At 42.0% G+C, this 56,954-nt stretch overlaps 1 pseudogene; it reads left to right on the forward strand.

Annotated features, from left to right (window-relative positions):
* The first annotated feature begins 12,678 nt into the window (after positions 1-12,678).
* Positions 12,679-44,688, forward strand: LOC139027716 (amine oxidase [flavin-containing] A-like; annotated as a pseudogene).
* The last annotated feature ends 12,266 nt before the right edge of the window (positions 44,689-56,954 follow it).

The following is a 56,954-nucleotide window of genomic DNA, read 5'->3' on the forward strand; positions in this document are numbered from 1 at the left end:
TCCTTCCTCTCTCTCTCTCTCTGTCTCTCTCTCTCTCTCTCTCTCTCTCTCTCTCTCTCTCTCTCTCTCTCTCTCTCTCTCTCTCTCTCTCTCTCTCTCTCTCTCTCTCTCTCTCTCTCTCTCTCTCTCTCTCTCGGTGCATGCTGGGTGTTTTTGGAGTCTGAGTGTTTGGTGTGGAAAGCTCTATCCTAAACTAACTTTCTTGATTCTTTCTTTACATGTTATTTACTATGGTGGAGGGTTAATGCAATATTTGTTTTTGGCGGTATCCAAAGTTTTTTTTTTTCAAAGTTAGGGTGAAGAGGAACAGAGTAATCTCTCAACAGGGTCAAAGTTGGGGGGATAACAGACCCTTTACTACTGTTTAATGGGATGGTCTCTGCGCGCCTTAGGGTTGAGTTTGAGTTCTATAAACTGATCAAATGTGTGGAGATGTTTGAGGAGATATGGTGTGTTGGGGGGGCTGTCTGTATTGCTGGGGAAGATGTTTTGGATATACGGTTGTAGGAGAGGGTTTTGTTTTTGTGTATGGTGGTTTGTATCATGTGGTAGATGGAAAGGTGAGTATGGTACATGTATGCAGTACAGGATATATTTTTGTTTTTTGTTTTTTTATTTTAGGGGGGGGTGAGTTTTAAATGAAATGAGAATGTTTCAATAAAGAAAGACAAAAAGTCAAAAAGTCTCTCTCTCTCTCTCTCTCTCTCTCATTCTCTCCTTAATGTTTCCTTAATGTTAGTATTTTTCCCCTACCTTGATTACCGGCACATCTGTCTCTCCAGTTCTTCTTTTGACAGTGACCTGTGAAACAGAACTGAGATATATTTGTAGCCTCCGGCAAGAGTGCTCAAGGATTTTTCACGGCTCATTTTCTATCTCCAACTTTGTTGCTACATTCTCTCAAGACCCAGAAGAAAAGGGATAAGAAACTAAAGATAAATACAGCACAAATGTAGTTAAGTACCGGTATGTGCTTTTCTTAGAAACAAAGAGAGATATGCAATGTAATAAACTGATAACCAAATCCATTTTCAAAGGTTTAATCTTCCACAGAGATTAATTTCTACTGTATATCTTTAAAATCTCTTCAACTTCACAATAACTTACTTTCCATGCTATATTAAACAAGTCCGAATGTAGTCCTATACACACAGTGTCTGATAGCCTTTCAGCATGCTGTATGAGGCTTGGGTCATAGTGGGCAAATCAATGCTAATGCGTTGCTTACCTGTTTTCCTACAGTGTAAACAAGCCATATGGATTAACTATGAGTGGCAGATCTGTCGGGTCCCATGCCATTGCCCTAGCCTGCTGTCATTAAAAAAGCTCCTCTTTCAGAGCAGAGAAGATAGATGGCAATATCAGGCTCTGGGCCGCTTGGCTGCCAGTCAAGTCAATTTGAAATTCCAGTTTAGTCATGTAGAACTATACTGAGAGGGAGATTATTGCCCAGAACCTAATTTCACCCCTGTAGATTGCACCTTAATTCACCCACATCCACAACAGAAAATACATACACGCACACACACACACAAAAGCAAACGTGCATACACACGAAAAAACACACACACATGCATGAAGACACATACACAGACAGGTGCACACGTGTACACACACTCATGCACACAAACAGCTGCCATGCTCAAGGCAACCTAGCTACTACTTGTAAAACACAATCACACATACACACAGAATCAAGTATATATTGAAACTAAATGCTAATTTAGAACATGGAGAGCTATGTGTATTGTATAGTAGAACATTGCTAGAAAATCAGGTCAAATGAACTCTATTGAGTCATATTACAGACATTTGCTAAGAGTAATAACAAGAGACTAGTTTAGAGGCTGACAACCACACAACAACAGCTTGACATATGTAATAAACTTTGGAACAAATAAAACATTTAGAGTATGAAAAATGAATAAGTAGCAATGTTCACAGCCAAACCACAGCTAAAGCTCTCATATCCTGGCACCACAATCTCCCGCAGAGTATACTAATATGAAGTAAAGACAAACAGTTCATAAATCATTGAGATGGCTGAGAAACAAGCAAAAAGGACGACCACTTATTATAAAAGATGGATGGATGGGGGGATAAGTTGTACAACCACCAAAACATGATCAGAGAACATGCAATACGCAGACAGTGCCAGAGAAGGGCTCTGTGTGTGTTTGCATACATGTGTGTGTCACTGTCATGTGTGTGTTTAGTCTTGTGGATCTATATAATGAGTATAACATCTGGGTGTTCTTCAGTATGTAATTGGAGTATGTCCATTGTGATGAAACCTGTGATGATTTTCATCATTGTGATGAAAACATGTCTTTCTTTGTTTGGAGGGTAATGATTATGTACTATTGATAAGGAATGTGTGTGGGTTAGGCTTGGGCGGTATACAGTATACCGGGGTATTTGAAATACCCACAGTGTGATTATTATTACTGTGAATATATATATATATATATATATATATATATATATATATATATATATATATTCAATCAAATTCAATTGAGTCAGTCACAAGGTATGTTTGTCAACAAAGAGGACACAGAGAAATGGGACGTTTAGTGACTTGACGATCCACTGTTGTGCAGCCGAGAGAGGTGATCAAGTTACACTTGAAATTCACTACTCATTTTTGCCAGCTAAATATCTTAGCTATAACTATATGTTAACTATCTAAAAGATCTCCAGCTCAGGGCTCCAGCTATGCGTTTGGTTTGCTAACTTGCTAGTTATAGGTGGCTAGCTTGCATGAGCCAGCTTCTTGGTTACAGCAGGGACAATCAATCCCCTCCTGGATTAGCCTTTTGAGATAGTTGTACTCTCTGATCTGGGTTGTCTGTCCTTGCAATTAGTTTATGTTCGTTTGAGCTTGTTAGCATTTAGCTAGCGTCCGCTATGGGAATTCGCTAGAACTTTATTAGCCTTTGTTTTGTTGTTTTTTCCGTTTCGGAAAAAAATTGCGTCCCTTGTGTGCACTACCTGTAATATGGTAGAGGAACAGTATGAAGGTATGGAAATCTGATAGAGGAACAGTATGAAGGTATGGAAATCTGGATACCGCCCAAGTGTGCGTGTGCACGACGGTGTGAGTCGGCTTTACACAACGTCCTCACTTCTTCCTTAGCCAGAATCCTGCTCCATACCAAGGTCTATCCATACCCAGCTTTGATGCCAAGGTCATATCCATTACCAGCTTTATTCAGTCTATCCATACCCAGCTTTATGTCAAGCGTCTATCCATCACCCAGCTTTATTTTCAAGGTCTCATCCATACCCAGCTTTAATGTCAAGGATCTATCCATACCCAGCTTATTCAAGTCTATCACAACCCAGCTTCATGTCAAGGTCTGTATCCTACCCAGCTTCATGTCAAGGTCTATCCATCAACCAGCTTTATGTCAAGTCTATCCATACCCAGCTTTATGTCAAGGTCTATCCATACCCAGCTTTTATGTCAAGGTCTATCCTTACCCAGCATGTTATCAAGGTCTATCCATATACCCAGCTTTATGTCAAGGTCTATCCAATACCCAGCTTCATGTCAAGTCTATCCATAACCAGCTTCATTTCAAGGTCTATCCCATACCCAGCTTTATGTCAAGGTCTATCCATAGCCCAGCTTTCATGTCACAGTCTATCCATACCAGGCTTCATGTCAAGGTCTATCCATACCCAGCTTTATGTCAAGTACTATTCCATCCCAGCTTCATCGTCAAGGTCTATCCATTACCCAGCTTCATGTCAAGGTCTATCCATACCCAGCTTTATGTCAATGTCTATCTATACCCAGCTTAATGTCAAGGTCTATCTATTACCAGTTTAATGTCAAGGTCTATCCATACCCAGCTTTTATGCCAGGTCTAATCCGATACCAGCTTATGTTCAAGGGTCCTATCCATACCCAGATTTATGTCCGGAATGCTATCTTATACCACTCAGTCAAGGTTCTATCCATACCCAGCAATTTATGCAAGGACTCTCCATACCAGGTTTATGCCAAGACCTCTCTCCCAGATCCAGTCTACACTCACTTTTGCCGAAGGTCTACCATACTCAGCTTTATGCCAAGGTCTATCCATACCCAGCTTTATGCCAAGGTCTATCCATACCCAGCTTCCTATGACTGGAATGCCTGGGCAGTTTCCAGGGCATCTGAATTTCAAAGTGAACACACAGATGACTTTAAGCGGGGTATGCTTCTTTTATTCATCACTCACCCCTCTTTTTGGACGGACCTTTAAATCATTGCACTGCCTCTGGTTTTAAGAATCCCTGTCACCTGCCAGGCTGCCCCCCTAGCTGATTTAGATCCAGCGGGCCACTGGCGACAGAGCCTGGATGATCCCTGCTGCATAATTCAATGCTGTTCCTAGACCTGTCTCATTAAGTGTCCTGGATAGGACCGAGGCTCGATGGGTGGCGGGCATTAGGGCCATGCCTCCATCCCAGCTCCATGGGTAGGGTAGAGCCAGAGTTCATAGAGCCAGGGAGCAAGAGCGCCATGGGAGACACAGCCAGGCATGAGTCAGTGGAACCAGGGTCTTATCATATTTGCATGGCTGCCCTGGTTAATACACAGGAGTGGCTGAGTTGTGATTTGCTGTGTCACTGGGTATTTCATTAAAGGAGTGATGGGGTAGGGGTGACAGAGGTAGGGTGAGGCCTGACACACACACACTGACCTGCCAGGTGAGGAGGGCAGGTAACAATCACTGATCTGCACAGGTAGGAGTGGGTGGCTGTTGTCACGTTTGCCCACTCATCGTCCTGTGGGACAGACACACACATGCATGAACACGCATTTACACCCACACGCGCGCACACACGTAAACACACAGATGCACAGATTTCTCTCTTTCTTTCTCTCTCTCAGAGGACCTGAGCCCTAGGACCATGCCTCAGGACGACCTGACATGATGACTCCTTGCTGTCCCCAGTCCACCTGGCCGTGCTGCTGCTCCAGTTTCAACTGTTCTGCCTGTGGCTATGGAACCCTGACCTGTTCACCGGACGTGCTACCTGTCCCAGACCTGCTGTTCTCAACTCTCTAGAGACCGCAGGAGCGGTAGAGAAACTCTTAATGATCGGCTATGAAAAGCCAACTGACATTTACTCCTGAGGTGCTGACTTGCGGCACCCTCGACAACTACTTGTGATTATTAGTTATTTTGACCATGCTGGTCATTTTATGAACATGAACATCTTGGCCATGTTCTGTTATAATCTCCACCCGGCACAGCCAGAAGAGGACTGGCACCCCTCATAGCCTGTTTCCTCTCTAAGGTTTCTTCCCTAGGTTTTGGCCTTTCTAGGAGTTTTTCCCAAGCCACCGTGCTTCTTACACCGCCTTGCTTGCTGTTTGGGGTTTTAGGCTGGGTTTCTGTACAGCACTTTGAGATATCAGCTGATGTACGAAGGGCTATATAAATACATTTGATTTTGATTTGATTTGATTTGATGCACAAGCACACACACATGCACACACAAATCAAATCAGTAACACAAATCAGTCACGTTGGGGAATGGACGGGTAAATACAATGGAGCAACGCATCAGCGATGGAGAAGACAAAACACTTACAAGGCAGCTGGAGGCCTTGAAAAAGAAGAACACAGCACTGGAAAATAGATGTAGGAAATTCGACCTGAAAATCCAAGGCCTGGCAGAAGACCGAGAAGGATATGATCCTACAGCCTTCTTTGAAACATTCTTCTTCAACCTGTTTGGCTCCAGTGTCCCTGCACATTAAACTACAAATTGCACACAGGTCTCCAGGTGGCCCCGTCAGCCGCCGCGCAATGTCTGGGTAAGATTTCTGCAACTTCAAGATAAGGAGAAGGAGAAGGGCCATCTGAGCCTTGAAAATGCATGGATCCGAATATTCCCTGACTACTCAGTGGAGATTCAGAAGCAGTCTTGAGAGATCACAGCATTGAGTATGAATTACAAATTCTTGCGACGCTGATGGTGGACTACCAAGGAGAGAAAATGTTCTTCATATCCAGGCTGAAGTCGCTGCATTCCTAGCAGAGAATAACCTCACCAGAAAATACACCGGTCCCCCCCAAAACAAAATGATGGATAGAATGGTAAGACACTGTCTGACTACAAACAAATAAGTTAAGTCATTGTTAAGTTAATATTATGCTCAACATGAGTAGTGCGGTGCCTAGAGTGGAATTTGTTGGTTAAGCTTTCTGCTTATGAACTTGTGCCAAGTCCTTTAGGTGGCCTATGAGGGAACTGTGGTGGCAGTTCTTCTAGGCAGAGTTGCAAAGAAAAAGCCATATCTCAGACTGGCCAATAAAAAGTAAAGATTAAGATGGGCAAAGAACAGACACTGGACAGAGGAACTCTGCCTAGAAGGCCAGCATCCCGGAGTCGCTTCTTCACTGTTGACGTTGAGACGGGTGTTTTGCGGGTACTGCCAGTTGAGGACTTGTGAGGCGTCTGTTTCTCAAACTAGACATTCTAATGTACTTGTCCTCTTGCTCATTTGTGCGTCTGCGCCTCCCACTCCTCTTTCTATTCTGGTTAGAGCCAGTTTGCGCTGTTCTGTGAAGGGAGTAGTACACAGCGTTGTATCTGATTTTCAGTTTCTTGGCAATTTCTCGCATGGAATAGCCTTCATTTCTCAGAACAAGAATAGACTGACGAGTTTCAGAAGAAAGTTCTTTGTTTCTGGCCATTTTGAGCTTGTAATCGAACCCACAAATGATGATGCTCCAGATACTCAACTAGTCTAAAGAAGGCCAGTTTTATTATTTCCGTAATCATCACAACTGTTCACAACAATTCAGCTGTGCTAACATAATTGCAAAAGGGTTTTCTAATGATCAATTAGCCTTTTAAAATGATAAACTTGGAATAGCTAACACAACGTGCCATTGGAACACAGGAGTGGTGGTTGCTGATAATGGGCATCTGTACGCGTATGTACAGTTGAAGTCGGAAGTTTACATACACCTTAACCAAATACATTTAAACTCAGTTTTTCCACAATTTCTGACATTTAATCCTAGCAAAAATTCCCTATCTTAGGTCAGTTAGGATCACCACTTTATTTTAAGAATGTGAAAAGTCAGAATAATAGTAGAGAGAATGATTTATTTCAGCTTTTATTTCTTTCATCACATTCCCAGTGGGTCAGAAGTTTACATACGATCAATTAGTATTTGGTAGCATTGCCTTTAAATTGTTTAACTTGGGTCAAACATTTCTGGTAGCCCTTCCACAAGCTTCCCACAATAAGTTGGGTGAATTTTGGTCCATTCTTCCTGACAGAGCTGGTGTAACTGAGTCAGGTTTGTAGGCCTCTTTGCTCGCACACGCTTTTTCAGTTCTGCCCACAAACTTTCTATGGTATTGAGGTCAGGCTTTGTGATGGCCACTCCAATACCTTGACTTTGTTGTCCTGAAGCAATTTTGCCACAACTTTGGAAGTATGCTTGGGGTCATTGTCCATTTGAAGACCCATTTGCGACCAAGCTTCAACTTCCTGACTGATGTCTTGAGATGTTGCTTCAATATATCCACATAATTTTCCTGCCTCATGATGTCATCTATTTTGTGAAGTGCACCAGTCCCTCCTGCAGCAAAGCACCCCCACAACATGATGCTGCCACCCCCGTGCTTCACAGTTGGGATGGTGTTCTTCGGCTAGAAAGCCTCCCCATTTTCCCTCCAAACATAACGATGGTCATTATGGCCAAACAGTTCTGTTTTTGTTTCATCAGACCAGAGGACATTTCTCCAAAAAGTACGATCTTTTTCCCCTGTACAGTTGCAAACCTTAGTCTGGCTTTTATGGCTGTTTTTGGAGCAGTGGCTTCTTCCTTGCTGATCAGACTTTCCGGTAATGTCGATATAGGACTCGGTTTTACTGGATATAGATACTTTTGTACCTGTTCCTCCAGCATCTTCACAAGGTCCTTTGCTGTTGTTCTGCGGTTGATTTGCACTTTCGCACCAAAGTACGTTCATCTCTAGAGACAGAACGCATCTCCTTCCTGAGCGGTATTGACGGTTGCGTGGTCCCATGGGTTTTATACTTGCAGTACTATTGTTTGTACAGATGAACGTGGTACCGTCAGGCGTTTGGAAATTAGCCCCAAGGATGAACAGACTTAGTGGAGGTCTACAATTTTTTTCTGAGGTCTTGGCTGATTTCTTTTGATTTTCCCATGATGTCAAGCAGAGGCACTGAGTTTGAAGGTAGGTATTGATAATACATCCACAGGTACACCTCAATTGACACTCAAAATTATGTCACTGTAGTGTATCAGAAGTTTCTAAAGCCATGACAATTTCTGGAAATTCAAGAGCTGTTTAAAGGCACAGTCAACTTATTGTTCTGTAAACTTGCCAAAACTATAGTTTGTTAACAAGAAATGTTGTGGATTGGTTGACAAACGAGTTTTTAATGACTCCACCTAAGTGTATGTAAATATATATGTATATATATATATATATATATATATATATAGTACCAGTCAAAGGTTTGGACACACCTACTCATTCAAAGGTTTTTCTTAGACATAGTCCTGTTATGTCACAAACAGTGGGTTTGCATCATGTCACAAATGACAGGACATCCTGGTTCACAATGACAGATGTGTCAATAAACAGTAGGATGCATGTCAGAATTAGTGTGTCAGCCACCGGTTGCAACGCTTTGTTTTATGGTAGAACAGCCTGACACAGTGATATGGAAGTCTTCAACGTTATGTACCATAGCAAGTAGATCATTAGATTTGAATGAATGGACATGACACCACTTTATCCCCGGGTTTTATGACACGGTTGTCATTTTCATGTCAAAGAAAGTGTTACTCACTTTTCAGTCTGATGTTTCACTATTTATTAATTCTAAAACAGTAGTCCCCATCTTATACGGGCGCATTCGTTAAAAAGCTTGGCTTTCTACCAGACATCTTTGCTTTCAGACGGATCTCTGTGTGACACCCCAGCCAGCGCTGACTTCTTAGTGTGTGACACATTCAAAGCGCCTGGCCTTGACAATACTGATTAAGTTATTGTGTATGTATTCACAAGTGAATACTACAAGTTGGGTCTTTAAATGTAAATAACATTACTGGTTACTGCAATCCCAGCTTTGAGGCAAACCGACAGCCCTGCAGTGTTAAATCGGAGGGCTTTTCTGTACAGGGTCATTTCCGAGAGTGCCATGCAGGCAGTCACTGGGGCATTGAATCCAATTTACCTGAGTGCTAGTCAATGATTCAAAATTTAAAGCACATTCGGATCAATACAGGGGTTAACCAAAGTGATGCGTCTTATCTATTCCTCTCCTCCTCTCGCTCTCACTCTTTCTTATTCTCTTTTCCTTTTCTGTCTCTCACTCTTTCTTATTCTCTTTTCCTTTTCTGTCTCTCGCTCTTTCTCTTTGTCCCTTAATTCTCTGCACCTCTATTTTCAGTCACTGTCTTACCCTCTCTCTCTGGTCCCATTGTCCAATTCTCTTGACTGTTTCTATGTTGTCCACAGGATTTTCCAAAAGAGGGGCACAACCTACCAGTTGGTCAGTAATTAACACTAACGCACGCACGCACGCACGCACGCACACACACACACAGTAAATAACACAATTGATTAGCACCATTGGCTCATAAGAGAAATGACATGTGCCCACATTGATAATACCGCTCATCCTTTTCTCATATACAATGTTCAAAAGATGTTCCCAGTCTGTACTGTATATGAACATGATTTGTCCCCCCACATGATCCACACTAAGCTCTGAGGTTTGCTGCACATAACATTTTCATGAGAGTAAAATTCATAATTTATGTTCCATTCAAAGTACATTACCATGTTTCATGTGATGCTAATACAGATGTAGGATTTTGATTTGATCACTCTGTTGCAGGAGAACTTTCCTGCAATGGAGGAAATGTAAAACTTGTAGTATATTTGAGGTTTAAAAAGGCTTCTGAAGTTTGTAATTTCCACTTTGAAATTTCAGACTTGATTTTCCCTTATGAAAAATGTATCAAGCCCTTCAAAAATGTCAATTTTTGAATCAATATAATAATTCACATTTCCTGTTGCTGTAGGATTATTTTACTGATGTAACAAACTGGCTCAAATTAAGGTCCTACATCTGTATTATGAGGTAGTTTGGAATTTGACTGCTGACCTGCTGACACATAACACAGTGGGATCTTGGGCACCTGTGAACATAGAGGGCATATCAACAGTATGGTCAGCACATAACAGTATGGTCAGCACATAACAGTATGGTCAGCACATAACAGTATGGTCAGRATCCTTTTGAGATGCAATACAGATGTAGGATCTTCATTATAGCCTGTTTGCTATAGCAGGAAAAAAATATTGCAGCAACAGGAAATGTGCATTATTATATTGATTATTATGAATTATACATTTTTAGGGGTTGATACATTTTTTTTATAAGGGAAAATCAAGTCTGAAATTTCAAAGTGGAAATTACAAACTTTGGAAGCCTTTTTAAACATCAAATACACTACATGTTTAAAATGTCCTGCATCGTAGGAAAGTTCTCCTGCAACAAGGTGATCAAATGAAGGTCCTACATCTGTATATGAACATAATTTGTGTGTGTGTGTATGAGGAACATTACTGTACATTAAAGTCACATTACATGAATAAGCTCACAGAACCCTGAGGTTCGCTGCACATAACACTTTCATGAGAGTCAAATGACTCATTTATGTGGCATTCAAAAAACATTAACATGTTTCATGTGATGCTGATGTTAAGAGGCAGTTTGGAATTTTACCGCTGACATACTTTAAATATACTGAACAGAAATATAAACGCAACATGTAAAGTGTTGGTTTCATGAGCTGAAATAAAAGATCCCAGAAATGTTCCATATGCACAAAAAGCTTATTTTTGTTGTGCACAAATTAGTTTACATCCCTATTAGAGAGCATTTATGTTTTGCCAAGATAAGGTGGATGGACACCTGACAGGTGTGGCATATCAAGAAGCTGACTAAACAGCATGATCATTACACAGGTTCAACTTGTGTTGGGGACAATAAAAGGCCACTCTAAAATGTGTAGTTTTGTCACAACACAATGCCACAGATGTGTCAAGTTTTGAGGGAGCGGTTTATTGGCATGCTGACTGCAGAAATGTCCACCAGAGCTGTTGCCAGAGAATTGAATGTTAATTTCTCTACCATAAGGGGCCTCCAACAATGTTTTAGAGAATTTGGCAGTACGTCCACCTGGCCTAACAACCACTGACGTGTAACCACGCCAGCCCAGGACCTACTCATCCGGCTTCTTCACCTGTGGGCTCGTCTGAGACCAGCCACCCAGACAGTTGATGAAACTGGAGTTCTGTCTGTAATAAAAACTAATTCTGATTGACAGGACCTGGCTCCCCAGTGGGTGGGCCTTTGCCCTCCCAGGCACACCCATGGCTGTGCCCCTGCCCAGTCATGTGAAATCCATAGATTAGGACCTAATACATTTATTTCAATTGACTGATGTCTTTATATGAACTGTAAATCAGTAAAACCGTTGAAATTGTAGCATTTTGCATTTATATTTTTGTTCAGTATAGATGGTGGGATGTTGGTCACCTGTAAACCTAGAGGAAATATCGACAATATGGTCATCACATACTGTAACAGTATGGTCAGTATTCTTGTGATAAAGCCACAGTGAAGGTAAAACTCTGATAAGCAGTGGCGACCTGTCATTCAGGGTAGGGGGGGCAGAGCCGTTTTGAGCTGTCTTGACCCCCAATTTATTTTTTTAATACATGTCACATATCAGTTTTCACTGGAAGTCATTTGCTGTTCTTCTATTTTCAGAATTTATCCGAACATACTTCAATTAGAGTGAACTCAACAGTATATACATCATTGAGTTAATATAGCCGTTAATATAGCCGCATAAAAACACAATCGTTTTTTTTGGTTTCTTGAGTAAGGCAGCTCCAAAATGCAGGTGTTTCAGCCTAGCTGAGTGCCTTCTGTGGTGGTGGGGCAAGCCAGCAGAACATACAGAGCTTTATCACATTATGTACAGTAGCTTTGATTGAACTGATCATGTCAACATACTTTCAAAATCTTAGCTAGCAGTCATCATCCATTCATGCATCAAGTCGACAATCTACTGGCACATCATTTTTAATCCATGTCATATGAAGAGAAATAATGAAGAGAAAGTATACATAAAACGTGTCGGTGCTCATCTGCCATTGGACATAAACATTACACAACAAGTTGGAAATCGCAAATTCATCAATGAGTGGTTTGGAAGGAATCAGTGACAGTGGCTGACGGTGAGCATTGCAAAGCAATCACTAGTCTGCTATTCAGTGGAGTGGCTGTGTGGTCCCAAATCTGGGATTAAGTGGCTCTTTTCCAAGTAAAAAATGATAAACATTCAACATTGGCCATGCTGGTAATGAAGCATGATTTTTCCCGCGCTCAAAACAACGGAACTGCGAAAACTTGACTTCAGTGAGTTCAAGACAACTGGGAAGTCGGGAATAAACAAGCTCCGGCTGGGAAAATACCCTTTGAACGGTCATCCAACTCGTAATTGTAAATCCGGCCTCTTTCTTGAGCTACGACCTGAAGATCAATGATGTCATCATGAATTCCCAGTTGTTTTGAAAGCACGATAAATTCAGAGAATGCCAGACTTCGATGAGAAAATTTCCCAGCACAACAAGGTGAGTCCAAAAATGTATTGTATGCTGCTGCATAAATTATGTAATATGACAGGGAGATATGTACTGTATACTGTAGCTGAGAAAGTAATACTAAGTGTATGTTGTGAAGTAAGCTGTTAGTAGCCCATGTGCCTCAACCTAATAATTTGGTCTATTTACCCCTCTTAAGTTTGCCTATCGTTCAGACTTGGGGGTGCAATTGTAGCCTATAACCTGTTTTAGTGTAATGTACTTATCAAATATTGTAAGAGCTTTCATTGTCTGCTTATATGCCCCCTTTATTTATACTACAGTTTTGGCTTGGTGTAGGGAGAACACTGTAAGAATTGCCCATGTTCTGAATTCTGTCACTGTACATTTCAAAAGTGCTAAACAAATWCTTATATTGTCTACGTCCGTCCTAGCTTGCTCATTAATGCCTTGATCGAAATGACAGATTGCCTCTTATCTGCTTGTCGTCCCCTTATGCCATAGTTTGTACATCTCAATTGTCAGTAGAAACCACATTTGTTTAAGCAAGTCAGCCATAACAGCTATGTTTTTAAAAAGGCAGTAAATGAGGATGAATGAACTGTTTCGCTGCCAGACGAGGCTCCGCTGATAGCCAAGTGTAGCAGTGGTAAGGTGTTGGGACTGCTGTTGGGACAGCTTTTTGTAGGCCCTAACAGTTTGTGGGCACCATTACAGTGCAATTAATGTCTTGTTTAGTGTTGTGTTGTGTAGTGGCTTTGCTGGCATGCATCCCACTTCTTTTTTTCCTGCCCCACCAAGATTTACATGCTAAAATCGCCACTGCTGACAAGAATTGAACATTCACAGTAAGGACAGATTGGTTTGACTTGAATTATGAATATTATATTCAGTGCAATGCTGCATCTGTTATGTCTTTGTTGTATTAAGATGCACTAAGATGTCAAAGCGTGTGTCCTTTGCAATAAGCAATCCTCCACCAGTGTGGTTTTACAAGGTCATTTAAAATCTCTTTTGAGTGGATGGAAGTTCATCTCAACAAGCATAACACATTTACAATCCACTAATATTGGAAACCGCAGACCTCAAGTGTACTGTTAGTCAGTGCATCAGGGGTGATCTGTTTGTGGTAAGTGAATCTAGCTTAGCCAGCTGTCAGCCCTCCTCTCTCTCTCTCTATCTTGCGCGCTCTGCTGCAGGCATTCTGGCATGAGAAAGGTTTCTTGGGAGAAATATTGGCACAGCCTTCTGCGGAGTGTCCCTCGAGTGTCACCTTAGACGGCACCAGCTCTGCTGGGAGTGCTGCTATCGTGGGCATTTCTAGCGTGCAGGCCTCCAATTGGAGCTCCAGAGAGGTAACGAGGATGGAAAGATGGCTGAATAGAGGGAGAGTTGGAGGGGATGGATGGAAGGATGGATGGAGTGATATGAGGCATAGGAGGGAGACACAGGGAAGAGAGAATAGAGAATACACTCTCCCTGAATATGCCCCCGGGGGGGTCAGAGTTTATATGAACCATAAATCATGTTATTAAAGAATGGATATTGTTCAACTGTGATTAACCCAGTCAATCAGGCTCCTGTTTTTACCCTGCTTGAACCCAGAGGCATCTATTGGATACCGACCTGACGCCTTCATTATTTTATTAAACATCCCTCTCTTGACTTCACTGTCAAACTTTTGTATAATTTCAGCCATTAGTTTTGACAGTGATGCTCACGAACCAAAACCGGTCCCCGTTTTTTGTGTAGTACGTCATCCAATGGTGTAATATGTCATCAATTTCGTGTGATATGTTATGAATTTTGTAATTATTGTGATATGTTAGATTCCAATTTGTGCAATATGTGTTTAATATCCCGAAGACCATCTTTAACACCCCCTACAAATTCAGAGATACAGTACATGGGCAAAACAGACACAGACTTACTGTAGACAGACTTACTGTTGCCTAAAACATACAAAGCAGATGATCGTTAGCTACTGTACGTACTGTATACTCATTCTATCTTTAGTTAAAGAGACAGAGAAAATAAGATAACAAAGAAAAAAGAAACTACGAACAGTTTGGAAGCCACAGTTGTTAAAGGGAAAATCCAGTCAAACATTTTATGTTGGTATATTTGAGACATCGAGCGAGGGAAAGAGAGAAAGAACATGGGGAGAGAGGGAATCTGTTAATGTATATCATTTGGCTGAAGAGTATTGAGAAGGGTGCTTATTGGCAGAGTGTGGTGTGTTTAAAGTGGTGTTCTCACCCCTCTACAGTATGTCGGGCCAACACGAGAGGCTCCATATCCATAAAAAAAATGTCAGTAAACTGTTCACTCCATATTTTTTGCTAAATACAAGCTGCTACCTATTTTTGGGGGGACGTCAAGCATTAGGTTGTTTTCACACACTTTTTCAGCCTTGATAATTGAAGTGTTACGCCTGGCTGCATGTCAGCTTTCACGGGAAGTATCAACAGGCAAGGTTCAATTTCTCTCTTGTCGTGACATCCTTGAGTGTTCAAGCCTTGAAACAAAGAGCAAACAAAACAATCAAATTGGTGTTCTCTCAAAGATGTATTATGAAAAGAGAAAATACAAAACAGATTGCACCWCACTCTATCTGTGATTATAAGCAGATGATTAAATTAAACTGCATCTCAGTGGGATTCTACAATTGCCTGACGACTCAAACGGAATTCTTCCGCTGCTCTATGTTCTCTACATACTTCAGTCTGAGTCTGCCATTGTTGAAGTCGTTTGTGTTGACGTCAAAATGAGGGGTGTTGTATAAAACGAAGGCTTCAGCGATTGGATCATCTCGAACCAGAGTATCAAAGCCAATGACAGATGTTTGAAATTCCACATTACCCACGTGTGTTCTGGCTCTGGCTCAACCCATCGGTTTCTGGGACCAATCAGAACGGTTACCATGTGTTTGTGTTCTAGATATCAGTGAGGATATATTCAGATCTAGACTAATTGCGGAGAAGAAACTAGCTTCCGTGGGAGCGGTGTAGGGTTTAATAAGTCCAAGAGAAAGTAAAAATACACTACGTTCCCATGCGTGAATCATGTTTTCTCAACTGAAAATCTGATAAACATGTATATGTTTATTACCGTAGTAAAAGACTAGTTCATTCATTATGATGATCCATTTATGACATGTTGCTCCTAAGGCATATGGTCATATAAAACATTAATCAGGAAGCAGAGGAGGAGCAGAGGAGACATTTACTGTCTGAAGTAACCCTCACTAAGTAACCCTTAAGTAACCCTTAAACCTATATAATGATGCATTATATGCAGAGTGCGAATTACACTGTGACATTTTGGGGAGGGGGTCTCTATTGGGTGCAGGCGTGCACATTGTTTTTAATGGGCCTAATAGTATAGTATAGTCATTTAACAGTCAAAATGAATTACCTTTTTAATGTGGCATGAACACAACCAGTCATGATGTTTTCATCTGATTATCAAACAAATCACTTCAAAAAGTAGGCTACCTGTCTGTTCGTCCATTCCAAAATAATTCCTGGATCCAAACTGCATGTCTACTCGTGCCATTTGATGAATGGAAGTAGACATCTGTTACAAAACACCAAGAAGTGTTCCTAATGACATTCAGCTATGGTCATTGATTAGGCCTAGATTAATTGAAGCTTCTTGCTGACAAATTGATCTTTTTTATAGCCTGAAAAGTCAGGACACCTGAAATGTCTATGAAGCTGTTCTGGGGAAATGGGATGGTCATCTAAACACATATGGTCAATTTACTAGACTACAAAGAGAACTTTAAATAGGCATACTGGTAGCTAGTAAAAAACTGGAACTGGTAAAATAGGTGGGTGAACACTGCCGGTTGCGGTGAAAAATGTAACTCTCCCTATACTTTTAATGCATTTTTCTGACAAAGGTGAGTAAACTGTATTTACTTGTGTTTACTCTCCACTAGGCCTACACCACTGCCAGTCACCTATGTAACGGGTGTCGTCGTCGGAAGAGACCAAGGCGCAGCGTTCTTAGAGTTCCACATAATTTAAACACGAAGTGAAACTAAAACAGGACAAACCAATAAAAACTACAACAACCGAACAGCTTCGATGTGCAAACTCCCTGCACACAAACAAAGAACAAGATCCCACACAGAAAGAGGGAAAAGGGCAGCCTAAGTATGATCCCCAATCAGAGACAACGATAGACAGCTGCCTCTGATTGGGAACCACACTCGGCCAGAAACAAAGCAATACAAAACCTAGAAATACAGAACATAGAATGCCCACCCAAATCACACCCTGACCAAAACAAAATAGAGACATAAAAAGGATCTCTAAGTTCAGGGCGTGACAGCCTACCCTCTCAGCCGAGGCAAATTTCTACACAAGAACATACGCAGGCTTCAGATAAAGTTGCTTAAGATATCACAAGGTTAGCAGTTATATCCTGCCATCAAACAATTACCATTTAGAAACAGAGACAATGAAGACATTACCAAATATTGGATATTTCTATTTTTGTTCTTTCTCAATTTAAAACACAGAACAAGTTAACCAGGACCATGGATAGCTACCACACCTCGGTGCAGAGAAAACACACAGCAAGAGGAGTGTGTTTTGGAAGTACAAACTTACAAAGTAGTAACATGAGGCTTAATAGGCAATTAGTGACACAACAATCAATGGGGAGAGCATGAGAAATACAATTATACAAATCAAGTAGACCTACATTCCTCTGGGAACAGGTAGCCTACAGTGCCTTGCAAAAGTATTCAACCCCCTTGGCGTTTTTCCTATATTGTTACAACCTATAATTTAAATAGATTTTTATGTGGATTTCATGTAATGAAATGAAAAAAATTACTTGTTTAAAAAAATCTAAATTAAATTAAAACGGAAAAGTGGTATGTGCGTATGTATTCACCCCTTTGCTATGAAGCCCCTAAATAAGATCTGGTGCAACCAATTACCTTCAGAAGTCACATAATTAGTTAAATAAAGTCCACCTGCATGCAATCAAAAAAATATATTAATATATATTTTTTTAAATATATATATTTAAAAGAAATATATATWTTTTTWATTTAAAAATTTTATTTAAAAAAATGACCCTATGCATACTGCTAAAGCAACACTAGTCAAAGCCCAGACCTCAATCCAATTGAGAATCTGTGGTATGACTTAAAGATTGCTGTACACCAGCAGAACCTGTCACYCCCTGACCTTAGTTATCTTTGTTTTCTTTATTATTTGGGTAGGTCAGGGTGTGACAAGGGTGGTTTGTTTAGTTTTTGTATTGTCTAGGGGGTTTTGTATGTCTAGGTTTTTTTACCTTGTCTAGGTGTTTATATGTCTATGGTTGCCTAGATTGGTTCTCAATCAGAGGCAGCTGTTTATCGTTGTCTCTGATTGGGGACCATATTTAGGTAGCCATATTCCTTGGGTATTTTGTGGGTTGTTATTCTATGTTAAGTTGCCTGTTTTGCACTAGTCATATTGCTTCACGTTTTGTTGTTTTGTTTAGTTCTGTTTAGTGTTCTTCATTTATTAAAGAAGAATGTATTCTAATCACGCTGCGCCTTGGTCTCATCGTTATGACGAACGTGACAGAACCCATCCAACTTGAAGGAGCTGGAGAAGTTTTGCCTTGGAGAATGAGCAAAAATCCCAGTGGCTAGATGTGCCAAGCTTATAGAGACATCCCCTAAGAGACTTGCAGCTGTAATTGCTGCAAAACGTGGCTCTACAAAGTATTGACTTTGGGGGGGTGAAAAGTTTTGCACGCTCAAGTTTTCTGTTTATTTGTATTATTTCTTGTTTCAAAATAAAAAAGATTTTGCATCTTCAAAGTGGTAGGCATGTTGTGTTAATCAAATGATACAAACCCCCKAAAAATCTATTTTAATTCCAGGTTGTAAGGCAATAAAATAGGAAAAATGCCAAGGGGGGTGAATACTTTCGCAAGCCACTGTCAATATAACACATGAATCAAAGCATGTTTACAACCTAGTTCATGAGTTGTCCATAATTTATGAGTTGAATGCTTGAAGTCTTCACAGATCGTGTGACATAAAACGATACCTTTCTTTCCTTACATTAATTATACTTATGACAGTGTTATATTAAGCATTTAACAATTTAATTATATATGAGATATATAACATTGAAACCCTCTACGAATCCTGGATCTTGGCGATATCGCTGTGCTGCACTATAAGTGTAGCTATGCCTACGTAACATGTCATTCTGTTTTGCTGTGAAAACAGTTCTCATGGGCACACAAATCCAAAATAATGTAGGCCTATGCCATTGCAAAATGGAATGGTTCTAACCAAAAGAGTCAACTATAGGCCTAGGCCTAGTGTCATTAAAATCCTGAAGAGTCTATTGACGCACCCATGCGTCAATCTAATTAACATGATAAAAAAATCTCCATCAAAATTTGTCAGTTTAAGCAAGAGATATCTGTTTTGGATAGGCTGCTTCTCAATCTACCACATCCTCCTATGTCTGTCTTCTGCATCTGCAGTGGAAAGTGGCAGAGCTACAGTGCTGTTTGTCAGACCAGGAGACATTCCGAAAATTGGTGATGTCTGTAGCATCCGAATGGTTTGGCCTACTACCTATTATGACCACTCTATGGAAAGACGAGACTCTCACGAACATGATGGTATTTTGCTCTATGACCCCCACAAGTGTCACGGACTGGTCTGAAGGTAACCCATACAAATGAAAGGAAGTATGGAGCTAGTTTTGTGCCTCCCCCCCCCCAAAAGGGGTTAAATACAGTATGTGCCCAAAAAACTAAGATATTTCCTGAGCTTTCTTATATCTCCTAGATATAGGACAGACACTTCAAAACCTTATTACTTAGGATATATTGCCATTTATGAATGTGTTATTCAATGCGTTTCTATGGGCTATAGTAGTAAAGGCCAAATTAAATATTTTATCAAAACATTTTTTGTATGTTTTTTATACCTAAAGAGGTCCTTAAAAAAGGAATAACTTAATGATCCATGGTATGACCATCTTAAAACAATTGCATATGTTATCTTAGTAGAACCCCCACCCCCCTTAAAGTTAAATAAATGGTCTACTTCTTCTGGCCACGGAGGGCACGGAGAACACCAGTACCCGCGCACACCTGAAAAACAAAGCAATGAGCYCTCTAATCAGCTGACTGATAAAAGCAAATTATTATAAATCAACAGATAAATCTAATGCAGTGGAATAAAGGCAATTTTTATCAAGGACGCATTGGTAAACAAATGGAGAAATTTAGGATGTACAAAGGAAAATCTTTGCGTTTAAGGGAGCTCAGTTGAGGGCATAATTCAGCACTACTGAGTGGACAGAGCTGCTGTCTAGCCAGCTATAAAATTATACCATTCACGGACAGGGCGTCGGTTTAATATAGCCACGTAGAAATAAATGGTTTAAACCATGATAGAGAGGTGGGGGTGTTCATTTCATTTGGAAGCTTTTATTTTCATATTTACTACTGTAAAACATATTTACCACTGCATTTTAAACAAATAGGAGAATGGTTAAATAAGCATTATTTAGAGACCCCCCCAAAGTTTGACTTTCGTTGGATTTGGGGGGAGCTAATATCTCAGTCAGGGGAGCTGAGTCCCCCCTGGCTCCCCTGTAATTCTCACCCTGATTATATGTCATGAATTTGAGTTTTAGGGGAATACTATGACGAGAAAGAAAGCAAACTGTTGACATTAGGCCATTTCCTCCTCATTCATTTTCATTTTAATAACACCTAATACACATGATTAGTTGGTGGCACCTTAATTGGCAGGACATGGTAATGGCTGGAGAAGAATAGGTGGAATGGTATCAAATACATCAAACACATGGCTTCCATGTGTTTGATGCCATTCCATTGGCMCCATTCCAGCCATTATTATGAGCCGTCCTCCCCTCAGCAGCCTTCACTGACATAATCCCATAAGCCAATAATTATGCTTTGATTTTAAAAACACCTTTCCCTTTCTGACAAATTCCTTTCAGGATTAGTTTATAGCCGCCCTCTCTGCATGTATCCCCATGTTGAATACAACAATGTACATTGTAGTATGTACAGTACTGTAGTAGTGTTTGGTGAGAGGGTAGTCCAACTTATTACAGGGTTCCATGTCATGTGAAGGCATTAGCCCATCGATCGGCYGACCTTAGCTTGAACAGGCTTCTTGGAACTACATTCATATTTTAACAGGCCAAGCATATTTCTGTGCATGACGAGCCAATGTGAAGTGAGAGCGTCAGATTTAAGTCTAATTTATCCTCCTGTTTAGCCTGGTAAAATACCAGGGAGAGGGAGTCGCAAGCTACAACTGCTATGASGAGAAAGTACGTTTCTATTGGCCTAGATATGAACTTCATAGAATGTCATGCCTGAATAAGACATTCCCTTAAACTCTTCATATTTAATAATATGTTTCCTATAATATTCTTTATATAGTAAGAAATCGCTTTGGTTTAAAGACACTGGGAAACCTTGGGACTGTGTTGGATGAGCAGTAGACTGGAGCCTCTCCACTAAGCCCACTGTTCCGTCTGCTACTACGGTCCCTGGGTAATAACCAGGCCCGGCTCCAGGAWTACATGCCTGAGGGGCCATTTTAAATCCACGGYGGGGCACAACTAGTATTGCTTTAGAGCCTTAATAACACAAGGTAGGTTGGTCCTGCTACTATTCAAATGTACAAACATGTATCTGAAATGTAGCCGTGCACATCGACCAACATTGGTTTATATAATAACACGAGAAAGATATGGGGCCCACTACACCATGTGTATCTGAAATGCAGCGCCAGCTGCAGTAGGCCTACATATAATTTGCGCATATCAACACTCACAGATCAGCTCGACAAGATGAGCATCACTAGCTTATCAAAAACTCTTACAGGCTTCATAGCTTAAACTTCAATAATTAAAACTATAGGCTACATTTCTGTTGAATTTATGACATTACGTAATAAGCGTAACAAGCCAAGAGTTTCAGAAAACCTAACTAAATCAAACTAAGTGAATATTCTATAGTCATAGCTGTTGTGAAATGTCKTACATGGCAGTAGGTCTTTTGAATCTGCCGTGAATAAGAGTAAATGCCCATTCTGAGAGCAACACACACACGCTATAGCAAGAGAGCAGGCAGGGGCGAACAAGTAGGCTGTGTCATTTTAATCGTATTGACATCCCTTTTACAGTAGCCTATCATACAATAACTGTGTAATGGAAATTAATGAAAACAGAGTGAACGTTTGCCTACTTGTTTGAGCAAAGAACATTTAAAAAACGTATTCCTATCTGAAAAGCATCCATTTACACAAAAACTGTCATTTTGCACACAAGAAAGTAAGCAATGTTGAAGAGAAGACTGGTAGCCCAAGATAATCTCGATAAAACAGCACACCTTAACCATCATTCAAGACCATGGACAGAAGGCTACTGCCAGTCAGCCTGATGAAAGGATAACATAAGATGCACTTCCAATTTCAGCGTCACCTCAGAGCACAACCAATAGGCAACATTGTTCCAATACCCGTCAAATAARGCAATGTTGTATATCTATCAATAGCAATTAGACCTGCAAAAGCAAGCAATGACATTAAGAATCACAGATAATTCTAAAATATGCATTGAAGTAAAAAGCAAAGGCCTAAACTGTACATTACATTTAAAAAATCTGCCAAACAACCAGTAGGCTTACATGAGGGAAAAACTATTCATGAATAATTCTGGCATGATGGCCAGGGACATAAAGGTTGTAGTTTACCATTTAGACGAGTTGCAGCCTRCTCCATGCTGTGTTAAACCTCATGAGAAGTTTGATTCCATTGGCCTTCCTGGCAAAATTTACTTCTCAATTGCCAGCTGGACAAGCTGGGCTTTTCGTTGATGTAACAGGCTGTGTCTGTGTTCACTGAATACGTTCTTCAGAGCGGAGAAGGAATTTTTGRACATTGCTGTTTTGCACATTGTCCCAAATGTTAATCCAAATTCATGTTTCAGTGCCAACGGCACAGCTGGCATTGCTTACAAAGGCCTGCCATATCTTTGAAGAACACTGAGTGGGGTCCATTTGTTGTTGCTGGCTATGGTTGCGATTTCACTTTGCAAGAATCAAAAAACTCGGCTTCCACTGGTTCAGTTTTGGTTAGATCCAACAGGTCGTCAGGTGGTAGGGGCTGGGGTAACGGAGGTGCAGGTACTTGTTGTGATGCTACCCTCATGCTGTTGGTCAGCAGGCAGCGTGGGGGATGGGCAAGTATTACATTTGCTGCTAAGCTCCTCAACCTCGGTGGTCAGGTCAGCAGGCTGCCCGGTGAGCTCAGCATCGCAGTCGACATGGTGGTCCTCAGTTGTTTTGCTCTTGGCAGTGCCCAGCCATTTTCGGATATCCATGCTGATTAGCCAGCTATAATTATTCATCTCACCACTACTAAAACTTAACAGATCTAGTAGCTACTAGTAATGTAGCTACTAGCTACATTACATTTGACGCCGTCCTGGGTGGGATCCAATGAGCTTCATAAATGTTTATTTATTGAATGTTTTATTTKACCTTTATTTAACTAGGCAAGTAAGTAAAGAACAAATTCTTATTTACAATGACGGCCTACCAAAAGGCAAAAAGGCCTCCTGCAGGGATGGGATTTTTTTTWAATATATAGGACAAAACACACATCATGACAAGAGACAACACAACACTACGTAAAGAGAGACATAAGACAACAACATAGCAATGCAGCAACACATGACAAAACAGGATGGTAGCAACACAACATGACAACAACATGGTACCAACACAACATGGCAGCAGCACAACATGGTAGCAGCACAAAACATGGTACAAACATTATTGGGCAAGACAACACCACAAAGGGTAGAGACAACAATACATCATGCAAAGCAGCCACAACTGTCAGTAAGAGTGTCCATGATTGAGTCTTCGAATGAAGAGATTGAGATAAAACTGTCCAGTTTGAGTGTTTGTTGCAGCTCATTCCAGTCGCTAGCTGCAGCGAACTGAAAAGARGAGCGACCCAGGGATGTGTGTGCTTTGGGGACCTTTATCAGAATGTGACTGGCAGATCGGGTGTTGTATGTGGAGGATGAGGGCTGCAGTAGATATGTCAGATAGGAGGGAGTGAGGCCTAAAAGGGTTTTGTAAATAAGCGTCAACCAGTGGGTCTTGCAACGGGTATACAGAGATTACCAGTTTACAGAGGAGTATAGAGTGCAGCGATGTGTCATATAAGGAGCATTGGTGGCAAATCTAATGGCCAAATTGTAAAGAAGATCTAGCCGCTTGAGAGCACCCTAACCTGCCAATCTATAAATTATGTCTCCCTAATATAGCATGGGTAGGATGGTCATCTGAATCAGAGTTAGTTTGGCAGCTGGGATGAAGAGGAGCGATTACGATAGAGGAAACCAAGTCTAGATTTAACTTTAGCCTGCAACTTTGATATGTGCTGAGAGAAGGACAGTGTACCATCTAGCCATACTCCATCTAGCCGTACTTGTATGAGGTGACTACCAAAAGCTCTAAACCCTCAGAGGTAGTAATCACACCTGTGGGGAGAGGGGCATTCTTCTTACCAAATCACATGACCTTTGTTTTGGAGGTGTTCAGAACAAGGTTAAGGGCAGAGAAAGCTTGTTGGACACTAAGAAAGCTTTGTTGTAAAGTGTTTAATGCAAAATCTGGGGAGGGGCCAGCTGAGTATAAGACTGTATCATCTGCATATACATGGATGAGATAGCTTCCTACTGCCTGAGCTATGTTGTTGATGTAAATCGAGAAGAGCATGGGGCCTAGGATTGAGCCTTGGGGTACTCCCTTGGTAACAGGCAATGGCAGAGACAGCAGATTTTCTGACTTTATACACTGCACTCTTTGAGAGAGGTAGTTCGCAAACCAGGCCAAAGACCTCTCAGAGACACCAATACTCCTTAGCCAGCCCACAAGAATGGAATGGTCTATCGTATCAAAAGCTTTGGCAAAGTCAATACAAATAGCAGCACAACATTGCTTAGAATCAAGGGCATTGGTGACATCATTGAGGATCTTTAAGGTTGCAGTTACACATCCATAACCTGGGCGGAAACCAGATTGCATACCAGATAGAATACTATAGACATTAAGAAAGACAGTCAGTTGATTATTGACAAGTTTTTCCAACAATTTTAATAAACAGGGCAAAATAGAAATAGGCCTATAACAGTTAGGATCAGCTTGATCTCCCCCTTTAAATAAAGGATGAACTGAGGCTGCCTTCCAAGCAATGGGAACCTCCCCAGAGAGGAGAGACAGGGGGTCAGTGATAGGTTTGGCGATTATAGGAGCAGAAACCTTAAAGAAGAAAGCATCTAAACCATCTGACCCAGATGTTTTTGGGGGTCAAGTTTAAGGAGCTCCTTTAGCACCTCAGACTCCGCCTGCAGGGAGAAACTTTGTAGGGATGTAGGGGAAAAATAGGGAGGAGCTTCAAGGCTAGTCACATTAGGAGGGGTGGGAGATGAGGAAATGTTGGACGGGCAAGGATGCATGGCTGAGTCAAATAGGAATCCTGACTTAATGAAGGAGTGATTAAAGAGCTTAGCCATGTGCTTCTTGTCAGTAACAACCACATCATCAACATTAAGGGACAAGGGCAGCTGTGAGGAGGAGGGTTTATTCTCCAGGTCTTTCACCGTTAGACCCACAGAGAGAGAACTGCTCATTAAAGTAACTAACTTTGACATTCTGGATAGCCTGAGTGCACTTATTTCTCATTTGCCTGAACGAGAGCCAGTCAGCCTGAATCTGCGTGTGCTGAGCCTTTCGCCAAATGCAATTCTTGAGATCACGATCGAACCAGCGGCTGAACCTGTTTTTATTTCACATCTTCTTTATGGGGCCGTGTTTGTTAACAATACCACTGAAAATATAAAAAAGGAGGTCCAAGCATCTTCGACAGAGGGGATCAAWCTGAGTTTATACCATTTTACAGAGGGCAGTTAATGAATTAAGGCTTGCTCATGAAAGTTTTTTAGCAAGCATCTATGACAAATCAGGACAGGTAATTTCACTAAGCATGGCTGCTTAGTGAAATTACCTGTGCTTAGTGAAATTACCTGTCCTGATTTGTCATAGATGCTTGCTAAAAAACTTTACGAATGCAGGCTGTAAAATATTGATCACTAAGGTCATTACAGAAAACAGCAGACTGATATCAATCAGGATTATTTGTGAGGATAACATCGAGGAGAGTAGTCTTTTCTGTGTGTTTGGAGTCATACCTTGTGGGATTGGTAATAACGAGAAGGATGTAGGGAGTCCCATTGCTTTAGGACTTGGTCAGGTGGTTTAAGCATATCCCAGTTTAGGTCACCTAGCAGGACAAATTCAGCCTTAGTGTAAGGGTACAGGAGAGAGCCTAGGGCAGGTAGGGTACAGGCCGGTGCTGARGGRGGATGATAGCACCCAGAAACAGTCAACAAAGAGCGATTTGATAGTTGAATGCTTAAAACAACCGAGCATTGAAGGTGATCCTTGGTAAAGATTGCCACTCCCCCACCTTTGGAAGATCTGTCTTGCCGAAAAAGGTTATAACCAGAAAGGTTAAAATCTGTAACCACGTCTCAGTAATGACCAACACATCTGGATTGGATCTATGAACCCACACTTTCAATTGATCCATTTTAGGTAATACGCTTCTAGTGTTAACGTGCAGAAAACCCAGGCTTTTACGAGCAGAAATCAGTGAAGCAGATATCAGAGCACAAGTCAGAATTGGGGCTAGCAACWGTAGATGGGCCAGGGTGTACATGRACATTTCCAGATATCATCAYCAGTAATACAATSAAGGCACGGCAGAGGACAGGGAGAGCTCTGCAYTGRTGATTTATGACATRTGAATGTGCATTAGATGCCAAKAAGATCATATTGTACAACAATTTCATCAGGTAACATGAATACAAAGCCGGCGAGAGGTGGTTAGAATAGGATGGGAGGCCAAAAGTCTGTGTAACCAATAGAGAGTCAGAGTCCCAAGTGTGGGAACAAACATAGTCTGTCCCACAGTTGGGTAAACAAGTTCATAGTCAACAAAGCATGCAGGAGTCATGAGGCAAACAGCAAAATAGCAAAAAGCACAATAAAAAATATAATAAAAGAATATATAACGACTTGGGGCTAGCCATTGTAAGTTCAGAGTCACTCGCCCCAGTGTGTGCAGGAGGTGAGCGAAAGCTCAGGAGAGAGGGGTGAATGTGGTGGGGTACCTTTACCAGATAGGGGGAGACAAGCCAGGGCAGACGGTGAACAGATCGCCAGGTAAAATCCAAGCAGCAGTGTAGTAGGCAACGGGAGTTGGTGTCACACCCACTTGGTAGAAGCTTTTATTTCTGAAGGCAGATTTCTTGTAGAAAATACCAGTGGATGGTCTCTGAACAGCAGCAGGGGGCTTCAAAGGCCTCTGGATTTTGGTGGGGCAAGCTGCAAGAGACTCCTGCCACTTGCTGGGCCCAAAGGCCTCAACACCMCTCACTTCACACCTTAGTGCTAATTGAAGTCGTATCTGGTCTGTCCTAGTAGCATACTTTACTCAGCATTCAGTCCCCACAAAGTAAAATATATCATTGTAATGTACTTTTTCTTCTTCTTCTTGGCTTTCAAAACAGCATCAGACAAAACACTACTCACTCAGTTCCAGGTTGGATGGTGTCCTCAGGTCTCTGCTGTTTGTTTGCCAGAGCACTTTCCGTATAGCTTGGAAACAGGAAACCTTGGAAGCAGTAATACCACCAGGTAATTTTGCCTTTTGTTGAGTTTTGATCTGGAGCAAAGGCCAAGCTGTGGAGGGTAGCATCCTGCATATGTCCCTTCTGAAAAATCCAAGTTTGTTTAACTACAAATCTATCCTTTTGTAAAAAACATGTTGAAAAATGCGAGAGCTCACATGCAGCTGTGTCTCTTTCTCTCTCCCTTGTCTCTTTCATGACCTATAGCTAAATAAGGTAATGAATGCAGTACCTTATGACAATGCATGGCTAGGTGCACAATCAGAATGCATTTTTAAAAATGTAACTACTACATATGGCATTATCACATCCCCCCTCCCTCCCCCTCCTCAAATCATGGGGGGTCGATGTCCGGCTTTGCCACCCCGTAGAGCCGACTCAGGTAATAACTGCCATCAGAGCTGAACTCAACAACTGCCCGCTGGTTTTTCTCAAAACATCTCTCCAGCAAGAACATTTGAACAGCATGAAGTGCACCGGTCAATAAAAGCTTCCCTGGGATCAGTCAGTCTTGTGGGGAAGTGGAAAACACACATCGCTTGTCCCTGTGACACAACTCACTGCCCAGATTGACAAACGAGCACATTGGCTTGACATACGTTGTCTGTAGCAATATGTTAGCATTCTGCTCCCTGGGCGGCCTTTCGTGTGCTTAAGCTTTGAGTGGCTAGGAAGAATTGGCCCTGAGGAGTGCAGGGCTTGAGAGGGCATGGAGGAGGAGGATTTTCCCTGCTTGACTGGTTATGAGACTCTGGAGGAAGAAACAATATAGAGGGATATCAACAAGTATGAGATACAGTAAAGACAGAGAGGAAGTCAGTGGGTTAATGAATTTACTCACAATGGGAATATGACATAGAGCAGATTGGCCTCTTAAGAGGTATGACTGGTTGAGATATAATATTACAGAGAAAATAAGCATAATGTGAGAGACAAGCACAAACCACATGATCTTCTTTTAGGAATTCATGGTTTCCAGTAATTGATTAATTTAAACATGCAATGGTTATAAATGTAAACACATGAACATAAAAGCTGTTGTATTGTACATATGTAGTGAATAGAGATGCTGTTGTTTGTGTCTTTGCTGCTGTTGTTGTAGTAGAGATACTGCAACTTGTGTTCTGCTGTGTTGTGAGTTTTCTGAAGGACTGTACAGTAAGTTCTAGTTTTGTGTTCTACTATGTGTTTAGTTTTGTGTTGCAGGATTGTGTGTTCTGTGTTCTGTTATGTGTTGTGTGTGGTCAGGACTGGGCCTTGGAGGAGTACAGCGGGGGTGTCCTGTTAATGTCATGGCACCAGTGCTGCTGACATATTACCACCCCGGCCTCCGCAGGCCCTGTGGCAGGTAATAAACCCTGCTAACTGCTAAGCTGCTACTGTTCACCATCCTACCAGCGTGCAACACCAGTGACATACAGCATCTACCCTGTATATTTGCCAACACACCTTCTATGACAGCCCTTACACTATACTCTTTCTCCACCCACATATTGTCTATGCTCTCTCCTTCCACCGTAACACACACACACACACACACACACACACACACACACACACACACACACCACACACACACACACACACACACACACACACACACACACACACACACACACACACACACACACACACACACACACACACACACACACACACACACACACACACACACACACAATCAGCCTCTGTATCCCCCATCCGGCCCATCCGGCCCATAACAAACCCGCACCAGCTAGCTCCTGAGCAACAATCTGAACTTACCAAAGGACAAACAATATACAGTGGGGAGAACAAGTATTTGATACACTGCCGATTTTGCAGGTTTTCCTACTTACAAAGCATGTAGAGGTCTGTAATTTTTATCATAGGTACACTTCAACTGTGAGAGACGGAATCTAAAACAAAATACAGAAAATCACATTGTATGATTTTTAAGTAATTAATTTGCATTTTATTGCATGACATAAGTATTTGATACATCAGAAAAGCAGAACTTAATATTTGGTACAGAAACCTTAGTTTGCAATTACAGAGATCATACGTTTCCAGTAGTTCTTGACCAGGTTTGCACACACTGCAGCAGGGATTTTGGCCCACTCCTCCATACAGACCTTCTCCGACCTTCAGGTTTCGGGCTGTCGCTGGGCAATACGGACTTTCGGCTCCCTCCAAAGATTTTCTATTGGGTTCAGGTCTGGAGACTGGCTAGGCCACTCCAGGACCTTGAGATGCTTCTTACGGAGCCACTCCTTAGTTCCCCTGGCTGTGTGTTTCGGGTCGTTGTCATGCTGGAAGACCCAGCCACGACCCATCTTCAATGCTCTTACTGAGGGAAGGAGGTTGTTGGTCAAGATCTCGCGATACATGGCCCCATCCATCCTCCCTCAATACGGTGCAGTCGTCCTGTCCCTTTGCAGAAAGCATCCCCAAAGAATGATGTTTCCACTCCATGCTTCACGGTTGGATGGTGTTCTTGGGGTTGTACTCATCCTTCTATTCTCCAAACACGGCGAGTGGATTTTAGAGCAAAAAGCTCTATTTTTGTCTCATCAGACCACATGACCTTCTCCATTCCCTCTCTGGATCATCCAGATGGTCATTGGCAAACTTCAGACGGGCCTGGACATGCGCTGGCTTGAGCAGGGGGACCTTGCGTGCGCTGCAGGATTTTAATCCATGACGGCGTAGTGTGTTACTAATGGTTTTCTTTGAGACTGTGGTCCCAGCTCTCTTCAGGTCATTGACCAGGTCCTGCCGTGTAGTTCTGGGCTGATCCCTCACATTCCTCATGATCATTGATGCCCCACGAGGTGAGATCTTGCATGGAGCCCCAGACCGAGGGTGATTGACCGTCATCTTGAACTTCTTCCATTTTCTAATAATTGTGCCAACAGTTGTTGCCTTCTCACCAAGCTGCTTCCCTATTGTCCTGTAGCCCACCCAGCCTTGTACAGGTCTACAATTTATCCCTGATGTCCTTACACAGCTCTCTGGTCTTGGCCATTGTGGAGAGGTTGGAGTCTGTTATTTGAGTGTGTGGACAGGTGTCTTTTATACAGGTAACGAGTTCAAACAGGGGCATTAATACAGGTAATGAGTGGAGAACAGGAGGGCTTCTTAAAGAAAAACTAACAGGTCTGTGAGAGCCGGAATTCTTACTGGTTGGTAGGTGATCAAATACTTATGTCATGCAATAAAAATGCAAATTAATTACTTAAAAATCATACAATGTGATTTTTCTGGATTTTTGTTTTAGATTCCGTCTCTCACAGTTGAAGTGTACCTATGATAAAAATGACAGACCTCTACATGCTTTGTAAGTAGGAAAACCTGCAAAATCGGCAGTGTATCAAATACTTGTTCTCCCCACTGTAATTGATGACTTCTTCACTAGGAGACATTAGTTGAGGCCCAAAACTGTACAGTTGAAAGAGATTGGGCAAAAGGAGTTGCTCATACTGTAAGTCTAGCTGCACATCTGACTGGCTGACGTACAGCAAATTGAGAAATTATGTGACTAAACTCAACAAAAATAAAAATAAACTGTATTATGAAGCCAAGATCAATGATATAAAGAATGATGGAAAAAAAACTTTGTAGCACTTTAAATGACAATATGGGCAGAAAGAGAAATTTAACTCAATCTTTCATCGAATCAGATGGCTTTTTCATCACAAAACTATTGCTTTTGCCAATTATTTTTTATAATTACTTCATTGGCAAAGTAGGGAAACTTAGGCAGGAAATTGACCCACAGTAATCAGTGAGCCATTGTATTCATTATAAAAATAAAAAATAAATAATTATGAAAGAATTTTGTAAAGTTAGTATGGGAGAAGTGGAAACATTATTGTTATCCATCAATAATGACAAATCTGCTGGCACTGACAACTTAGTTGGAAAGCTACTGAGGATGGTATCTGACTCTACAGCCACTCCTATCTGTCATATTCTTTTATCTGAGCCTAGAGGAAAGTGTTTGTCCTCAGGCCTGGAGGGATGCCAAAGTAATTCCGCTACCCAAGAATGGTAAAGCGGGCATTACTGGTTCTAACAGCCGACCTATCAGCTTGCTGCCAGCTCTAAGCAAACGGTTGGAGAAAATAGTGTTTGATCAAATACAATGCTATTTCTCTGTAAACAAATTAACAACAGACTTTCAGCATGTTTATAGAGAACTGCACTGACACGAATGACTGATGATTGGTTGAAATTAATTGTTAATAAGAAGACTGTGGGAGCTGCACTGTTAGATGTCAGTGATTCTATTGACCATAACCTGTTGGAGAAACAATGTATGTGTTATGGGTTTTCAACCTCTGTCATATCGTGAATTCTGAGCGATCTCTCTAATAGAACACAGAGGGTTTTCTCCAATTAAAGCTTCTCTCATGTTAAACATTTAAAGTGTGGTGTGTCTCAGGGCTGCTCTTTTGGCCCTCTACTCTTTTTCATTTTTTACCAATGACCTGCCACTGGCATTAAACAAAGCCTGTGTGTCCATTGTCATAACTCCTGTGACGATCTGAAGGATCAGGTTACAGTGGGTCCGCTCTACAGCGTGCTCTCTCTTGTAGAGGGGGAGAGCTGGAAGTCCACTGTTTTATGGCGGTCGTAAAATACGCTGTATCTATGCTCTGTAGTGTTCGAGATTGGAACGTAAACTGTAACGCAGAGAGAGACTTGGACATCAACATTTTGAATAATTAAACAATATTTATATTTTGAGAATGTGGGAGTGGTACGTGAACACTTAAGGGACAGTTGTCACGCCCTGACCATAGTTTGCTTTGTATGTTTCTATGTTTTGTTTGGTCAGGGTGTGATCTGAGTGGGCATTCTATGTTGTATGTCTGGTTTGTCTATTTCTATGTGTTTGGCCTGATATGGTTCTCAATCAGAGACAGGTGTTTTGCGTTGTCTCTGATTGGGAACCATATTTAGGTAGCCTGTTTTGTATTGTGGGTTGTGGGTTATTGTCTATATGTAAGTTGCCTGTGTCTGCACTTGTCATTTATAGCTTCACGTTCGTTTTGTTGTTTTGTATTAGTCTGTTTAGTGTTTCTCTTCGTTTATTAAATATAAGTATGTATTCGTATCACGCTGCGCCTTGGTCCTCCTCTCTTCCACCATACAACGAACGTGACAACAGTCATGTCGAGTTTGTCTCATTTGGTGACCTCATGAAGGATAGGAGACACACATTACTATGTCTTTGCCTGTGTCCACTTCTCAATTAGGGGGTTTACATCTAAAGTTAGAAATAAAAAGAAAATACATTTCAAAAGTGCTGAATAAATAGTTATATTGACTACGTCCATCCTAGCTCGCTCAATAATGTCTTAATCAAAAGTACATATTGCCTCTTATCTGTTTGTCCTCCCCTTATGCCATAGTTTGTACATCTCAATTGTCAGTAGAAACCACATTTATTTAAGCAAGTCAGCCATATCAGCTATGTTATTTTTAAAGGCAGTAAATGAGGCTGAATGAACTGTTTTGCTGCCAGACAAGGCTCCACTGATAGCCAGGTGTAACAGTGGTAAGATGTGTGGACTGCTGTTGTAGACCCTAATCGTTTGTGGGAACTGTTTGTCACTGTTATAGTCTAATTCATGTATTATTTAGTGTTGTGTTGTGTAGTGGCTTTGCTGGCATGCATCACATTTTTTGGGGGGGAGTTTGCCTCACCAAGAATTACATGCTAAGATCGCCACTGGTTTTTACGTATAGCCTACAGTAACATACACAAATGATAATGCTATTGTTTTATTTAAAATAAACATTTAATGTTACCAAATGCCTCCAAAGGCCTTCATGTTACCAAAGGCCAACACAACCAAATTATTATTTTTGCTATACCATATATAATATGAAATTTATTAATTACTGTTAGAATTTTGCAGTCAGAATGATTGCTCATTAACTTGAAGGGGGTTCCCCCGAGGCCCAGTGGTTCTAGTGTTAAGCTGCAGCTGGCCCAGAACAGAGGGATAATATCAATACTACGCATGTCAGTCTCTCTTAGCTAGGAGTTGAGGAAAGACTGACAGCATCACTTCATGTTTTTATAGGAAACATTCATTTCCAAACAGTTTGCATAGTCAACACACAGAACTGACACAAACACTTACCCCACCAGACATGCCACCAGGGGTCTTTTCACAGTCCCCAGGTCCAGAACAAATTCAAGGAAATGTACAGTATTATTCAGAGCCATGAGTGCATTAGCTAAACAATGTTTTTATTTAAATGTTACTTTTTCTTTCTCCATATTATGTCAATCTCTGATAAGCTACCAAGGAAAGGACTAAGAATAGACCATGTTAATATATCTTGCCTTATAAATAAGATTCATAAAATCAATAAGTTGCTAACATCGGATACCATTCATATACTGGCCAACTCTGAAACTCACTTAGATCATTCCTTTGATGATACTTTTGTTGACAAGCAACAAATTGTTTGGTTTAAAGAAATTATGCAAAAGCGGTGGCAAACAAGTCAGGCTGCTCAGTGGATTGTTGACACACTGTAAACTGAGAAATGTTGTGACCAAATTTAACAAAAATAACAAGAGATTATATTACCAAACCAATATAAATGATTTAAAACACAATGGAAAAAGACTTCGGAGTACCTTAAATTATATCATGGGCAGAAAACCCAATTCATCTCCATCGTTCATTGAAGTTGATGGGTAATTTATAACAAAATATTTTGATGTTGCCAATCATTTAAATACATTTTTCACTAGTAAAGTGGACAACTCAGAAGTGAAATGACTAACGTACAGTATTATACAGAGTCATGAGTATATGGAACTACCTTACATCTTATGTAGCGCAAATGAACAGCAAACCTGGTTTCAAAAAACAAATAAAGCAACACCTCACAGCACAACGCCTCTCCCCCATGTGACCTACTTTTTGTGAGTATGTATTAATATGTATGTGTAACTGATAGATGCACACACACAATATGTTAATGTTTTTAAATCTACAGTACCAATCAAAAGTTTGGACACACCTACAGGGTTTTTCTTTATTTTTATTATTTTCTACATTGTAGAATAATAGTAAAGACATCAAAACTATGAAATAACACATATGGAATCGTTTAGTAAGCAACAAAGTGTTAAACAAAAGATTCTTCAAAGTAGCTACTCTTTGCCTTGATGACAGCTTTGCACACTCGTCACACTTTTGTCTGTTGTGTCTTTTTCGTTACTGTGTCGGACCCCAGTCATGACAAAAAAAAAAAAAAAAAAAAAAAATACGCTGTCGCCAATTGAACAAGAGGGAGAGAGAGAGAGAGAAACAGCATGGAGAGGGGCGAAGAAGAAAAAAATGCAAGAGGGATAGAGAACAGAGAGGTCAATTAAGTCCGTGGGGACCATGGGAATCTCATTACGTAAGGTGAACATGACACACCACCCACACACAACACACACACACACACACACAACACACGTGTGCCTGATTGACTACTCTATTAAACAATGTTTTTAATTTTGGACTTTTTCTTTCTCCATATTATGTCCATCTCCGATGGAAATGTCTATTTCCGATGGAAAGGGCTAAGAAAATAGACCATGTTAATATATCTAGGTTAATAAAATCAGATGAGCGCTGCCGCACTATGGCGCTGTCCTTGGTGCTGAACCTGGTGCGGTCTTCGCTCCTTTAAAATGGATATCTATAGATATTTTGTATTGTATTTCCTGATTTTCGCCATTGTTTGGCAAGTGTCCTTGATATTGTAAGTAATTCCTTTGATATTATGCATCTGATTCCTTGCATTATGTGTATTTGTCTGAATGCAGTTGCGTTTAATTTTGATGTCCGCATTTGAAGTCGGCCTTATTGTGACTTAATATCCTGTAGTAGTGGCTTTATGTATATGTTGTTTCCTAAAGCTGTCTAACTGTTGGTTTTATTTTGGACAATATTCCTTTGAAGCGTTTATCACGCTAGAATCAAGATTTAGTTTCGTGTCTTCTGCTGTTTTCAATTGCATTTAATCAGACATTCGATTGTTTATATATGGAATTTATGATTTATACATCTTTGTTTGTAGTAATAATAATGTGTATAACATTGCTCCTCTTTCATGTAGTTTGTGGAACAGACCCCTTTCAATACAGGCTACAGAACGACAAATGCCAAATATACATTAAATTATTATATTTTTTTATTGAAAATTACAAGGTTCAATAAAAAGAAACGACTGAGACGATTGTTAGGCCTACCAACAGCCCTCACACATAACTGAATGTAAGAAAAAAGCAATCTTATTTCCATATTATCAACTCCATATCTCCATATCTGCTGCTGAGAATCGTAGCCTACTCCGTCTCCCGTCTCCCCCATCTTATTCCAAATCCCCTGCAACACACAAATACACACACACACGTTCACATTACTACCTGAAATTTACTGTCATGAACATTACAAGGTTATATAATTTGGTATTAAAAATCACATCTTATCGATTTAGTGTGATCCTTGTCCCTGCTTTCCATCGCTAAGCCGCGTAATATCTGGGCTATATTTGGAGACTTTGAGCTGCACACAGGCCTCTGAGTGGTCCGTTGTCAGCCGGCTGCGAGAGGGGCTCAGGATTGACTTCATGTGTGAAAAGTTCCGTTCACATAGATACGTGGATCCAAATGCAGAAGGCATTGCACATGCAACCTTCAGACTGTCAAATTTCATTGGCAGGCTCTTCCAACAGTGCATAAGGGAGAACCCCTGATCTCTCTCAGTCCCTTCCAGTTCTTTGCACAGCTCTGCGCCAAAGGGAGGATGCCTTAAGCTTGATCAGCTACATTTCAAAGTCCTGGGTACACTCCGATAATGTCAGTACTGACATTGTGTCGCGTTGACAGCCCTTTGAGTTACTTGAAGTAGCGGAACGTTCCACTTTGAATATCCCGCAAGTAGATGTCTAGCTTGGCAACGATTGGCTTCCATGCATCGTACAGATCCAGCACCATTTGGCCTGCACCCTGAAGGTGGGGTGACCTCATTGAGGTGACCTGTTATGTCAGTGAGAAACATCAGTTTTACAAGCCAATCTCCTCCTCAAACTCTGGGTAGTTTTTGGCCCTTTTCAGACAGAAAGGTTTTAACCGTATCCAAACACTTCACAAACCGTTCCAGAACCTTCCCTCCACTTAACCACCTGACACTGCAGTGGAGAGGCAAGTCTTTGTTGGATTTGTTCCATCTTTCCAGCAGTGAGCGAAACTGTCTGTGTGTCAAAGATGAGCGCGCAACAAGGAAATTCACGATTTTAACTACAGTATTGGAATTTGAAATCTTGGGACACAGATTCTCTTGGTGAATGATACAGTGACATTTAACCACGGGGTGGGCAATCTTATCTTCATCAGCTTTGCAAATCTTTATGTTTCCCACCATAGCATGGACACCATCAGTTGTAATAGAGAATATGTATTTAATATCGACACCCCTCTCCTCCAAATGATCAGTGAAGGCTTTTTGCTACAGCTTCCTCTTCAGTAGTACCATGCATGGGTTATAGACAAAGCAGCTCCTCATGTACCTGCTCTGAATCACAGTATCTTGCAAACACCTGCCAGACATGGAATGTCATTCACATCCACACCTCATCAAGAGCCACACTAAACACAGGGGCATCTTTTAACGCTACAGTTTGCTGCTCCTTTACATTTTCAACCATCTCGGTAATGTGCCTTTCAACCTTTCTGGCAGAAACAGGCATCTCTGTTATCTTTGAGGTGATTGTGTCTTTGTTAGGCAATCCTTCAAATAAAGCCTGCGAACTACTGAGGAAAGCCTTCTTGATATATTCCCCATCAGTAAATGGTTTTCCATGGTTTAGCAATGCACTGCACAACTTTGTAGCTCCCCTCTGTAGCTTGATCTTTGACTACATGTAGATTTGTAAACACCTGCTTTGCTTTTCATACCTGGACACGGCCCTCTTGATTCCTTCAGCCTTGTCCGCCTCATCCTTGAAGTTTTTTCTTATGTCTCGTTACAAAATGACGCTGTACACTTGACGTCCGACAACAGAGAGCGCAAACAGCCTGGCCCTTCAGTAAAACCAATCCATATTCCTTTGTCCAAGAGGCAATAACTTAGCGGACATCTGCCACAATTAATAATATGAAACTCCTGCAAAATCATGAAAGCCCATTGGCTTATCAGGGATGACATACCTTGGAACTACGACGTTGCATTGAATATCAATGCAATTTTGAAACCAATGCATGCAATTTCAGTAATTTTTTCCAGTTTATAAAAAATATTTACTGGCGGAAATAAATTATATAATAAATGTCAAGCCGAGGCTTGGCACGCCACACAAAAAAATAACAAATAAAATAAATATTAAAAAAATATGTTTTTTTTGGGGGGTGGCTTGGCAAGCCTGGCGCACGCGTGCCTTAGGTTGCCACCCTTGCTGCAAAGCTTAGAGAGGATCTCTTTTCAAATGTTGTTGAAGTGTTGTGGTTGCAAATTCACCTGCCTCACCTAAAGCTCATTTTTGGGGTGCCGCTATAGGCCACCAAGTGCAGACCCAGCACTGGAAGTATCTGTACAATTATTCATGCAAATTGTTGACAAGCATGCACCTGTTAAGAAATTAACTGTGAGAACTGTTAGTGCCCCTGGATTGATGAATTGAAAAATTGTTTGGTTCAAAGAAATTATGCAAAAGAGTTGGCAAACAAGTCAGGCTGCTCAGCTGATCAGTTGACACACCGTAAACTGAGAAATGTTGTGATTAAACTTATCAAAAGAGCAATTATATTACCAAACCAAGATAAATGACTTAAAACATATCATGAGCAGAAAACCCAATAATCTCCATCATTCGTTGAAGTTGATGGGTCATTTATAACAAAACCTTTTGATATTGCCAATCATTTTAATGACTTTTTCACTAGTAAAGTGGACAACTCAGAAGTGAAAGGACAACAATGAATGGTATATTGTATAGAACAATCTTGATGGGAAACTATTGAGAATAGTAGCATATCTTTAACCAAAACCTAAAGGAGTGTGTTTGTCCACATGTGTGGAAGGAAGTTAAAGTAATTCTACTGCCTAAAAATAGTAAAACCTTATTTGCTGGCTCTAAACAGCCACCCAATCAGTTTGCTGCCTGTGTTCTTAGAAAACTGATGAAGATAATTGTGTTTAAACAAATACAATGCAATTTTTTAGAGAGCAGGTTAACTACGGACTTTCAGCATTCATACATCAAAATGGATTTGCCACATGCGCCGTATACAGCAGATGTAGCCTATACAGTGAAATGCTTACTTACAAGCCCTTTCCCAAAAATGCAGAGTTAAAAAGTGCGAAAAAAGTGCAAATAATTCACAAAGGAAATAGTAACACAAAAAATAACAATAACGAGACTATATACAAGGAGTACCGAAACCAAGTCAATGTGGTAATATGTACATATATCTGTCCTGTTGCCTTGTCACTTGTGTCACTACCTACAATACCAGTCAAAAGTTTGGACACACCTACTCATTACAGTTTTCTTTATTTTTACTATTTTCTACATTGTAGAATAATAGTGAAGACATCCTAACTATAAAATAACACATATGGAATCATGTAGTAATCAAAAAAGTGTTAAACAAAAGATTCTTCAAAGTAGCTACTCTTTGCCTTGATGACAGCTTTGCACACTCGTCACACTTTTGTCTGTTGTGTCTTTTTCGTTATGTGTCGGACCCCAGTATGACTAGCTGTCGCTATTGATGTCGGATAATGCAATTATAGTAAAATACATAAATAAATCAATGGACAAGAGAGAGGGGAGAGGAGAGGGTGATGGAGAGAGCAGGAAAGATGGATGTAGAGAACGAGAGGGGAGAGAGAGTACTGTATATGTACACATCTACCCAATTACCCTCGTACCCTTACACATCGACTCGGTACTGATACCCCATGTACTGTATATAGCCAAGTTATCATTACTCATGTGTGTATTCATTCCTCGTATTATAAAAACATTCTCTCTCTGCATTGTTGGGAATGGCCCGTAAGTAAACATTTCACTGTTAGTCTACACCTGTTCTTTACAAAGCATGTGACAATAACATTTGATTTGATGTAGGTACGGGTAAAGTGACTAGGCTATCAGGATAGATAAGAAACAGAGTAGCAGCAGCATGTGTGAACGTGTGTCTATGTGTGAGCTCGGACCCAGTGATGTACTGTGCCGTACGCACTACCTCTGTAACTCATAACGGTCAGATGCCAAGCAGTTACCATCCAAGCGGTGATGCAGCCAGTCAATATGCTCTCAATGGTCCCGTTGTAGAACTTTTTGCCAAATCTTTTCAGCCTTCTGAGGGGGAAGAGACGTTGCCGTGCCCTCTTCACGACACCGTTGGTGTGTTTGGACCATGAAAGGTCCTTAGGTGATGTGGACATCGATGAACTTGAAGCTCTCGACTGCTCAGTCGATGTGAACGGGGTCGTGCTCTGCCCTCCGTTTCCTGTAGTCCACGATCAGCTCCTTTGTCTTGCTGATGTTGGGAGAGGCTGTTGCCTGGCACCACACTGCCAGGTCTTGGACCTCCTCCCTATTGGTTGTCTCATCGTCATTGGTGATCAGGTCTACCATTGTTGTGTCGTAGGCAAACTTCATGACAGTATTGGAGTCATGCGTGGCAACGCACCTCGAGAAGGGCACACCAATTGTAGTGCACTGACTCAGATGACAGATGATTGGTTAAAATAAATGGATAATAAGATGATAGTTGGAACTGTATTGTTAGATTTCAGTGCAGCCTTTGATGTTATTGAAGAAACTCACTTGCTATGGCTTTACATCACCTGCCATCACATGGTTGGAAAGTTATTTATCCAATAGAACCCAGAGATTGTTCTTCAATGGAAGCTTCTCTAACATCAGATATGTACAGTGTGGTTTCCCTCAAGGCAGTTGCCTTGGGCCATTACGCTTCTCTGTTTTTACAAATGATTTGCCACTGGTCTTACACAAAGCTAAAATGACTACATATGTGAATGATTCCACACTCAACATGTCAGCACCCAAAGCCAGTGAGCTCACTGAAATAAGGAGTTACGATCAGTAAGGGGTGATTAATAATAAACTGGTATTAAATACATCTAAAACCATTGTATTTGCTTCAAAACATTCTCTAAGAATTGAGTTGTGCATAAAGGGTGTGACCGTTGAGGTAGCTAAACCTCCAGGTGTGTAACGAGTGCGCTGAGAGTCGGGAAGCAAGTTCAGGGAGCGAGTGTTTTAATAAATAAAAGAAACAATGAACATCAAACACAACCAAGGCACCGACATGAAAACAGAGTTAATAACACCTGAGGAAAGAACCAAGGGGAGTGTCAGATATAGGGAAGATAATCAAGGAGGGGATGGAGTCCAGGTGAGTGTCATGAGGCGCAGGTGCGCGAGACGATGTTGACAGGTGTGCGGGATAATCAGCAGCCTGATGACCTAGAGGCCAGAGAGGGAGTATACGTGACAAGGTGTAACATTGGATGGTCAATTATTATGGTGATATTGACAAAGTTGCTGTGAAGATGGGGAGAAAGAAGTATGTCTGTTATAAAATGATGTTCTGCCTTTTTTACACAAAAAACAACTGTACTAGTTGTTCAGGCTCTGGTGCCATCTTGATGACTGTCTGGTAATATGGTCAAATGCAGCAAATAAAGACAGAACAAAGCAGCACTCCTTGCCCTTAACTGCACATACAGAACTAACATCAACAACATGCCTGCCAGTCTTTCCTGGTAGAGGGTTGATGATTTTAACTACATCTCTTGTAGTTTTTATGATAAATGTTACTGTGATGAAAATTCCAGATTCTTTGCATTATCAAATAACATTCAGCTCAGACACCCATACTGTACACGCCCCACAAGACATGCCAGCAGGGGTCTCTTCACAGTCCCCAAGTCCAACATGAATTCACGGCAACGCACAGTATTATACAGGCCCCGGTCGCATGGATCTCCCATCGCCAATTACTCAAGCAAACATCAAAATGACCTTTAATTTTTTTTATTAAACAACATCTCATGGAATGGCAGGACACAACCACAAACACCCGTACACACAGACACTCTAACACACACACATTATCTTTAAGTTTTATTGTTTGTATATAGTTGTATTTAAAATGTGTGTGACTGTCCTTGTCTATCAGTGTATCAGTGTTTTGTTACTTGTCATGTGTTGTGTTCTTTGTGGGCTACAGGAAGAGTACCTTCTGCAAAAGTGAATGGGGATCCAAATAAACCAATAATGAACAAATAAGGTACATATAGAAGCCGAAAGAATCAGTGGACTAGCCAAACCTCTCATTATATATCTCATCCAATCCCATGAAGTGCTATAAGATTACTGCATATTTAGAGGAGATGATGAATAATGTAAGAAACTGTAATTACTTATAAGAGCTCCCCAATGAATGGAAGCCCTAACCAGGGGATGAGGTCGTTTTAATAAGAGAGAGAGTGTGTTTACCGTCTATTATTGTGCAGGACAGCCCCACACAGGAACACCCGCCACTGAGTGATCCGTATGGAGAGAGGGGGGGGGGGGGAGAGCATTCAGTTGTTGAGAGGCAATGTTGGTAAAGTGACCCCAGAGATTCATGGATAAGTAAGCCTACACATCCATAATGCATTCAGAGTAAATACTGTGCACAGAAAACAGCCTCTTTTGACCGTGAGAAGTAGCAAATTCACTCCCCCCAAAACACATCCTTCTGAAAATGGTATCTGTTAGAACATTTGGACATTGTTTTTTATTTATAGATGTTGATAGTCAGTGGAAAAAGTAGCAAGTCTTGTGTAATAGTACCAAATGACATTTCAGAATGGAGTGTTCTGCTGCAGGCTCTCTCGCCAAGGCTTCAAAGTAATATGAGGTCCCGTTTACTTGACAAGGGTTTAATATTGCAACACTCCAAGTACAACAAATATTTCTACGCCTGTGAGGTATTTCTTACAAAGCTAAGAAAAACACAATTTCAGATGTCTTTGTTTGAGAAGTTCTAGTGTTAATATCTCAATCAAAGTAATAACATATACTGCTCTGCTTAGAGCATATTGTTAGTGCTGGTGTCATTTCTCATTATCACTCTGATTTCATACATAATCACAACTCGCTTGTTTCAGGAAGCAAATAAATTGTACTCATCGATGAAATCTGTTCCTATCTAGCATTGGCAGGCAATGAAATAACCATGATAAACCTCTCAATTTGAAGACAGCTGGCAGGGAGTGGTAACTGTTGTTGTGACTTGACTTTAACATTAATCTGAAGACTTATTTATCTAATTAACTAACTATGTTTAATTGTTACTCGATTAAATGAATCTTGTAACAATTAACTCATTAGGATCTGGGGCACCACGAGAGCGGTTGTTTAAAGATTTACCATCTCCCTAATGAAACTCTAAAAGGTCTTTACCTATCACATCTATAAACTGTCAACTTATTAATCACAACCTCGTATCATATCATCATTCTGAACAGCCGTAACCTCCTGCATCTGCAAAAACCTGAGCCTTACTTATGATTCAGTACTACACAATTTGGCTTAATTATTTATTTACTAGCTAATTAAATGGGAACACAGGATAAACATACACACTCTGTATCGGGTATCAAGGTAAGACCCAGATGCAGACCATGTCGAAGTAACCATGTTTATTACAGCAACAGCGGCAAAGGTACAGGACGAATGGAAGGCTCAGGGTCAGGTCAGGCAGAGGTTGGTAATTCAAAGGTGGGGCAAAGGTACAGGATGGCAGGCAGGCTTAGGGTCAGGCAGAGTGGTCAGGTGGGTTGGTACTGAATCAGGACAGGCAAGGGTCAAAAACCAGGAGGACGAGAAAAGAGAGACTGGGGAAAAGCAGGAGCTGACACAAAAACGCTGGTTGGCTTGACAAACAAGACGAACTGGCAACAGACAAACAGAGAACACATAAATACACAGGGGCTAATGGAGGCAAACACAGGTATAAATACACAGGGGGGTGGAGACAATCACAAAGACAGGTGAAACAGATTAGGGTGTGACACTCTGCACCGGTTATTGACTGGAGACTTAATACACTGAAAACAGGTCCCTAGCGGAATGACAACAACATGGCTGCTTGTTAAAGACGAGATGGAGATGGAGAGAGAGAGGGACAGAGACACTTAACATTGGTACATTCAGAAACAGCTTTCCGCTACAGTAACCATATACTTTGCACACGAACCGCTGCCCGCTTTGAGTAAAAAATGTATGTATTTACGTGAAATGCCTGGGTTTGCCATGGATCTCTCGGTGAACAGGACAGCCTTGGAAAGGGGGTTGGACTTTTTTGTGGCACACTTGTAAGGCTCTGATTGTACGAAATGGTTCCAACAAGTCTTCWACTGTGTTCCTTCTTTGTAGTTGTCCGGTATCCAGTGACTTGTCGTGTAGTCCTGAACAGAATTACAGAGTTGATTTTCACTCTTGAAAATTCGCTCTTGAAGATGCTTCTTTGAAGCATAATTTTTCATATTACATGCACAATGCATAGTATAGAAACGTCCTATGTGTAGTGGATATACTTTCCAAGTTACAGTATTTCCTTTATAACATTTTTAATGACATTACAAAATAACAAACAAAATTACATTAGTGTTCTATAGATCGCCTCTGACCATTCCCCACATTCTACATTAGAAATATTGTTCCAGTATTTGCTTTTGAACATGTTAGAGTTTCAGCAGGAAAAAGGTCTGTTGAGACAAGCACATTCCTTTGGTGAATTTGGATCTTCTCCCTTGATTTACAACAGGACGTGAGTTTTTAATCCTCACAAGTTCTTTCCTTCCCCTCTATGGGTGAAAGGGGGTCTGATTGAAGTTATTCATTGCAAACCTAATCTGACCTATTTGGAGTCTCATGGTCAGTCATGACAATGTCTTCATGAACTCTCCTTCCCAGGATCCACTGGGCCGGCACAGAGATGGCCACACAGTGGTGTGGCTACATGGATGGGGCTATTTAGTCAGGTCAGAGGGCAACCCTGGAGGTTGTAGCCAGGCTGTGGCCTTTCACTCTGACCCAGGAGGAGCAGGAGGCTGTGTAGCCTGCCCAGAACCAGAACCATGACTCTGGCCCATGCCAACCCACACCTTCCACATAACATCCTATTGACTCAGCCACAGATCTGCAGAGTCTGGATTGGACAGGTTCGGAAGGTAGTGCTCTGGACGTTTGCTTTGTGGCAGCAAACCTCTATAGCTCAGTTGGTAGAGCATGGTGCTTGCAAGGATAGTGGGTTCGATTCCTGGGACCACCCATACATAAAATGTATGCACACATGACTATACAGTAAGTCACTTTCGATATAAGTGTCAACTAAATGAGGTACACTGAGTATACCAAACATTAGGAACACCAACCTAATATTAAGTTTCACCCGCCCCTTTTAACCTCAGAACAGCCTCAATTCGTTGGGGCATGGACTCTACAAGGTGTCAAAAGCGTTCCACAGGGATGGTGGCCCATGTTGACTCCAATACTTCCCACAGTTGTGTCAAGTTGGCTTGATGTCCTTTGGGAGGTGGACCATTCTTGACACACAAGGCAAACTGTTGAGCGTGAAAATCCCAGCAGCGTTGCAGTTCTTTGACACAAGCCGGTGCACCTGGCACCTACTTGCCCATTCACCCTCTGAATGGCACACATACACAATGTCTCAATTGTCTCAAAGCTTAAAAATTCTTCTTTAACCTGTCTCCTCCCCTTCATCTACACTGATCAATAAGGGATCATAGCTCTCACCTGGATTCACCTGGTCAGTATGTCATGGAAAGATCAGTTGTTCTTAATGTTTTGTACACTCAGTGTATATACTGAGTAAAGGCTCTGAATACTTATGTAAATTATTTTCAATAAATTAGCAAACATTTCTAAAAACCTGTTATTGCTTTGTCATTATCGGGTATTGTGTGTAGATTGATGAGGAAAGAAACCCAATTTAATCAATTCTAAAATAAGTCTGTAACCTAACAAAATGCTAAGAGTGTTCAAAGCTGTCATCAAGGCAAAGGGTGACTACTTTGAAAAATCTCAAATATAAAATATACTTTAATTTGTTAACACTTTTTTGGTTACTACATGATTACATATGTGTTATTCCACAAGGTAGAAAATAGTTCAAATAAAGAAAAACCCTGGAATGAGTAGGTGTGTCCCAACTTTTAACTGGCACTGTGTATATATCACAGTGCCTCCGGAAAGTATTCAGACCCCTTGACTTGTTCCACATATTGTTACATTACAGCCTTAATCGAAAATGTATTGAACTATTTTTTCCCCCTCATCAATCTACACCCAATACCCCATAAAGAAAAAGAAAAAACAAGTTTATAATATATTTTGCAATTATTATAATATATTTTTTTATATATCCGATTTAGATAAGTATTCAGACCCTTTACTCAGTACTTTGTTGAAGCAACTTTGGCAGATATTACAAAATAGATTATTCTTGGGTATGACACTACAAGCTTGGCACACCTGTATTTTGGGAGTTTCTCTCATCCTTCTCTGCAAATCCTCTCAAGCTCTGTCAGGTTAGACAGGGAGTGTTGCTGCACAGCTATTTTCCTGGTCTCTCCAGAGATGTTCGATTGGGTTCAAGTCTGGGCTCTGGCTGGGCCACTCAAGGACATTCAGAGACTTGTCCCGAAGCCACTCCTGTGTTGTCTTGGCTGTGTGCTAAGGGTCGTTTTCCTGTTGGAAGGTGAATCGTCGCCCCAGTCTTGTTTCTCATGGTCTGAGAGTCTTTAGTTGCCTTTTGGCAAACTCCAAGCGGGCTGTCATGTGCCTTTTACTGAGGAGTGGCTTCCGTCTGATCACTCAACCATAAAGGCTTGCTTGGTGGAGTTCTGCATAGATGGTTGTACTTCTGGAAGGTTCTCCCATCCTCTAGAGCTCTGTCAGAGTGACCATCGGGTTCTTGGTCACCTCCCTGACCAAGTCCCTTCTCCCTCGATTGCTCAGTTTGGCCGGGCGGACAGCTGTAGGAAGAGTCTTGGTGGTTCCAAACTTCTTTCATTTAAGAATCATGGGGGCCAGTGTGTTTTTGGGGATCTTCAATGCTGCAACAAATGTTTAGTACCCTCCCCCAGATCTGTGTCTCAACACAATGCAATCTCGGAGCTCTACGGACCATTCCTTCGACCTCATAGCTTGGTGTTTGCTCTGACATGCACTGTCAACTGTGGGACCTTATATAGACAGGTGTGTACCTTTCCAAATCATGGCCAATCAATTGAATTTACCACAGTTGGACTCCAATCAAGTTGTAGAAACATCTCAAGGATGATCAATGGAAACAGGATGCACCTGAGCTCAATTTTGAATCTGATAGCAAAGGGTCTGAATACTTATGTAAATAAGGTATTTCTGTTTTTATTTTTAATACATTTGCAAAAATGTTGTCATTATGCGGCATTGCTGAGTAAAACATGTTGTTGTGTTGACTAAACATCCACTTGAGAGGGAAATGCCTTTAAAGACGTTTAATGTGATTGAATTATCTCTGACATACAGTACAGTGCACACTCTGTTTGCTTTGTGGAAATGTTTTCATTTAGGGCCCGATTCCAACCAGAGTTCAGCGCAAGTAAATGGAAAGTAATTTATTTTTCATGCACTTTACTCTCTATGTGTATTCTGACCTTGAACTTTAGCATGAGAATAGCGTGCTATTCACTTGCTATTCATTTTGGGTGGATATCTAATATCCAGTGTGGCTGAGGTGTGTCCACCTTATTCTGAACTTGACGTAGCCCTTTCCTCCAGTCAATGACCAAAAGTGCCCTCTTTGGCCTCATGTGTGGAATGTTTTAATATTTTTCATAATAAACTATTACAGACAGAAATACTCATCAGTTTCAGCAGCTATCCGTGTGGCTGGTCTCAGAAGATCCTGCAAGTGAAGAAGTGGAGGTGATGGGCTGGCGTGGTTACACATGGCCTGCAATTGTGAGGCAGGTTGGACGTACTGCCAAATTATCTAAAACGACGTTGGAGGCGGCTTGTGATAGAGAAATGAATATTCAATTATCTGGCAACAGCTCTGGTGGACATTCCTGCAGTCAGCATTCCAATTGCATGCTCCCTCAAAACTTGAGACATCTGTGGCATTGTGTTGTGTGACAAAACTGCACATTTTAGAGTGGCCTTTTACTGTCCCCAGAACAAGGTGCAAGAAAAAACTACCAAGAATCACTCTGACCCTCATTTAGCCCACTGCAGTAAAAAATTATACCTCCTTTACGCACAAGGGAACCATGAATAAGGTCTAGCAAACCTACAGGTTCAAAGTGGAAAAAGCATCTACTAAATTTTTCCCGATATATATAACACCATTCTCCATGCACTGTAATCTACAACTGGATAAGAGCTTTTGATAAGAACTAGGTAATTGAGTAATCTGTTTGGATAAGTGAAGGGTAAATATAAATGACACTTGTATTAGATATTTCTTTAACCTTATAATCGCTGTAAACAAATGTGAAACTAGTCATATGGCAGCCAACTGAATCATATCAACATATCTACTTTTCCACAGTAAAATGTATAAAATGCTGCAATTGTCCAGCCTTTTAACTTGCAGGGATGGGCACTCTTGAATGTCTTAATTGTAGGGTACCCCAACTTTCTCGGTTTCCTATTTCTATCCTGTTTTTTATGATTCATGAAGACTTTCTAACCCTAAATAATCTACAAAATCAGAGTATTTTTAATTCTACCAATTGGTGCTGAAACTGAGATGAATATGCATATATTTAGATGGCTTTCTTACATTGATCCCAAATATTCTGAACCCGTTCTCTTGATATATTCTATTGAGTCTAACTTAAAGGTACACCATATTTAAAGGGATGGCTTAAGATAAACGTACAGAAAACCCTAGTGAATAAAAACTCCACAAGAAAATATGTTGGCCAGCAAGTGGGAGGGATTTCAGTGGTTGAATTACATTTATTTCGCACACGCACAAGGGAACTAAGCCTGCAAAACCTGTTATGCACCTTCATAAGGTAAGTCTGAATACCAGCTACTGAGAAGTATGTAGGAAAGACGTGTGTAAGAAAGACGTAAGTCGGAATCGGGCCCTAAAAAAAAATGTAATGCTTGTACCCTATAATGTGCAGGAAAAGACCTATACTGAAGAAAAAAAACTTTTACTTTTGACTGCATATGTCGCATATGTCAGCTCAATCGAAAATTACCTTTAAATTGCTCAACAGTGCTGAACTTCTGTGATACGGATTGAATCGACCAGATTCCCTACAGTCGTATTAAGCCATAAATCAAATAATTTCATAACATCAAATCAAATTATACAGTTATCAGCCTCTGAGTTATTCCATTAGAGAAGAATACAGAAATGATCATAGGCTAACAAGATCAGTAGTGTGTCAAATCAAATTGACATGCATTTCACTCTCAAATGGCATGGACAGTACACCAGTAGAATGGTAAATAGAGGACATTACAATACGTAGCCTTCTCCTACGGTTTGTCTTCATTCTTAGAATATTCCACATTTCTTCATGTTTTCTCAGCAGGTAGCCAACAATGTAGGTTTCATTTGCATTAAATGAGGTATTTTTGTTAAAAGATAAATAAATAGATGGACGCCACACTCTTATCCTAGAGGATCACGCTCCTTTCAAAACCTGATTTTGACTGGGTTTTGAAAAGCACATTTATGATATGCTGTTTTTCCCAAAGAGCAGCAAAAACCTTCTAACGCAGCTTTGGAGGATCGCCCGGCAGTGCTCACTCACTCATTCAAACACACACATGCACCCACCCACACATGCACACACAATGCACTTCCACACACTTGGATGAGTGTGAGATGGATGAACCAGTCATACAAGGATTACGTCCTAGTGAAAGTGATTTAATCGCTATCGCTCGATTGCACAGTTGATCGAAAAGCTTTTTGTCAGGCCCAGGCTCCCTGGTAGGGGTATATCTCACACCGGCGGTACTTGGTCTCCATCGGTGCCATGTCACATTATTTGTCTTCGTTATCACTTGCTTGCAGTGGATCAACCGCTCGTTCTCACTGGTTTCATTTAAACCAGTCCAATTACATTAAGCCAGCAGCCTAATTTGTGGGCCCCTGGAGAGCCAGGAGACAGAGCCATTTGGTCTCTGATTTGGGCACTTTAGACAGGGGCCACAGGACAAATAGGTCCCTTGTGGGTCAGAATTCATTTCAATGTGCAATATGTGGGCATAGGGTGTAGTATCTCACCTGCTGTACTTAATACCAACACACCAGTGGAGCCTGGTGACAATTTAGGAGTATGGGAGTCTGCGCTTCTTAACACACACCCGCACCAATGTGTCGGAGGAAACACCGTTCAACTGACAACCAAGGTCTGAATGCAGGCGCCCGGCCTGCCACAAGGAGTTGCTAGAGCGTGATGAGCCAAGTAAAGGCCGCCCGGCCAAACCCTCCCCTAACCCAGACAATAATGCGCCAATTGTGCGCCGATCACAGCCGGTTGTGACACAGCCTGGAATCGAACCCGGGTCTGTAGTGACACCTCTAGCACTGCAATGCGGTGCCTTAGACCGCTGCGCCACTCGGGAGGCCCAAAGACTAATTATTTTAACCTAAAGCATTTAATAAAGACATTTATAGTGCAATATTATGGGCAATGGGAATGAGAGGGCTACTTACCTGGTGTTGGGAAGGGATCACAGCAGTGATTGAATTAAGGTATGAGGCATGAGTTGAGGTGTTCAGAGGCTTCAGTGCAGGACAGGCTCATCATGGATAAATAGTGTTGAAGAAGAGCTCAACTTTCCAACTGAGGGCAGGACAGGATTTGACTGGGAAGACAAAAAACAATAACATAATACACTACACAGTTAGACAAAAGAGCCAAGAATGAGTTAGTCCAAGCAAGGAGTAAAATCATTGATGTGTAATAATGTGATTGTGTTTGTCTATGTGATTGACTCTACAACAGTAATGAGAGAAAATGTACAGGTCTACTGACAGTGCTTGGAGAGGAAACATTCAATGTGCCAGTGGATGAGTGGGCACATGGCTTCAGTTCATGTCAGGAGAAAGTTGACAATGGTAGTGGAGTGGTCATCACCTTTTAATCAGGGAACAGGAGGGGACTTAGCTGTAAATACAAATAGCAGATATGTTCCATTACAGCAGGGACTTTATGATAGGTTTGGGCAACACGTTTCTCCATGAAGTTAAATTTAGACATCTTAGAATTTCCAATGTCAAACACAGACTGCTTATCTCGCCCACTTGACACATCAAAGTAGTGTCACACCCTGATCTGTTTCACCTGTCCTTGGGCTTGTCTCCACCCCCCTCCAGTTGTCGCCCATCTTCCCCATTATCCCTGTGTATTTATACCTGTGTTTTCTGTCTGTCTGTGCCAGTTCGTCTTGTTTGTCAAGTAAACCAGCAGTTTTGTCTCAGCTCCTGCTTTTCCTCAGTCTTTCTTTTCTCGCCCTCCTGGTTTTGACCCTTGCCTGTCCTGACTCTGAGCCCGCCTGCCTGACCACTCTTTCTGCCCCTGAGCCTGCCTGCCATCCTGTACCTTTGCCCCACCTCTGGATTATTGACCTCTGCCTGCTCTTGACCTGTCTTTTGCCTGCCCCTGTTGGATTATTAAATTGTTGTTAACTCGACGTTGTCTGCATCTGGGTCAAACCTGAAACGTTTCTCAGTAATGCCCTGATCATCCACATACCTGACTATAACTGACAACTGCGAGTAGACTGGTGGCACCATAGGTCCCAGAGTGGTGGGGCATTATTTTTTTCTTATCTGGTAACCTAACCTGGGAAATGATGGATCATAATGGGTATGACAGTGATGAATCAGTTATAAAAAGTTTTTATATAGGCTATGATGGAATCAGGTTTTCTAATCCGGTCACATGGTTTAAAAAAAACTCCTGGTAAAAACTTTTGGCCCTTGGGAGGATGAAAACCCTGTTAAACTGCAGCAACCTTACACTTGTATGAATTATATTTAGACTAGATTAACAGGGATTCCTCTACCTAGATACAGATAGAACTCAAATGGCTGAGCTTGCTTTATGCATGTTTGCATCATCCAGGCCTATGCAACTGTAGGCCTAAATAAAAATGTACTCACAGTCCATGTCATCACTATTATGTTGATTGATTAATTCCAGTTAATAATTTTGGCTTGAAAAGATGTAGGCAGCCTAACCAGCCCAAGTTTTAATATAAACCAAATCACATTCACATTTTCTCCTGACAAACAAATGGATTATAAATACATAACGTTACCAATTTGTTTAGCCTGACCAGATGGATACGGCGCATAGGCTGTATACATCTGCTATTAAAAGTAGCCTACAGTTGATCAGACTGAACAATCGTCTCATTTTCATCCCATACATCATGTCAGATCTCTAGTGTTTAATTAGGCTGCTGCAACATTCATGTAATGAGTTTTTGCTTGTCTGTCCGGAGTGATTGTGTTATCACCTTTGCTAAATAAATACTGGAAGAAAGTGGAAAGCCTATTTGAGAGTGCGCGAAAAAATGCACTGCGTTAAACTCTCTCTTCAATCTCACTTTTAATGAATGATGAAAATTCATTCTGAATTGATTTCGACATCCCAGAGAAGTAGAAACGTTCACATGCTTAGCAAGTAAAGAATCGTAATGCGCATTTACCTCTGTAAGCTCCTTGTAGTTGGCCTTGTTAGCTGAGCTTTCCCTCTCATTGTGCTTCTAAGTAAAAGCCAACTCTTGCCGATAAGCTTCTTGTGACACTTTCTTCTTACCTTCTCGTTGTGTTGCACAGTTTAAATAAGCAGATGTTCGTCCGTTACATGGTCGATGTAACGGCTTTCGCCGGTGGAAGGAGAGGACCAAAGCGCAGCGTGGTTAGTGTTAATCTTAATTTAATAATAATCAAAAAACAGAACACTTCAAATACAAAACAACAAAAGTGAAAACCGAAACAGTTCTATCTGGTGCAGACACACAAGACTGAAAACAACCACCCACAAAACACAATAGAACACAGGCTACCTAAATATGGTTCCCAATCAGAGACAATGACTAACACCTGCCTCTGATTGAGAACCATATCAGGCCAAACGAGAAACCCCACATAGAAACAGAAAACATAGATAATACCCACCCAACTCATGCCCTGACCACACTAAAACAAAAAAAAATAAAAAAAAATATGGTCAGAAACGTGACAGTCGCCCCACACCCCCCAAGGTGCGGACTCCGGCCGCAAAACCTGAACCTATAGGGGAGGGTCTGGGTGGGCATCTGTCCGCGGTGGCGGCTCCTGGCGCTGGACGTGGACCCCACTCCACCATAGTCTAGTCCGTTTCTGTGGCCTCCTAGGAAACGGCGACCCTCGCCGCCGACCTGGCCTGGGAACCCTAATAAATGGGCCCACAGGACTGAGGGATGCCTCTGGACTGAAGGACGCCTCTGGACTGAAGGACAGCCTCTGGACTGAAAAACACCTCCGGACTGAGGGGTAGCTCAGACTGAGGGGTAGCTCAGGACTGAGGGAGAGCTCAGGACTGAAAGGGCAGCTCCCGGACTGAGGGGTAGCTCAGGACTGTGGGGTAGCTCAGCTGATGGGTGTGTAGACTGAAAAGGCAACTTCTGGACTGAAGGACAGCTCCAGACTGGCAGGCGGCTCTGGCGGCTCCTGACTGCGGGGCTCGCCTCTGCGGGGCGGCTCTGGCGGCTCCTGACTGGCGGCGGCTCTGGCGGCTCCTGACTGTGCGGGCTTCTGGCGGCTCCTGACTGGCGGGAGGCTCTGGCGGCTCCTGACTGGCGGGAGGCTCTCTGGCGGCTCCTGACTGGCGGCGAGGGCTCTGGCGGCTCTGACTTGTGGCGGGCGGCTCTGGCGGCTGCCTGCTGAGCGGGCGGACTCCTGGCGGCTCCTGACTGCGGCGGGCGGACTCTGGCGGCTCCTGACTCGGCGGCGCCTCTTGGGCGGGCTCTCTGACTGGCAGGGCGGCTCTGTGCGGCTCCTGACTTGCGGGCGGTCTCTGGCGGACTCCTGACTGGCGGGCGCGCTCTGGCGGTCCGTGATTGGCGGGCGGCTCTGGCGGCTCCTGAACTAGACTGGACGGGCTCTGGCGGCTCTGACCTGACGGCCGGCTCTGGCGCTTCCTGACTTGACGGCGCTGGCTCTGGCGGCTCATCGAAGGGCGGCTCTACGGTCAGGACTAGACGGCGCCGCTCTGACGGCTCAGGACAGACGGGCGCGCTCAGGCGGCGCCTGGGAAATCTAGACGGGCGGCTCAGGCGGCGCTGGGACCGACGGGCCGGCTCAGGCGGCGCTGGGAAGAGACGGGCGGCTCAGGCGGGCTGGAACAGACGGGCGGCTCAGGCAGGCCTGGACAGACGGGCGGCTCAGGCGAGCGCTGGACAGACGGGCGGACTCAGGCGGCGGCTGGACAGACGAGCAGCCTCGGCCTTGCCTGCAACGGCACACAGTTAGGCTGGTCGTCTGTGGTGCCGGAACTGGTTGGTACCGGGCTGGGAACACCGCACTCCTCAGGAGCGAGTGCGGGAAGCAGGACCAAGTGGCAGATACTGACCCTGGAGGCGCACAGTAGGGCCTGGGCGTTGTGCGGAACTGGTGTGTACCGGGACTTGGAACACGCACCTCAGGGCGAGTGCGGGGAGCCAGGAAACAGGGCATACTGGACTTGGAGGCACAAGTAGGCCTAGTGCATGGTGCCGGAATTGGATGGTACCGGCTGGGGAAACCACACCTACTGGGCGGTGCGGGGAGCAGGAACAGAAACCCCGGGTTGTGAAGGTACTCTTGGACGACCTGGTGTGTAATAGCCGCATCAAATTGTTCCGGAACTTTAACACTGTTTCCACGGATGAGTACTAGGAACTGACACAGTGTGGCATCAGACAGCTCAGGGCGAATGCCGTGCATACTCGCCCATACACCACAGCTCTCCTCTCTCTTCATCTCCTCCAATCTTCTATCAACAACTCCTCGAATGTCCATAAGTCTCCCCCATTCACTCTCCTCCAATCTGTCCATAACTCTCCAACATTCTCAGACTCAAACCTCACTTCGGCCGCTGCTCTGGTTCCATTCTACGGCTCTCTTACGTTAAGCCAAACGGAGTGGCTCAGGTATGACTCCATGACTCTGCCCCACTCGCCCGTGTGCCCCCCCCCCCAAGGACATTTTGGGGCTGCCTCTCGGGCTTCCAGCCGCGCTGCCGAGCTCCTCATAATGCCACCGTCTCGGCTTTCGCTGCCTCCAGCTCTTGCCTCTGGGCGGCGAATATTCACCCGGCTGTGCCATGGTCCCTTGCCGTCTAATATTTCCTCCCATGTCCAGGAGTCCTGAGATTCGTAGGTCGCTGCTGCTGCCGCTGTGTGCCTGTTCCACGCTGCTTGGTCTTTTTTTGGTGGTGGTTCTGTAGCGGCTTTCGTCGGTGGAGGAGGAGGGACCAAAGCGCAGCGTGGTTAGTGTTCTCATCTAATTAAATAATAATCATTAAAACAGAACACTTCAATACAAGAAACAACAAAAGTGAAAACCGAAACAGTTCTATCTGGTGCAGACACAACCAAAGACTGTAGCAAAACACTACCTCACGCACCCAAACACAATAGAACACAGGCTACCTAAATATGGTTCCCAATCAGAGACAATGACTAACACCTGCCTCTGATTGAGAACCATATCAGGCCAAACGACAAACCCCACATAGAAACAGAAAACATAGATAATACCCACCCAACTCACGCCCTGACCACACTAAAACAAAGAAAATACAAAAGAACTATGGTCAGAACGTGACAGTCGATGTGGTTTTTTCCAAGTAGCTTGAATCTGATGTGGGTAATGAAAGGGGTTCTTCAAGAAAAAATCCACTACTTTGGTTTAAGCATTAGCTAGCTATTCTGCAATTGAAGTCAATGTAGCCAGAGGAGGATGATGAATAGCTGTCCTCTGGTTACACCATGGTGCTAGCCTAGAGTGTGAGTCTACTGTAGACATTCATTGAAAAACAGTGTGCTTTAATCAGATATTTGGTGTCGTGAATATATTTAGTGTAGTTTTATATAAAACACTACACTTTTTAAATGTTTCATTATTTTAATGTTTCTGAAATTCACTGAGTAGGATGGTCCTCACCTTCCTCCTCTGAGGAGCCACTGCAAAACACCCACATGGAGAGCAAAGAAAACCATATGCTATGGTAGGGGAATCTGGGTAGCTCCTTTTTACGGTACACAATGTATGTCATTGGCAACCTAAGGCATGTATGGAGTAATTTGCCCTGTTAGCTGCTGTTTCTGTGGTAATTTAATGCAAAGTGATGCATTGACTCTGTTCTGGGTGCATCACTGCCAAGTTACGGGCTGTTTCTTGAAAGGCTTTCTTGTAAAAGAGATGGACAGGAAAAAGGAGCTACGGTCTTTCTGTCAGGTCATGTCCATGTCTTTCTGATGAACAGTAATGCTCATGTTATTAAAGTCTGTGCTTTGAAAATCAAGTCTATGAAAAGCTGAGTGTGAAAATGTAAATATCTACAGTACCAGTCAAAAGTTTGGACACACCTACTCATTCCAGGGTTCTTCTTTATTTTTACTATTTTCTACATTGTAGAAAAATAGTGAAGAAATCAAAACTATGAAATAACACATATGGAATCATGTAGTAACCAAAAAAGTGTTAAACAAATCAAAATATATTTTTCTATTTGAGATTTTTCAAAGTAGCCACACTTTGCCTTGACAGCTTTGCACAACTCTTGGCGTTCTCTCAACATGCTTCATGAGGTAGTCACCTGGAATGCGTTTCAATTAACAGGTGTGCCTTGTTAAAAGTGAATTTGCGTTTGAGCCAATCAGTTGTGTTGTGACAAGGTAGAGGTGGTATAAAGAAGATAGCCCTATTTGGTAAAATACCAAGACCATATTATGGCAAGAACAGCTCAAATAAGCAAAGAGAAATGACAGTCCATCATTACTTTAAGACATGAAGGTCAGTCAATATGGAACATTTCAAGAACATTGAAATTTTCTTCAAGTGCAGTCACAAAAACCATCAAGCGCTATGATGAAACTGGCTCTCATGAGGACCACCACAGGAAAGGAAGCCCCAGGATAAGATCATTAGAGTTAACTGCACCTCAGATTGGAGCCCAAATAAATGCTTCACAGAGTTCAAGTAACAGACACATCTCAACACCAACTGTTCAGAGGAGACTGCGTGAATCAGGCCTTCATGGTCAAATTGCTGCAAAGAAACAACTAGTAAAGGACACCAATAAGAAGAAGAGACTAGCTTGGGCCAAGAAACACGAGCAATGGACATTAGACCGGTGGAAATCTGTC

The sequence above is a fragment of the Salvelinus sp. IW2-2015 genome, linkage group LG5, assembly GCF_002910315.2.
Source record: "Salvelinus sp. IW2-2015 linkage group LG5, ASM291031v2, whole genome shotgun sequence".
NCBI lineage: Eukaryota > Metazoa > Chordata > Actinopteri > Salmoniformes > Salmonidae > Salvelinus > Salvelinus sp. IW2-2015.